This window comes from Crinia signifera, chromosome 2, assembly GCF_055691185.1.
Source record: "Crinia signifera chromosome 2, ASM5569118v1, whole genome shotgun sequence".
NCBI classification, from domain to species: Eukaryota; Metazoa; Chordata; class Amphibia; order Anura; family Myobatrachidae; genus Crinia; species Crinia signifera.
In genome coordinates, this window is record NC_139218.1 from 136548845 (window position 1) to 136599487 (window position 50643).

The window sequence follows — 50643 nt, forward strand, 5'->3', positions numbered from 1 at the left end:
GTATCCTCACACCAACTATAATCTCCCTGAAACTAGTTTTCAAAGTAGGCAAGTATGCTAAAAACACCCTGAAACTGTTTTTCAAAAGTAGGCAACCTTGAGCTATGTTAGGCTACAAATAAAGGTTTAGGGTTTGTAGCTGTTGCAATGCACCTAAAAAAATCAGATAGGCAATTTAATAGAACAATCAGGGACAAACAGGAAAAAGGTTTTGATAGTGTTGATGGTTAAAGAAATTAAGAAAGAATGAATTGGTGGTGGGGGTGGCCAGTATAAATGCAGATTACTGATCGGGAAATCTGAGAATGTGGGGTACATATACTGTACAGGCTAAACCCTATTGCTTAGCTTTGGTCTAATCTTCCATGTGTTCTATAGATTCATTATTTATAGACTGCCACCTTGTGGCTATGTCAAAGTATACTGAAATTAAATGATGTAGTGGATGTGTGTATAAATTAAGATGGGTAGACACTGGAGCAACTAGGATTCGTTCTCAGGGGAACACACAGCATTTCTTATGGGGATGCCCATAAAGCACTGGCATTCACGTGCTGCAGCCCCTTGCCTGCCCCAGGCCCTGCCATTCTGGAGAAAATGGTCTGGCGAGTGTGGTACTTGTGTAAAAGCATGGCGCCTGTTACGTAGTTAGTGTAGCGTCCCTGTCAGAATCAGCGTAGTGTTCCCGCGGCCAGCGTAGTAAGCGTAGTCAATGACCGCGGATATATTGAGGCTGCTGCTGATGTCAGCGACCTTCTCTCCCCTCGGCGCGGCCCGTCTACATTTGTAGGCCGCAATCCCAGAAAAAGGCAGGCTGCCACCTACAAACACCCCAGCTATCAATCACCCTGAATTTGAGTCTGAATCGAGCCCATAGTACCATATTTACACATGTTGTTGTGAACATGCTTGACGTTGGCAAAATTATAACATACTAAGTTCAGAATTTAGTCAAGGAAGAAAAAACACTTAACGTGTGTTCAGGCGCTCGAACTTCCGGGAGAGTGCTCTGCAGCAGCGGAAGGTGGCGGAGGGAAGTAATCAGTGGCGGGGAGTGCCACGGGTGGGGGAAGGTGTTTGCGGCTAGATGGTGGTGCACCGCTGGAGGCATCACTGACGCACACCTACATATTGTGCTATACCCAGAAGTTTTCTGGGACAGCTCCGGGCATACCACTGAAGTGGTTAAAATACTCCCAAAGCCAGGTCGTGATCCTGAACTTCCTGCTTCTTAACGCCCTATCTCCTTGTTATATAAATTATTTAAAGAAATATATAAATTTTACAATTTTTAATATACTGATGTTTGATCATTTCAAACTACTTCTCCCATCTGTTATAGCCCCTTATCAAACTGGTTTCATCTGGGGTCGACAATCCATGATAAATATCAGGAAAGTGATATCTGTGCTTCAGTGGCAGTGTCCTATTGCTCCATAGGAGGTTTCTGATCTCCCTGAGCTCGCCTTAGGGCACCTGCGTTACGGTTTGACAGGTGTACCGCCCTTTTCAAACCCCCCACCTTACACTGTGCTCCAGTCATCTGGCATCAACATTACTTCAATGCCCCGAGCTATTATTTTCCTAGACGCAGAGAAGGCATTTGACTTAATTACCTGGGATCATCTACAGCAGGGGTGGCCAACCGTTTAGAGGTAAAGAGCCGAAAAATATCGGTAGTCAAGCTAAAGAGCCGACATCATGCGCGCGCCAAAAAAAGGGGCGTAGTCAATTTTGACCCCTTGGGTGGGTGTAATACAAATATGCCTCCAATAGTGCAGTGCCATATACACATATGCCCCCCACGGTGCCAGGTATGCACCACACGTTGCCGGGTATGCCCCCACAGTGCAAAAAGCTGGTATGCCCCCACAGTGCCACAAACTGCTATGCCCCCACAGTGCCACAAACTGCTATGCCCCCACAGTGCAAATTTCCCAGCAGCAGCACTCACCGTTGTTGCTGCTGCTGCCAGGCGGGGAGAGGACAGTCTGGCGTCCCCCTGCAGTCCTCCTGTCATGTCACCGATGGGAGAAGAGCACAGCACACCGCGCGTCTCCTTCCCCCTCACTTCCCTGTGACTGGGCCGCCCACCAATCAAAGCTCGCTGGCCGGCTCCTGATTGGCTGCTGGCCCACAAGCTCTGATTGGTGGACGGCCCAGTCACAAGGATGCACAGTAAGGGGTAAGAGAGATGCGCGATGCGTGCTCTCCTCCCCTCAGAAGGAGAAGGGATTCAGGGAACCGGCAGCAGGAGGGACTGGGACAGACGGTGGGCAGCAGTGGGAGCAGGAGCCACACTTTACAAGGGGGAGAGCCGCATGAGGCTCAAGAGCCACAGGTTGGCCACCACTGATCTACAGTATACAGGACCCTGCTTAAATTTGGTTTCTCTCCCCAATTTCTATCTCTTGTTCAGAATTTATATGCTGCCTCAACTACACAGGTCTATAGAAATGGCTACCTGTCCTCTCAATTCCTTCCCAGTCGGTCGTGGCACTAGACAGGGCTGTCCCATGTCCCAGTTGCTCTTTGCATTGGTGCTGGAACCATTGGCGGCGCTATAAATTTTGCTCCCCCAAAAAGCTTCTGGTGACCCCCCCATAGCATTTTGGTAAAACAATAGGGCTGTTTCTAGGCAATATAGCTTACAGTGTTAACAGTAAATTACATATTTTTTGAATAAAGAATGCGCACATACAAAAAAGTATGTGCGGCCTTGCTTCAAGGGGTAATGCCCATTACACAATATGCCACACACCGCAATGACCATTAACAATATGCCATACATTGTAAATGTCCCTTACACATTATCACAATAAATAATTTGTGACACACCCACTGGCGAATGATATATTGCGAATATTTTGCGCTGTGGAGATCATACACCTTCTACTCTGTTATTGCCAAATTTCCACCTAGTGTGATTATATTCCTAGCTGCATTTGAAAATGTTATCATTTCGAGATAATAGAAATGAACTTCTAAATGGTATTTTTTCTAAGGATAATTCTTGTATAGATGAATGTGGGGGTGATTTAAAAACTGCTATGAAAAAATTAGAAACCCTAACACTCAAAGAAAACCGTTGTTGGTGGGAGGTCAACACCCTTGAACGCTACCTCTCAGAGGACTTGGTACCTAAGGGTCTTAAAATTCAAAAAGTGGCCTCCTTAACCGATGCCAGTGATGAATTTATTAAAGACTGGGAACAAGTCCTTAAGCAATGTAGCCTAAAGTTAATGGGCTTAATCATTCGGGAGCGTAAGAAAAATCTGATTTCCATTAATGAGGAGTTAGAACGATTACAAAAACGTCTAGACCCCTTTAAAGAATTAGAAGATTTTAAATCATCAGAAAAAGAATTAATGTCCAAACTTTCTAAAGATAATAGAGAGCTAAGAGAAAAGAAGAGAAAAAAATATTTGAGAGATCTCAACGTCATTGATACTCCTTCAACATCATTTCAGGGGAATAATCCCCCTAAAGTCACAGTCCCCACTGTCCCTAAAGGTCCACCACCACCCAAGATTCAAATGGGAGGAAAACAGATAACCAAAAAATGGACTAAATCAGACAGGACCAATCTAAAAAATTGGCGTAGTAAGAACAATAACCATCCTATTAAAGAAAGATTTTTTACTCCTAGGAATAGACATCAAAATGAGTCTAATTCTAGATTAAGGTGGCCGAATAGAGAATTTGTGGAGGATCTAGAAGGACCAACTCACCATAATCGGTATGCTCCGTTATTACAGGAAACCCAACAAGGTTCCCCTTCTTTTTTAGACCGCACTCCAAGAAACAGATGGAGAAGATAACTCAGGAGAGATCTTTTCCAAAATATGTCTTTAAACATAATCTTAAACATAGAAAAAAACGCGGTAAAAGAGGAGGGAAAAATATTAGGAATAGGAACCGAACAACAAAAAAACCTTTAAATATGCAAACGGAACTAGTTAAAGATAAAATTGAAGATAATGGTACAAAAATCTTTAATTTAAGTAAAAAAATCTTAACTAGAGATGAAGAAAGAGTCCTTAAAAGAGGTCTTAAATATTGCCCCACCAGTAAAACTGAGGATTTCAACTTTTTTGTGGAGTTACAGAAATATATAAGAAAATTAACTGTAAAAAAATTCTTTTTAAATAAAGAAGGGACGGAAACAGACGACACCGGAGGCCCATCCGGGTCCGAGTTCCGTCCCAAATCGACATTTTATCCCACACACCAACGAGGATCCTTCATAGATTGTTTTAACAAAATAGTCTTAGAGGAGGTGGAAGAAGTCCTAAAGAAAAAACGTAAAAAGTGTAATCTAACTAGAAAAGAATGGCAGGCACTACAATCTTTAAAAAAGCAGAAAGAAGTGATAATTAAACCTGCAGATAAGGGGGGGGGTGTGGTACTCATGGATGTAGCCGATTATATTGGGGAAATTGATAAACAACTACAAGATGGTAAAACATATGTTAGATTAAAAAATGACCCATTACCTAAAATAACTAAAATGTTGGTAGAATTTACCACGCAGGCCCTGGAAAAAGGGGCAATAACTAAATCCGAGTTTGAGTTCCTAAATGTAAAATATCCGTCTACACCAACCATTTATGTCCTACCCAAAATTCATAAGGACCCCCTCCACCCCCCGGGTAGACCAATAGTCTCCGGGACAAATAGTATCACTGCAAATTTATCTGCCATGATAGATCACTACCTACAACCCCTCGTGAAACAGACTAATTCTTATTTGAAAGATTCGAATGAAGTTCTTAAAGTTCTCAGTGAAATAAAATGGGAAGAAAGGTATATTATGGCCAGTGCAGATGTAGCAACCCTTTATACCATTATACAGGAAGACCAAGGAGTGGAAGCCGTTAAATTCTATTTAGACAGTTCAGACTATTCAGAAGAACTGAAGGAATTTATTCTTAACGGAATTAGATTCATCCTAAGGAACAACTATTTCTACTTTAACGGCCACTATTACTTGCAGAAGGTTGGTACGGCGATGGGCACCAGGTTCGCCCCCAGCTACGCCAACCTCTTCATGGCATATTGGGAATCAAGTACCATATGGCATGGAGGGGTGCTGGGGTCGGGCCTGGTGCTCTGGCGCCGTTACATCGATGATGTATTGTTTTTTTGGGATGAAAGCCCTGAACAATTAACATCTTTTTGTGAATCACTGAATATCAATGACAGAGATATCAAATTAACTTTTTCTATGAGTAAGGAAGAACTACATTTTTTAGATCTTTGTTTATATGTAAAAGAAGGCAATTTGAATACGAAAGTTTTTCGCAAAACAACAGATTCAAATAGTTTTATAGATAAAACTAGCCAGCATCATGGCAACTGGCTGGATGCAATCCCTTATGGGCAACTTCTTAGGGTAAAAAGAAATTGTACAGAACCTATCGTCTTCCAACAACAATCTGAAGAGATGGAAGCAAGGTTTATAGAAAAAGGTTACCCCCAAACTTTAATTAATACAGCAAGGGAAAGAGTCAATAACATCACAAGAGAATCTCTGATCTACAAGGATAACAAAAACAAAAAAGAGAGGGATGATGGTTCCCAATGGTCCTTTATTAGCCAATACCATTGCCAACATAAAGAAGTAGAAAACATTTTTAAAAAAAATTGGAAGATCCTTTTAAAGGATCCTGTGATAGGCCCTGAACTTCCTTTGGTCCCCCGTTTTATATACAAACGTTCAAAAACCATCAAAGACGCCATAGTAAGGAGTGCTTTGGATGCACCAAAAAGAAGTAGCATCCGCAGTCAGGGCTTTCACCGTTGCGGCTTATGTCAAATGTGCAAAGCCACAAAGGGACCTAGTAAAATAAAGGAATTCCAAGTGAAAGGGACTTTTTATCCCATTAGAGATTTTTTAACCTGTAATACAAGGAACGTTGTGTATTGTATCGAATGTAAATGTGGGTTAGTATACGTGGGAAAGACCACCAGAAGTCTAAAAATCAGACTATCAGAACACGTCTACAATATTAAAAAAGGTTTTGAATGTCACACTGTGTCAGCCCACTTTAAGAAAAATCACCATTGTGACCCCTGTCAAATTAAATCATTTTGGGGAATCCAGCAAATACACCCAAATTGGCGTTGTAATGATATTGAGGTTCGCCTTGCAAAGGCAGAGATGCAATGGATATATAAATTAAAAACTTTAGTACCTATGGGTCTCAATGGTGATTTCGAATTAAAATGGTTCCTTTAAGCACTGGTTTACAGCACTTCGCACTTTTAGCCTATATGTTGGCATTGGATTTTTATGTATGTTTTAATTACTTTTATTCTTAATATTATTGTTCTATTGTTTATATTTTGGGTATAATCAATGGACATTTATGGACTGGTACTATACCAATAAGAAAAATGGAGTATCAGCGTCAATTGTGAAAGAACCCCCATCAAAATGGCCGTGCGTTCCAAAAGACAGGAAGCCGCGCGGCAGCTGGAACGCAAACAAGGAAGTTAAGACGCGAGAACTGGTGTCTGGCGGCGTCATCCATACGTCACATCCGGTTCCACAATGCGGAAGAAGCAGCGGTGGGGGATCTGTCTAATTATCGGCGGGGAATTTAAGGAGCCGCCCCGCTCGATGGCGGCAACTTGCTTCTGAGGAAGGGCTCGTGTTAGCCCGAAAGCGCGCTCAAGCATTTGTCGCTACCGAACGGACCGGACGAGGGAACCACCCGTGGTCATCTGTGGGGGAACCTACACACTGGGATGCTTGTCCTTAGGACCGGATCGTTTTAACCCAGGATTGGGTGATATGCCTATTTGTTTTTATCTTTGTGAGTGTATCAATAAATTGTTTTTATGTTACCTCTCTGGTATTGCACTATCTGGCCTTCTTTCAGCATTCTAGGTCAACTTAACTGGAGGAAAATTCTTGCGAAAGTCTGGGTTCAGGAAAAGACCCCTTTTTGACATGCGCATTTAATTATCCAGTCTGTGAGTGCAATAATTGAATTTCATTTATCCAGTTGCCCTACAATATTGCACTATGGTCTCTTTGTTGTTTTTATTATAGAACATTTATTCATATTGGATCCTTCAATCATGTACTTACTTTTGTAAGTGAATATCATTCGCCAGTGGGTGTATCACAAATTATTTATTGTGTGCATGTTTTCTCAAAAAGCTTTTTATGGTGGAAGCTTATTGTGTATCACCCTGGGCTGATTGTGATATTTTGCGCTGTGGAGATCATACACCTTCTACTCTGTCCTTACACATTATGCCACAGAGCTGCACTTTTTGAATACATTCTGTATACAATGCAGGCATTGTCCAGCAGAGCTCCCCTTCCTTTTCTTTCTTGCATCTCTGCGCAAGAATCCGCAGGTCAGGGAAAGTAGGGGTGATAGCGGAGGAGGAGACTTGTGTGGCACTGCTGCAGCGTTTCCCGCAAACCCCGCCAACGCTGGCTCCCCCAAGCCGCGGCGGGGTCTGCGGGACCATAGTTATGCCACTAGGTGGTGGTCTCGTGCATTACAGCAGACTATACTGGTGTTTCTATTGACAAGACAGAACTTAGGGGGTTATTCTGGTTCACTCCTTCTGGCAAATTCCTTCTTAAATGGACAAAACCATGAGCACTGCAGGGGGGCAGATGTAAAATGTACAGAGAGAATTCGATTTGGGTGAGTTATTTTGTTTCTGTGCAGGGAAAATACTGACTGCTTTATTTTTACACTGCAATATAGATCTCACTCAAACCCCATCCAAATCTAACTCTCTCTGCACAAGTAACATCTACCCCACCTGCAGTGGACATGATTTTGTCCATTTGAGAAGGAATTTGCCAGAAGGAATGACCAGAATAACCTCCTTAAACTCTCACATTTTGTGGACGACATGTTGCTCTTTGTCTCCAACCCAACCTCATCTATTCCCATTATTATGGATTTGCTGACCATAATTGTCTCATTCGCTGGCTACGGGATCACTTTTCACAAATCAGAATAACTCCCTTTGGAAAGTATCTCTGCTGAGTATCTAAGGGACCCAGCTTATAGTCATTTTAGGATTACCATTTCACATTCTAGGTATTATTGTTCCCAGACAATTGTCTTCACTACCAACTAAATGTTTCTCCTGTCCTTACAAAGTTGGCTAATTTGCTGGAGACCTGGAAGTTACTCCCCCTATCTTTATTAGGCCATCGTTCTCTGATTAAAAGCATTGCACTTCCTAAACGATTCTTTCCCATCCAAATGTTACCCATTTCATTATCTTCCTCGGATATCCATTATGTCACAAATCTTTTCCCTACTTTTGTATGGAAGGGAGGTCACCTAAAAATCGCACTTCCTAAATTACCATTACCCAGAGATAGGATACATTACTCTATTCCTATTCCTACTCTATAGATCCTGTTTTGAGATCCAGGTCAATCCGGCTCTGCACATGCCTACTTCTAAGTATATAATTTTTTAGGGTAATCCACTTTTCCCTTCGGGGATGGACATTTCTCTTTTTATGCAGTGGTAAGAGAAGATAAAAGTTGTCTTTAACCTGGGTGGCATGGTTTTCCTCTTCACTACACTTCATTATAGATTCCAAATACCACAAAAACAGTTCTTTGTGTATTTGCAAACTACTCACTATGCCAAATCCGTCGGCCAACAAATTTTTATCTCAACCTCCCCAGACCCAATTCACTGTTAGCTTTTATAATGCTACATCTATACAAGTGTAAATATTTATGTTCCGAATGAATTAATTCTGGACCTACTAAAGTGTTGAAAGTGACAGTGGAAACATGGTCCTGTGACATTCTTCCAATACGTCCCAAGAATCACTTTTGCTTTATTATGACTTTGAATTGCAATGTCTTCCAAGCTCGTGGCTACAAGAGGTCCCTAAACAAACAGTCCATTGCGAGCACATATCCAAGGCACGAAGGTGACACATGGTTCTAAGTGAGATTGGGCATTGCCTAAAATGTCACCTTTTACCATACTTTCTAGCTTTGTCGCAAGGTGAAGTAGTTTTGGGGTAAGGTTATGAATTATATAAATTTTGTATTCCATAGCCACTTCTCTACTGAGCCACCACATTGTTATGCACTAATTTCTCTAGCTGGAATATAGGAATACACAATAAGCTATCCAGACCCTTGTTTACAACTATCATTACAGTTGCTAAATAAGTTCTCTTATGTAATCGGACCTCCTCCACTCCTCCTTTTCAGCGCTGTTAAAGCTTTATTGCTGACAACATTGTATTATGATAGACCACTGGTAGCCAACTCCAGTCCTTGAGAGCTACCAACAGTTCACATTTTCCATACAACCTAACTGCTGCACAGCTGCACTCATTAATCACTGACACATTTTAAAAGATCCACAGATGGAGCTAATTATTTCATTTGTGATTCTGTGAGGTGATCTGGAAAACATTAACTGTTGGTAGCTCTCGAGGACTGGAGTTGGCTACCCCAGTGATAGACAAACCCTGTATCCTGCTTTGGAAAAAGGGGTAGCACACTTTTAAAGGAAGTGGGCCCCTTTTATTGAATCATTAGACTCTCCAACCCAAACCGATATACTGAAGGTGTTTGAGACCACCTCATGGCATTTGCTGCGGAATGTATCTTGACGGTAGAGAAGCTTAAGTGACTGCTAGGGTGACTCCAAACTGTTTCCTGGCTCATATGGGTTAACAAATTGTTGGGTAGTTCTTCATGTTTTCAAACCAGAATTACACATGTATTTCTTGACAACACTCCCCCCCACCTTCCTCTCTATCCCTTGTCAACCCCCCCCCCCCCCCTTTTTATTTTGTTTTAGTGTTATTATGTACATCCATTATATGTGTTTGGACTAAATTTTATAGGGCCAATCCTGGTCTCGATAAACAATGTCTTTATTTTGATTTGTAAAATTTGTTACAGTCTATGTTGTCTTCACAACAGTCTTATGTAGCTTTCACATCACACTTTTAAAACGGTATATTGCCGTTTTTTTGCCTTTTAAAACGTTTAAGGCTGCAGTGTGAAAGTGTCATAGTTGAAATACCATTTAAAGTTAACTGGTATTTCAACACGTTTAAAAAGCAGGGTACTTGTTTCCTAGCACGGCCACAATCGGGAGTGGTCGCGGCTCTTATTTAGTGCACTTTAAGGGCCGCGATCACCCCCGACGGACGCAATTCTCTTGATTTTTTGTAATCGTGTGTATCGTGTACCATGCTTCAATTACCGCGACACGACAGACGCGATAATTGAAGAATTTCCCGAAATCGGGTGGATTACCAGATATCGGTCCCATCGGGAGCACTAAATGCCAGTATTCATTGTCCCCGACGCGACCGACGCGATAATTGAAGAAATCACCGATATCGGGTGTATTACCATATATCGGTCCCATCGGGAGCACTAAATGTCAGTATTCAATGCCCCCGACGCGAGCGACGCAATTTTTTTTATTGCAAGCACCCATTTCATGGTTTAACATGGCTGCTTCCAATTGAACCCCACATTTACACCCACAAATACAGTTTGCACCCTATTTCTACGTACACCTGAACTATCGGTCCCATCGGGAGCACTGAATGTCAGTATTCAATGCCCCTGACGTGAGCGACGCAATGTTTTTTATTGCAAGCACCCATTTTATGGTTTTACATGGCTGCTTCCAATTCAAACCCACATTTACACCCACATTTACAGTTTACACCCTATTTATAACTACACCTGAACTATCGGTCCCATCGGGAGCACTGAATGTCATTATTCAATGCCCCTGACGCGAGCGACGCAATGTTTTTTATTGCAAGCACCCATTTACACTTTACACCCTATTTATAACTACACCTGAACTATCGGTCCCATCGGGAGCACTGAATGTCATTATTCAATGCCCCTGACGCGAGCGACGCAATGTTTTTTATTGCAAGCACCCATTTACACCCTATTTATAATTACACCTGAACTATCGGTCCCATCGGGAGCACTGAAGCACCCATCTCATGGTTTCACATGGCTGCTTCAAATTTAACCCCACATTTACACCTGAAATAATAAATAACACGACACATGATAATAGATTTAACCACTTTTTTTTTTAAGTTTATTTTTACTTATTGAAAACCTTTTTTTTTTTTTTACGGCAACATTTTTGCCATTTCTTTAATTTTGACCATTACATACAAAAAAATATACATTAAATACAGCTTTATTTTAAACAATAAATAGAAATATTATGTTTTTTTTCTTTTTTTCTTTTTTAACAATATAAATGTCAATTTTTTTATATCTTTTTTCTTTTTTCTTTTTTTTTTTAACAATATGAATATCATTTTTTCTTTTTAAACACACACAATACAAACTCAGAAGAAGTTGATCGATCAGTACAAAGAGAATAGATGCCTGGCTATCACAACCAGGCAAATTGAAATGAGGCATGGGAAGATCACGGCACACTACAAAACTGTGCCCACTAATGCAAACAATCACATGAATCCGAAAGAAGTTACAAATATGCAGAACAGTGGTTAGTGAAGGAGCAAAACTAGTACAGCCATCGCAAAATTCAGGAAGACCGCACTGCAACGTTCACCAACCAAAATTGTAGTACATGACTAAAAACTGATTATTATAGAGAACTCAGAAAGGAAGAGAAACAAGAACATTGCTGCCAAATTATAAATTAAAAGTCAAATTAGCCAAATTAATAATTTAAATAACGCTCTTCGCCTGGGGTGGAGGGCTGCACATTCCGCAATGCGGAGTACACAGTCCCAGGCAAAGTCGAGGGATCAGTGGGAGGTGGCATAGGGGGTCCCGGCGCATAGTAAGGGGCAGGCGGAGGAGCAACCGGCGCACTGAACATGGGGGGGTGATGTGGGTGTGGGCATGGTGGCTGTCTGTGCGCATTGCGGCATGACGTTCCGTTGCAGTCAGCACAGATATCATCCTCTGCTGCCTGCAACATCAGGCCATACAGCACACGCTTAAAGTGGTGTTGTGTTGAACCCTTCCACTTTCGCATTTCTGCGCACACATGATTGGTAAACATTTTGCAATCATCTGGGGGATTGTTTACTGCTTCCTCCTTGTAGGGGCAGCAATATTCTTGGCCGGTAGCAGCAGGTCTTGTCGCCTGTCTCCTTCTACGCCTCCTGGGGGGAGCTGATGACGTGCTCGCCACCACAGGAGGCGCCACCTCCGACAACGACTCACCCTGCTGCGTCGACTCAGAGGGAACTACCTAAAACGAAAAGAAAATAAAAAAATAAAAAAGTTAAAACATTGCATTTCACTTACATTTACATTCAGAACATTTTTGAACTAGATACTTACTACGTCAGCACTCTCCTGTGCACTGGATGAAGAGTCTTCATCCGTAGCAGCTCCCTCTGTTTCCCTCCTTCCTTGATCCTCCACAATAAAGAGCATACGGTCATAGTACCACAACTTTGGCTGGTACACATCTGCAGGGTCAGTTCCTGAAGATCGCGACTGCTGGACCCGATTGTGCTCCTTCACCAGCACTGTCCGCATATTAGTAAACTTCTTTCGGACCCACGTGACGTCTGCATTAGGGACACGTCTCATAGCGTAGGCCGAGATCTTCCCAAAGGCCTCATTCCTCTTTGCCTGGTTGTGAAAATCTATGTGATCTTGTCGCCACAGACATCTATTCTCTTTGTAGAGATCGATCAACTTCTTCATGAGGTGTTTATCGACCTGACGGGCCATTCTGTAAAAAAAAAAAAAAAAAATGAGGTTTACACTATTAAAATTAACGCACTGCACTGTTATTCATTAACACACTACAAAAAAACGACTAATATTTACCTCAGTCAGTAGCAGGTGTAAAAAAATGTAGAGTTTTAAACGAATTCCCTTAAAGGGCCAAAAAATCACAATCAAACTGAAATAGAATCCGAGAAAAAAACAAAGCTTTTATCTGAGATATTGATAGCATATGATATAATAAATGCAATTTACACCACATTTGACAACAGAAGTAATTATATATTTGTGTCCCTCCACTATCCACACGCACCCAAAGCGTTGCAAGCGCAGTGAGCCCCGCGAGGGGACGCAAATACCTTCACAGGTAAACGCATCCCTTCGCAGGCTTCACAAGTGTCCACATCACCACGGACACCTGTGAAGCCCGCGAGGGGACGCGCTTACCTGTGAAGGTATCCGCGGGGCTCGCCACGCTTCGGACTCGGTGGCTCGCTGCGCTCGCCACACTATTCTATTCTCAACTCCACGCCGACGTGGATAGTAGGGCATGAAAAGGTCGGAGGACGCGTACCGCCGCCGCTCGCCACGCTTCGGGTTCACGTGGATAGTGGGGGTGGTACACTGGAAAAAAAAGCCATTTTGAGGAACATTAACAAATTAATTAGAAGCACAATTTAAGCACAACTTACATTATTCGGATGCAAAACTGTGTACAGTTGGATTTAAATTTTCCAGGTGATATTCACCGATAACAGCAACTGCAATTCCACAAAACAAATAAAAAAAACATCATTAATCAAAATGGAATGACATACAAATCCACCCCCACTATCCACGTGAACCCGAAGCGTGGCGAGCGCAGCGAGCCCCGCGAGGGGCGGCGGTACGCGTCCTCCGACCTTTTCATGCCCTACTATCCACGTCGGCGTGGAGTTGAGAATATAATAGTGTGGCGAGCGCAGCGAGCCACCGAGCCCGAAGCGTGGCGAGCGCAGCGAGCCGCGCGAGGGGACGCGGATACCTTCACAGGTAAGCGCATCCCCTCGCGGGCTTCACAGGTGTCCGTGGTGATGTGGACACCTGTGAAGCCCGCGAAGGGACGCGCTTACCTGTGAAGGTATCCGCGTGCGCTCGCCACGCTTCGGGCTCGGTGGCTCGCTGCGCTCGCCACACTATTCTATTCTCAACTCCACGCCGACGTGGATAGTAGGGCATGAAAAGGTCGGAGGACGCGTACCGCTGCGCTCGCCACGCTTCGGGTGCACGTGGATAGTGGGGGTGGTGTTAACAATTGTGGGGGCCGGGGGGGGCGTGACCACGGCGAGCAGGGTGTAGGTCGCAAGTCGGCGTCCTCTCCCGCTCCACCATCCTGGGTGCTACTGATATTTAACCTCCCCAGGTGAATGCTCCAAAAGCCTGCCTAACTGCTAAAAACATACCCGGTGCACCTGCGTCGGGACTCGACGCCAGACGAGAAGCGGCAATACAGGAGTCCTGGGCACACGCGCACCCGGCATCTGTGCACGCGATACAGGGAGAGGCAGAGTCGGGAGGAAGCCGGAAGGAGTGAGCAGTGAGCCTTGGCAGTGAGGAAGCCGGTGCCGGCAGCGAGCACCAGCGCACATCAAGCGGCTGGAGAGGACTGTGGGGCAGCACAGCCAGCAACAGCCAAACCCGGTTGGAGCCTGGGCGATACAGGAGAGAGTGCGGCAGCGGCACATTGGAGCTGCGCAACGGAAGTCTGCCGGGGGGTCATCTGCCCGCACAGGACACCACGCAGAGTCCCTACTCAAGCACGGAGTCCGGGCAGTAACACAGGGAGTGAGGTACTGGGCATGAGCCAGCCCTTTATGTACTATGTCCATATGAGTTGCACTGCTTGCCATTGAATGCTTGGGATATCCCCTTATAACAGCAGACTGCCAGTACACGGTCGTGAGGGACATCGTTTATGCTGCTTGCTCTGTGTGATTTTTTGGCTGGCTAGTGGTACATCTTCTGTATCCCCCCCCCACAAAGGGAACTATTAGGACACGGCTGCATGAGATTGCTGTCGCCTGACCTATTTTCGCTAACAGAACCCAGCCAGTAATTGATTGGGTGGGACGTCCGATACTCCCTACAGCACAGTAACTGATTGTAGGATTACTACCTCCAATTCAAGCAAACCTCTCTTGGTGGTTGAAGCCATGCCAAAAATGCAAAATGTCACGGCCGCAAAACGCCTGGCAAAATTTGCCAGACCCCTGGCAACCCCACCATCCACCCCCAGAGGGGACGGTTCCCCCCCCGGTACCTCCCCTGATAGCAATAAATCCACAGAACAGCGCGACACCTCAATCCAAAAAGTACTGGATGCCTTAGCGGCCAGTGAGGGCCGCCTTGCAAACAAAATTGAAAAAATTCAGGAGGACTTGAACATAATCAAGCAGTCAGTGCAACAGATCAAAGAGCGAGTAAAGGAGGTCGAAAAACGAACCTCAGATTTGGAGGATGGGCTCACTCCCCTGGTAGGGAAGGTTGAAGATTTGGTTTCTCAAGTCAAGGCCATTAATGGCAAGCTGGTCGACATGGAGGGGCGCGCCCGCAGAAATAATCTAAGATTTGTGGGGCTACCAGAGAGAGCCGAGGGCCAATACCCTGAAAAGTTCGTACAGAACTGGCTGATCGAGTCATATGGTCAAGAGACTTTCTCTAAATTTTTCTCTGTGGAAAGAGCTCACAGATTGCCGATGCGTGCCCCCCCTCCAGGGTCGCCACCACGTACTTTCATTATCAAACTCCTGCACTACTCAGACCGAGATTTAATCCTGAAATTGGCCAGAGATAAGGGCTCCCCGGTTTGGGACAATGTGAAGGTCTCTATTTTTCCGGATTATGCGGGGGAAGTACAGAAGGAAAGAGCCCAGTTCTACCCGATTAAAAAACGGTTAAGGGATCTGAGTTTGCAGTATTCAATGTTGTTTCCTGCAAAACTGCGAGTCACACACGAGGGCTCAACCAAGTTTTTCAATACACCTAAAGAGGCTGCAAACTGGTTGGACGGTAATTTTCCTGCAAGCAGGCAAATGAACACTAGCTGATTAATCTGAGGCTTAAAATGATCACTACGGACATTTGTGTTTTTTTTTTTTTTTTTTTTCTGGACCGACATGAGACTATAATAGAGCAATTAGTGATATGAGGAGGGCGGGGTTAGATATCATTACATTAGGAAGCCTTGCTGTATTATACGCTTGCGGCCCTATACCAGGGTAACCGTTGACTAACGTAAGCTATCTGGGGGTTTAATCAGAATCGGCAGCCGCATATGGGAACTTATTAATCTACTATACAGTAATGTCTGATAATGCAAGGTATTCTTTCTGTATACTGCATGTCTATGTACTTTCAAATCTATTTATTTATCTATTTTTTTTTTTTTTTTTTGCCCAGATAGTGCAGTCAAAGCTATGAGTAGGGTGGGGCTAGGTATCATTGCACTAGGAAGTATTGCTGGGCCATATGTTTGCGGCCCCCATACTAGGGCAACAGTTGACTACTGGAAGATATCTGGGGGTTCACCCAGAATTGGTAGTGATACATTCGAAATTGCCTTTCTGCCATATAGTATTGTCTGATAAGCTAAGGCATCCTATATGTATACTGTATGCCTATGTATTTATCTATTTATCTATTTTTTCATCTTTTTTTATGTATTTATTTCGAGGTATTGCAGGCTTGGGCGTTCACCGGGGGTACCACTGTATATAAAGGGGCGGGGGAGGCCTCCTAGCTCGTGGTCATTACATAGATTGTCCCCAAAAGAAAAGTAAAAATGGGGGAAAAAAAAGGGGGGGGTGGGGCAGGGGGGGAGGGTGGCTTTGGGGGGTGGGGCGGCTAGTTGGGGGAGGGAGCGGACGAGGCATGTCAGGAAGGGTGCAGGGCATGCAGGGAGGGGGGAAGGGATGGGACACACGGCGTTGGGTTTCACTGTTCTTTATAGCCCTATTAAGAGAGGTATGCCACACTGGGCCCATTTTCTACCCCCGATAGTATGGTATTAGCAAAATACTCTTTTTTGTCATGGAACGTACGGGGCATGAATAATAGAATAAAAAGAGCGCTGGTAATGCGTCAACTTAGGCAATATGCTGTAGATATTATTTGCCTACAGGAGACGCATCTTGTGGGTAATAAGCTCCTATATCTTAAGAAAGCCTGGATAGGCTGGGCATTCCACTCCTCCTTTACATCTTCTTCCCGGGGGGTCTCTATTCTGATCCGCAAAGGCATTCCATTTTCCAAAGATACAGTACAGGTGGATACGGCAGGCAGATATGTTTTTATGAAATGTAAAATGGGCACGTTGGTTTTTCTGCTATTATCAGTATATATACCCCCGCCATTCAAATATGAGATATTGAAAAAGGCGGCCGAGTTTATGGCAACTTTCCCTAATATTCCAGTCATGATCCTAGGAGACTTTAACAATACGCTAGATCCCTTACTTGACAGGAAAAGTCGCACTAACACTCCCCTGGGCCCGCAGAGAATGTGTTTTCCATCTTTAATCAGCGAAATGGGCTTAAGGGATGCATGGCGGGAGCGACACCCTGGTGTGCAGGAATTCTCGTGCTTTTCCAGCTCCTATGATGCCTTTTCCAGAATTGATCTGGCACTGGTATCAGAGGACTGGTTCCCCCGCATTCAGGAAATAAGTTACAGGACTCGTGGAATATCAGATCATTCGCCATTGGAAATAGTAGTGGACATAGGGGAAACTAAGGGGTTTACCTATTGGAAAATGAATGCCTTCTGGACAACACTCCTAGAACCAGGAGATAAACTAGAAGCTTCCTGGCAGGAGTTTATGGATAAAAATAGGGGCTCAGGGTCGATTGAAAATATTTGGGGGGCATTTAAAGCCTACCTTAGAGGGACCCTGATAAAAGAAATCTCAGGCTTAAAAGCCTCATATAAGAAAGAGGAACAGAATTTGGAATTAAGGTGTAATATTTCAGAGCAGAAATACCTGAGAGAAGGGACAACTGAAAGCAAGAAGGAATGGAATAAGGCCCAGGAAGCCTGGCAGAAATGCCTTGTAGATAAGACAACATATAAAGAGCTCTTTGCTGGACATAACATGTATGCTAACGGGGACAGGCCTGGCAGCTTTCTGGCCTACCTCTCACGAACGGACCAGCCTGGGAATACAGTTGTGGAGATTCATACCCCTGAGGGGGAGGTGGTGTATCAAACCCCTGAGATAGCAGAGAAATTTAGGTTGTATTACCGGGATCTATACGCCTCTCGGCAAAGCCGGTTCCCCGAGGACATAGAAGGGTTTCTGTCCGGGGTAATGAAAACAACCACACTCTCAAGGGAAGCCAGGGAGATGCTGGACGGCCCATTGACCCTCCATGAGGTGGAAACGGCTATATCGTCGATCCCCGGAGGTAAGGCACCGGGCATCGACGGTATACCACAAGAGTTATATAAAAAATACAGTAAATTTTTTTCACAAAAGTTCATAGACTTATTTAATATGCTATACGACAGTAATACACTACCAGCTAGCATGGCAGAAGCCTTAATCATAATTATACTAAAGAAGGATAAGGACCCCAAAAATATGGACTCGTACCGGCCCATATCTCTGCTCACTAATGATATAAAAATATTAGCTAAAATCTTATCGACTAGATTAAACAGGGTTATAGGAGAAGCCATTCATGGGGATCAAACAGGCTTCATGCCTGGGAGGTCAACCACAACTAATCTGAGGAGATTATATGGCCAACTCCAGTTCTCCCAAAACAAAGAGGATAACGCAGTGGTGGCCTCACTTGATGCCGCAAAGGCATTCGATACAATTGAATGGGATTTCCTGTGGGCAGCGATGCGATGGGCCGGTATTGGCCCTGTTTTTATAACCTGGGTGAAGTTGTTATACACTTCTCCAACAGCTAGGGTATCAGTCAACAAATTTATTTCCTCTAAGTTTAAAGTAGAACGTGGCACTCGCCAAGGGTGCCCACTATCACCGGCACTATTTGCCATAGCGCTGGAGCCACTGGCATGTATGATCAGAGAAGATCCACTGATCCAGGGCTTGAAAATTGGCACTACAGAGGACCGTATTGCCCTTTATGCCGATGATATTCTATTGTTCCTTCACGACCACCGTTTGGCACTACCCCGGGTTATGGGGATAATCGAAGACTATGGCATTAACTCCGGACTAAAAATAAACTGGAGTAAGTCTTATATTCTCCCTTTACATAGTAGTCACTCCCTATGTCAGGACGAGGCCACACCACTGCAGTGGGCAGACGAGTTTAAATACCTGGGTATATGGGTCTCCAGGGACATATCTAAATTCATACCCCTGAATTTAAATCCCCTAATGGAATATATGAAGACTAAAATAAAAACCTGGGCCAGGTTGCCACTGTCCCTGACGGGCAGAGTCAACCTGGTCAAAATGATAGTCCAACCTAAAATTCTGTACATATTACAGCATTCTCCCCAATATCTCCCGAGGCATATATTTAAAAAGATTGAGGGTCTGATCACTTCTATTCTTTGGTGTAATAAGAGAGTTAGGCTTAAACAAAAAACTCTTGCCAGAGAAAAGGTAAATGGGGGCCTGGCCCTACCAGATTTCAGGCTATATTACCTCTCGTCGCAAATGACATACATTAAGATGTGGGTTAAAAGGGGGGACGAGAGCGAAAGAATTGAGGCAATGGTGGGCTGTGTTACCCCAGGATATACCCCTCTACAATTATTACTGTCTGGCAATATGAGAAATAGATGGCCCCCATTAGTAAAACAGGCCGTTAAGGCCTGGAGAGCAGTGGAAACACTAATGGGGAGTAGCGGGTTGGATCCTGAAACTCCCCTGCACGGGGCCGGTTGCCTTGCGGAGCTGAGGGACCTTCAGATGCGGGAGACCTGGGCACAAAAGGGGGTAAGGAACATAGGTCAGGTATATGCGGAGGAGAATATGAGAACCTTCCAGTCCCTGAAAAATGAATATGCTTTACCAAATAATTACCTTTTCAGATATCTGCAAGTTAGACACGCCTTGGAAACTCAGTTCCGCAATGGCGGACCGGACATAAGGGAATCCCCCACAAAAAAACTGATTAAAAGATCCCCCCATAGACACGGGGTCTCCTTTTTCTATAAAGCCCTATTACAAGTACAAGATGAGGACTTGGTTCAACTGAGGGACAAGTGGGAGAAGGACTTAGGGGAAATAGAAAGGGAAGAATGGGAGGAGGCACTGGGTAACATCAGTAAAGCCACAAACCAAGTCAGATTCCAGCAAGTCCAACTGTTCATATTCCACAGGGTATATATAACACCAGATCGAATGAATAAATTCAGGGGGACAAGTAACACCAGGTGCCCAAAGTGTTTGGCCAATACAGGTTCATTCTGGCATCTCATATGGGAGTGTCCCAGGGTAGCAGAGTTTTGGAGGAAAGTGATAGTAACTCTGTCGTCCGTGGGGTTCCCCAGTTCTATATGCACCCCTCGAGTGTGTATCTTGGCTATAATGGGGAATGTACCATTGGGTAGGGCTGATAAGCTATTACTGATACAGCTCTGTACCCTGGCTAAGATATGCATAGCGAGAAGGTGGATGGCTAAGGAAAGTCCTAGCTTGGAAGAATGGCTGGCACTGGTCCATGCAACAAAGGGCCATGAGAAATACGTCCACAAGGTTAGGGGCTCGATCCAGAAATTCCATAACACCTGGGGTAGATGGTCCGCCTACGAGGAGGCCAACCCCCGAGCGTAAGGCGGGGAGGAGGGTGATGGAGTGGAGGTAGAGAGGAAGCCCAGGAAGAAGCTGGGGGAGAAGGAAGGAAGCTAATAGTTAAAAATTGGTTTAAAGAACTATATATAGTAGCACAAAATTATTCCAACGCCAGGGGAGGGTGGGAGGGGTGGGGAGGAGGTAGGGGGGGGAGGGAGGGGTATTAATAAATAGAGCGAGTAGGTGACGTAAATACTTGTTGCAAATGTATTAGGAAAGGTGGGGTGGGGGGGGGAGGATACTAAGTAATTGAGCAAGTAGGTGTGGTAATCTATGTGCTATATGTGTTATATGTAGATACAAGTGGGTGGTTCGGTGCCCATCCCCATGCGCCCATATGGTAACAAATGTGGGGAACAAAATATTTTTTTTTTTTTCTCTTCTTCTTTTCTTTTTTTTGTTCTAGTGCACTATAGAATCGTAGGTTACTTTACACAGAACATACTGCATATTTATTGGCTGTATTATATATAACTATGTTGCACAAATACATTAAAATTATGAATTGAGAAGTTTGCACGTTAAGAAAGTATAAACACTAAAAGTAAGCAAAATAAAATTAATGATTTATTATAAGATAAGATTACTGGGGTTATGGATGAGGAGCGCAAGGGTCTTGGACACCGTTCCATATAATGGGATATATGGGTGGTTTGGTGCCCACCCCCAAGCGCCCACATAGTAGCAATTGGAGGGAACAAAATATGTTACAGAAATAGTGTCACAGACTGGGTTAATATTTTTTTTCTTTCCTTTTTTTTTTTCTCTCTTTTGCACAAGTGCACTTAGTCTGTAGGTACTAATATTTGCAACACTTCTTTTTCTTTTTCTACACAGTATATACAGCATACTTAATGGCTGTATTGTATATAACCATATTGCACAAATACATTAATACTATGAATTAAGATATATGCACGCTAAGAAAGGATAAACACCAAAAGTAAGCAAAATAAATTTAATGATTTATTATAAGATAAGTTTACTGGGGTCATGGGTAAGGAGCGCATGGGCATTGGACACCGATCCACATAACTTGACACAATCAATGTGCTTAACACTGGTAAGATACATATAGAAGACCTGTCTGCGCACAGGGGAAGGAATTTACATGTAAAGTCAAGATTTGCTACCCTACTGTTCTAAACTTAGTAATTTTTTAAATGTTATTTTGTACTTAAAAGAAAAATGGAAAAATAAAGATTGAATTTAAAAAAAAAAAAAAACAATTGTGGGGGCCATTTCACACTTCGATTACCAACCACTTTACATGCACATTACTATAAAGTAGACACAGCATACTGCCTGCTGCACCATTTCAATAACAAGCACAAGACACCTCAAACTGCTCTATTTTACAAATATGTACCAAGAAATCATTACAGTCTATGTCACCATGCATTACTATCAGAAACAACAGACTATTCTGTATGTATTATAACACACAGTACATCATTTCCAGGCACATGATATCCTCTGCACATAAACCTGTTGTATCCAGATTATCATTATTGCCATGACACAAAAGTCATACACTTCATAAACTACTGCACATAAACACTTTCTAGCTATTTAGATAAGCACTACCCCTTGAAAATAAGCATTATCCACTCTATACAGCCAATGCTAACCCCCTAATCCTCAAAAAAATGATATATGAAGGACACATGTATAACCACAGTAAGCGCCCCCACCCCTCCAAATCCCCCCCCCCCCCCCCCCCCCCCCCCCCACCCTCCCAAGCCTGTATATATTCCTCACAAACCCAAAGGCCCACCTATGCTCAGTAATTCTCAAAATCTACTTACTGTTTTGTGCAGGGGCAGGGAGCCAGACACAGCTGCTGCGTATTCTGACTGATTACCATCAAAATGGCTGCTGATGTCCTTCCCCAGAGTGCTTTTGGCGCGTTTTTTCCGGCAGGCAGAAATATCGCGTCGGTCGGGGGGTGATGTTACGCTCACGACAATGCATAAGACCGACCGACGCGATATTTCTTTTATTGACGGTGTAGCGCGTAATACGGGGAGTTACTTCGAAATTGATCGGTCGCGTCGGTCGGAGCCATTGTAAAATGCTCCCGACGCGACGGACATGTTAAGAACAGTATTAAGCACTGTATAGTGCTTATACTGATCGATCGCGTCGGTCGGAGCCATTGTAAAATGCTCCCGACGCGACGGACATGTTAAGAACAGTATTAAGCACTGTATAGTGCTTAATACTGATCGATCGCGTCGGTCGGAGCCGTTGTAAAACGGCCCCGACGCGACGGACATGTTAAGATCAGTATTAAGCACTATATAGTGCTTATACAAGTACATGTCACGTCGGTCGGCAGCATTGAGCTGTTAAGCTCACAGTACATTGCGGCCGACGCGATATGCTTTTAAACATGTCAACATGTGTATCATGTCGACATGTCGACTAAACATGTCAACTTCAAGTTGATCATGCTTAGTATGCTTAAAAAAAGTGGTTCTCTGTGTCCAAACCATGGTTAGGGCCACAAGCCCCAGAAGCCTATGCAAATTATAATGTTAATAACCCACACACGCTTCTTGGGGTTTGCTGCGCTTACCACGATTTTGACTTAGTGGTCCACTACACTCAACGCACTCCAAAAATTATTTGGATAGTGGTGGTGTGACTCCATAGCATTCATCCATCACAAATCATTCACCTGAGACAAGAAACACAAGTGTTTTAAAAGCAATGGTGAAATTTTACTTTTCAAATGAAAATAGAAAAACTGTATATAAGTCATTGCAAACAAAACATATTACATGAGCATTAATGGGGGAAAAAGAAATGGGGGTAAATATCAAGAGTCCTTGGGCAATAAAGTCAGGGCAATTAGTATGCGGGCAAAAGGGTTATCTTGTCCCAGGCTCTTCCGCCACATGAATTCTTCAAGATAGCTCTGGAGCATATGCCTGGCGGTGCCCCTGTGGCGTTTATTCCGCCACTTGCATGCCCCCCACATCCGTTCAACATTCTGGGTGTGAACCCCTGTTGTAGGGTCGACAAAGTTATATCGGTGGTTCACCTGGGCATGCTCATATCCTGCAGCATTCAGCTGGGCCGTACTGTAGGCTCTCCAGCAATCAGTGTACACATGAGACCCCGGCTCCACAAACTGCAGGATAGCTTCCATGAGGGTGTTGGCGTCCCGAGTGGCAACCTTGGTGGCGAAACACTGCCCTGTTTCTCTGCATATGCCACCAAATACCCATTGCTGAGGCAAAACTCGGCCAACATTTGCCTGCCTTTTCACGAAGAGGGTCTCATCCACCTCAACGATCATGCCGGGACCTCCAATCCGGCGCTGCGGCTGCGCCATGAGGTCCAGCAGGCAGGCCTCCCTCATGTACTTATTGTACAGGACAGCCGTCTTCTTAGAGAGGGACAAATTCTTCTCACAGTAGTCAATGCTGGTAAATTCCTGCACCCAGGAAAATATGAAGCGGACCAGCGTTAAGAAAGGCAAACGACAGCCAGGAAAGAACAGTCCTGCTCTCAGACTCCTCTTCAAACGGCAGTCCCTCACATTACAGCGCCACATGGTCTCCTTCAAATTCAGCCGCATCGGATGACCATTGTCGCACGTAGCCTCTGATGGCAGCAGATGATGGCGCTGCAGAAACGCCACTGCCTCCTCCTCACTTGTAGGCAGTGAGAACATATTCACCTCAGCCATCTCAGAGGTCACGAAATCACCCACAGAGCACTCCACAGCAGACCAATCCACAGCTCAGGACTAAAGATCAGCACGGCTCAGGGTCAGAATCAGCAGAAATCCATCGCAGAATAATCAGGATCAGCAATAATCCACTCGATCAGCAGCAATCCGCAGCACAAGGCTCAGGATCAACAGCAAATAGTATTCAAAGCACAAGATCAATCAGGGAGATATCACCAGCAAAGGATCAATCAGCCAAGAAATCACCAGCAACTGAATACACGTCTCACTCCTACCGAGACAAACCCACAAAGGCAGTAGGGGAAAATAAAACATAAGGGGCTGTCAAAGTAAGGGGCCGGACTATCACAGTAAATATTGACATTGATGCTGTAACTGAGCAGATTACAGAGGGAAGATTTCATATTGACATAGAAACACACATTCCAACACATTAAAACATATGTTACTAGGGAGATTTTATAGGGGGTTGGACTATATAGATTAATTGGGCCTATTAAAAAGGGCCTAAACAGCGGGAAAATCGTTGGGCCAATGGGACAGATGAAAATCGTGTGCATCGTGAGCATCGGGGGGTTTTCCTTAAACATGCGACGCGACCGACGCGATTTAATAGAAATATCGTGAAAGATCGTGAGAAAAGTAAATCGGTAGTATCGCGTCGGTCGGGGGTACACAATTGAAAGGGCCCCGACTCAATCAACAAGATGCCGATATGAATACCGACGCGAAAAAAAGACATCGTGAGTACATAACTATATCGGGGGTATCTTATCGGTCGGGAGCATCGTAACCATACCAAAAAACCACCGATGCGATGCGATGCTCAAGACTGTCAAGATTGATATCGGTGTGGCCGTGCTAGGAAACAAGTACCAAAAGCAGAGTCCTACCCGTTTTAAAGCCAATTCAGAGCCGTTTTTTGTGCTGTCTGAATGGCACTGAAATGGTATTTAGTAAAAAATAAAGGTTAGAGCACTGTGATAGGCTGTCCCTTGTCTTGTGTCCCTTCCCTGAACCAGGAAATAAGCTGTGGGTAGAAATGTGTTCAGAGGTTAAACGGCTTGACTGGTGATGTGAATTGTACTTAAACAGTATTTTTAAATGGTAATCTGCTGCAATATGAACACTAGACCCGTTTAAAATACCATTTAAAATTACAGTTTTTCAAAACGTTTCAAAATGTTTTATGTGATGTGAAAGCTACATAATACGTATGTATTATTGTTTAAAAAAAAATAGGAAATTACAATGTTATCTGTGATGTATTTATACTTTTTCTGAAAACAATACACAGATCGTGAACGTGACACCTGGAAGTACGGAGGTGGCTGCTGAATTACATCCAAATCCAACTGAGCCCCAAAGCAGTTAATAAGATGTACATTACTTGTTGCAGAAAAGGCACTGATAAGTAACAGCTGTTACTTATCAGGGGAACTATGATATACTGTATACTTGCCTACTATTGTCGCAAATGAACAACCAATCTGATTGCTATCAGTATACTTGAAAAGGTAGTGAAACAAGATCTAATTCACAAAGGAAACGTATTGCACACAAAAACTTAGTAAATGTAATTGCAACCTTGTTCTAAAGTCCTGATTCAGATGTGATAGCAGTACAAATTTGTTCTCAAAATAGGCAAAACCATATGCACTGCAGGTGGGGCAGATGTAACATGTATAGATTTGTGTGAGTTATTTTGTTTCTGTGCAGGGTAAATACTGGCTGCATTATTTTTACACTGCAATTTAGATTTCAGTTTCAACACACCCAACCAAAATCTAACTATCTCTGCCCAGGTTACACCTGCCCCACCTGCAGTGCACATGGTTTTGCCCATTTTGAGAACAAATTTGTACTGCAATCAGATCTGAATAAGGGCCACATTTATCAAGTAATATTTGAGGCCAAATCCCCGGAAACGCCAGTTTTCCGGTGGTTAGCCGCAAATATTAAGTATCCCTTTAATGCAGGCATTCCCAACCACGGTCCTCAAGGCACACCAACAGTGCAGGTTTTAGTGATATCCAGGCTTCAGCACAGATGGTTTAATCAGAATCCCTCATGTACTAATTAAGTCACCTGTGCTCATGCCTGGATATCACTAAAACCTGCACTGTTAGTGTGCCTTGAGAACCGTGGTTGGGAATGCCAGCCCTAATGTATCAAAGGGGACAATCCCTGCTGCGATCCGCCTTCACCGCTGCCGGCCGCATGCCCCATAGGTTTCTATGGGGGATGCGATGCTGCCCGATGTATAAACATCGGGCAGCCCGGCTTGCGGCGGCAGTGCGGTCAGTCATGTGTGGCCCTATGGAAATGGGGTTAATGAATGAAAACTGCTATTTCATGATCCTCACAGTAGTTGTTACAAGGATGATATACTTTCTTAAAGCCAAAAGTGAAGTAACCAGTGTGGCCAACAGGGTAGCTTGTCCCAATCACTGGAGAAATAAACTAATGCCAAAGAAACTAATGCTGGCCACACATCAGACCAACTTTCCTCCAACCATCCAACTAGTTGCTTGGATGGAATAAAAATATGGTACTGGATGGGAGCAAATGTAATATTTACTTCAGAAATTTGCACCCAAAATCTGGAAAAGGACAAAAACTTGCCGCTCAGACACGGTACTGTAGTTGAACCTGTTTGATTTAAACAATTTCACTGAATGTTTTTGTCCATTTTCCTGGGTTTGAGAGCACATTTCGGATTGTCCTTTGCTCCCATCCAGTACCATATTTTTATTCCACCCAAGCAACTAGTTGGATGGTTGGAGGAAAGTTGGTCTGATGTGTGGCCAGCATAAGGCATGCATAGCCAAACTGTGGCCCTCCAGCTGTTGTGAAACTACACATCCCAACATGCCTTGCCATAGTTTTATCATTCCCTGACAGATGAGCAGCCAGGCAACCCATGATTCGGGAGTGCGCATCAGCGCTCACTGCTGCCCCATACACACTGGGTGGCTTTTGAGCTAAATGCCACCCAAACAGCGAAATTGAGCTGCTTTCAGCTCAAAATCATCCAGTGTGTATAGGCCCATACACACAAGAAGATTACCTTTCCAATCTGGTTGGTTACAATGCAAATCTGGACATTTTTGGGAGCAAATGTCAATTGACAATTTGCTCCTAAACATGGAAAACAAACAAAAATAGTAATTCAGACATATTAGTAAAAACCATTTATGCTGATTACTGCTTTTGTCCATTTCCCAGCTTTTGGGAGCAAATGAGTGATTGTAATTGGTTTCCAAAAAGTTCCAGATTTTCATTCTAACTAGCCAGATTGGAAATAATCCTCTAGTGCAGTGGTTCCCAACCCTAGTCCTCAAGTACTCCCAACAGTGCACGTTTTCCAGGTCACCCGGCAGGTGCACTCATTATTCAGAAACTTTTTAAAAGATCACAGGTGGAGCTAATTATGTCACCTGTGATTCTGTGCGGAGACCTGCAAAACATGCACTGTTGGGGGTACTTGAGGACCAGGGTTGGGAACCACTGCACTAGTGTGTATGGGCATTTATTAGTCTGGAGAAGGGATCTTAGGCAGAATCTTATACAATAGTAGTTAAAGCTTTAAAAACAAACAAAAAACCATTGGATGCGTGGTCAACCATTTACAAGTCTTTGGATAAAAAAAGCATATGTCCATATCTCAAAATAAAAGAGATATAAGCTTAATCCTCACATCCAACTCATGTATTAAGCTTGGATTTTGCCAAGAAAGCGAAGTGTGGGACATTAATAATCAAAAATGTTGAATTAGTAAACCAATTATGTATCGAAATAGCTGTTCCGGTCACCCATGTATCGTCACTACTCCTGTCACATCCATCCTAGGACTAGGGGCAATGTGTTAGCACCAGCCCCAATATACAAACTGAATGTCCTGGAACTCTTCAGGCACCATCTAGTGGCCGTTGGTGATCAAAACACTTACATTTCCTCAATTAAGTTTGACCAATATGGCCATTATGCGGATATGAATGCTTTGAATAAATGTCAGTTTGCTCCACGCCATGCATGTGGAAGCTGTCTTTATATATTTGGACTGCATTTTGATTATTCTTTTAGAAGCAACCACAGTTGTTGGATATTTTATACATGGTAACTCAACACGTCACTCGGCATATTACCGCTGCATGACAATCATTGATGGAGAGATGCAAACATGCTTGAGAATTGATGCTTGTATTGATACTTATCCAAGGACTGTAACTACTGTAGTCAACCGAGAGGTTGCATGAGGTTAGAGGGAATATACTGTGCTGCTGAGGTCCCTGTTCAGAGTAGGTGCACAAAGTAAAGTTGTGTATACACGATTTTTCCCTGTTCGATTAGTTTTTGCTTATGGAAGCAAAATCAAATCGAATGGTTTTTATGATGCTTTCGATCTGCATTCGATTCGAAAAATAGACTGTGAAGGCAAGGAAATATCAAATTCGATCCAGTAAATTGAATGTGTACACTGTACATCGAATTCAATATCGAAATTGATATCGAATGCAAAAGGACAGATCTAATGCTAAATTTAATAAAAAGATCTAATGCCAAATCGAATCAAACATCAAATTTAAAGCAAATCGAAGCGTGCGTACACACCGTATCAGCATGAGAGCTCAAGAAAAGGTTCAATAGTCTCCTAAACTAGTACAGGGATAACTACAGAAATGATCAGTTAACAATTCTGCATAACTGCAGGCAGCAGTGTGAGCAGAGACTCAAGTCAACATTTATTGATCAAATGCTAATCTGAAGCAGGCAAGTTCAGAAATGAGAAAACTGTAGCACAACACAGTAATTACAGCAATTTCTTCACAAGGGCAAGGGTAGACATCTAAGGACATCATAAACGGAGCTGTGGCCAGTTGTGCCCTTTCCTCAGCCATCACTTAAGTGGCTCAGTGTGAGCTCTCTCAAACCTGAGTATTTCATACTAGCTACACCTGGCCTGCAAACCCCACAGTAAATAAACAAGCATATTATCAAGCACTATGGGGTAGATTTATTAAGCTCGGTGAAGTGATAACTTGTCTGGTTTTTATCACCAGCCAATCGTCACATACCTGTCATTTTTCAAACCAAGCCTGTAACTTCACAGTTAGGAGTTGATTAGCCGGTGATAAAAACCAGACACTATTAGATTGTAAGCTCCACTGGGGCCGGGACTCAGGCGAATGGTCAAATATTCTCTGTAAAGCGCTGCGGAATCTGTGTGCGCTATATAAGAAACTGTTAAACGCCAACCCAAAGCGTGGCGAGTGTGTGAGGGGCGGTGGTACGCATCCTCTGACCTTTTCATACCCTCACTATCCACTTCGGCGTGGAGTTGATTTTATATAGCCACCGAGCCCGAAGCGTGGCGAGCACAGCGAGGGAATACGGATTACTTTACATGTATTCCACGTCCGCTCGCCACGCTTTGGGCTCGGTGGCTTGCTGCGCTCACCACACTATCTAAAATCAACTCCTGTTAATTTAACGGGAAGATCGCATTGTTTTGCACACCACTAAGTACGATATGCGATGGGAGCCGTGCTAGGAAACAAGTACCAATAAATCACTTCACTGAGCTTAATAAATCTGCCCCTAAGGCCCATACACATTAGACAACTGGGGCTTAAGTGGCCCTAGTCAAACAATATTGTTCAGTGATGTCACTGTGACCCACTGAACACGCAGGTATTGTCAATAGGGGGGCGATAACATGAACAATTTGTTTTCTTTGAGATATATATATAGATATAGATATAGATATAGATAGATAGATATATATATTCTCCATCCAAGTAATCAACTGCACTCGCAGGCGGCTAGAAATCAAAGCAGATGCTGACTAATGAAGTTTACAGCAACGTTTCAATGCTTTTAATCATTGTCATCAGCCTGATGACAATGATAAAAAAGCATTGAAACGTTGCTATAAACTTCGCTAGTCAGCATCTGCTTTGATTTCTAGGGTATATAGAACATAAAAAAATTCTATTTACGTAGAGGATGACGCAGACTGACAAATCATCATAATTACACCCACATAACATGCACTGATAAAATGTGCATAGAATGTACGAGCATTATATGTTCCCATTATTACTAATGTATATTTGCAATTCCCTTAGGGCAAAATATCAATATGAAACAGGATCACATACAAATACATACACATAGACCACAATCCACACAGACTAACTAGCATTCAACACACAAAAAAAAAAAAGATACAGGTGTACTATTCAAACACTACGTAATACATTTTGCAATACAGTTGTTTTTGGTGCATGAACCATGGCTAGGATTATGGTTCAAGTCTGGGGCTTGGAAAACTCAAACCACCCCAGCCAAAATCACCATACACACGGAGCAATATATTGCTCAGTGTCTTGTTTTTATTAACAACCAGATGGTCTCTGATAAAAAGGAGACTCTGCTGGGGGAAACAGCAGATAGCAGGAGCATGCTCCTCCGGCCAGCGACCACCCCAGGGCTGGTCGCGGGAGCATGCTCCCGGCAACAGTCACGCCTTGATCACAGATATATGGTCGCTTAGTGATTGTATCCCCAGCGATATAGGCTAGAATTACCCTGTGCGTAAGGCTAACGATCGGCAGCCTGGATTGCAACGCCGGCATACTAATTGAAGTCTGTCTCTTGGTAGAAGTTGGCATCAGTATACTTAACACCAGCATCCCGACTGCTAATATATTGACCCCATCCTCTATCCAAACGACACTAATTAGAACTGTAATAAATTTTAGAGTTTCTTTTATGGACATGGTTACACAGTGAGGTTACCTGGACGGTGTGGGTAAGTCCCTAACAATTTAAGGAATCTAATGTAGGGCGTGTTTCATTAGCGCACTTATTTTATTTTTCTGTATGGCATAATAAGCCTGCGTAAGCTGCTCTCATCCATCTAAAAAGGTGTGTAAACACTATGATGTGCCATTAACAATATGGACAATAACTATTGTGCAAATCTTCGAGTGTATACGCTCTATATCGTGAACGTTGTGCAAACCTGCGGGTCTGGAAGCACTAACCGATATAGCGGCTGTTGTCGCTTGGGTAGCAAATCGTATTGTGTGTATGCATTTTCACATTCTACTGGCTCCACTAATGTAATGCTATGAGGTGATTTGCCAGTGTCCCACACCCTAAACGTCAGATTGTTAGGGACTGACGAAGCCAACGATTTTGCAAAAAAAATAAAAAATGTAATTGTGCATCTGTATATTTGTGTGTGGCACCAAAAGCATCAGCAAAGTAGCACCTCTAACACACCTCCATATATAACTTGTGCTCAACTCCAAATTTCACATTGTTACACCATTATTCCACCTTAACTTTTGAGGTTGCTTGCCTCATAAAAAAAAAAAGAAAAGAAAAAAGAAAAAAAAAAAAAGGGAGGAGGGGGGTCATGTAGCTCTTGGACAGACACAACTAGTGACAAAGGGGGAAATTTACTAAAGAAAATTTGTAAAAAAATAGGTGTATTTGTATCCAGAAATACACTTATTTTTGACATTCACTATGCCGAAAATACGGCAATTCGTATTGATGTCCTATCAATACGAATTGCCGTATTTTCGGCATAGTAAATGTCAAAAATAAGTATTTCTGGATACAAATACACCTATTTTTTTTACAAATTTCGGTACTTATGTAGTATCTGGGCTGCCGATTTTTTGATTGTATGCCTTAAGTTAAGGCATACAATCAGATGCGATGCGATGCCGCATCGCATCCGATATCGGATGCGATGACCCGATTTTTCCATAGGAATCAATGTTAAAATGATTCCTATGGAAAAATGGGTCCTTTTCATACCCCTACTATCCAAGTGGGCATGGAGTTGGATATAAACCTGTGGCGAGCGTAGCGAGCCACCGAGCCCGAAGCGTGGCGAGCGAAGCGAGCCCCGCGAGGGGACGGTATTCGTCCGCTCGCCACGCTTCGGGCTCGGTGGCTCGCTACGCTCGCCACAGGTTTATATCCAACTCCATGCCCACTTGGATAGTAGGGGTATGAAAAGGACCCATTTTTCCCATTGAATTCCATGTTAAAATGGACTCAGTCCATTTTAACATTGATTCCTATGGAAAAATCGGGTCATCGCATCGCATCGAATCGCATGGTCGCATGCGATGCGATGCGATCTCCCGATCCGACCCGATTTAGAAATCGGCAGCCCAGATACTACATAAGTACCCAAATTTCCTTTAGTAAATTTCCCCCAAAGTGTTAAAATGAAACTCAAGAATAACTCTCACTGTCCTAATGTGATCTCATACAGGTCAGAGTGTTGGAATTTTAAACGAATGAAGGGACAGTATAACCCTGCCAGCATCTCCAGCCCACACAGTGCATTTCTGCATGGAGACTCTGTAAGCTTGCCACCTCCTAACAAGGTAAGCTGTTGCATTACTGATATATTTGATCACGTATTCATTATTTTACTCACCGATATAGGTCAAATACCATATTTTACATGCTCTTTAAACAGGTTATTCCATTATTAACATAGCTTTCAAACTGCATCACTCACACATCTGAAGTATTCAGCTAAACATACTGCATTACCCATGCATGTTAACACTGTACAATTCAGAATAAGAAAAGGGTTTATTTTAGGCAACTAGAACCTGCGTCTATATACAGACACAATCATAAAAAAAAAACTGTACGCAGGAACTGGCAGCTGTGGTCCAATCTGCTCTGACGAGTCTAGTGATTATGTTCAAATGTCCTTTATAACCTCTTCCATCTCTTCCTTGCAGTACATGTGAAACTTCTTCCCAGGCTCTATAGTGGCAAGCTGCAAAAGGTAGAGGAGAAAAGTTGTGGGTGGGAGATGGGAGCGAACAGCTGCTGTGAGTGTGATTGCTGTCAACAAAGAATCTCTTCCACTGCAATGCCCCAAATATAGCCACCTACAACCAGAATAGCTCATTGGACAGGCCCACCTCCCCTCCGCAGAATGACAGGATCAATTTTGTCCTCTGGAACATTAGAGCTGCATTTTTTAGATGAGTAGAGGAAACGGTTTTCACTTCCTGCACAAGGCAGGAAGCATGAAACATAGAAGACAGCTCGGGCAGATAGCTAAGATATAAAAGACTATATGACCACCAACAAATGGAAATCATTATACGTATGCTGGACTGAAGGGCTGTTTCAGATACTTATGTTAATCTATGTAAGAAAAAATATAACCGCACCTCAATGTTTGTGGCGTTCAACTTCTCTTCCATCACTTGCTTTAGGATTGTGAGTGATGATTTGATGGCCTCTTTCAGAGTCATTGACTAAAGAACAAATGAAAAAGAAAAAGGCTATAAAAGGATATTAAATTAACCGAGCAAATCACATTAACCATAAAATTACCAAGCAACTCACTTAGGGCTCCTAATGGTACACACTTTATATATCGTATACATTAGATTTTAACTGTTTTATTTGCTGTACTTGGTATAGGTGGCCTTCAGCAAAAAAAAAAAAAAAGTATTCAGCATTTAGAAAACTCAGTTCATGTGGTAATATAAACGTATGCTTTCTCTGACCTATGTGTTACGGTCATTAGAAAATAAGTTTGAATAGTACATATCCTATAAGGCTGGGGTAGCCAACCCTAGTCCTCGAGAGCTACCAACAGTGCATGTTTTGCAGGTCTCCTCACAGAATCACAAGTGAGCTAATAAGCTCCATCTGTGGATCTTTTAAAATGTGTCAGTGATTAATGAGTGCAGCTTTGCAGCAGCTAGGTTGTCTGGAAATTGTGCACTGTTGGTAGCTCTCGAGGGCTAGGGTTGGCTACCACTGCTATAAGGCATTGGTTAGACCAGTGATTCTCAACCTCGGTCCTCAAGGACCTACAACAGTGCAGATTTTCCAGGTCTCCTGGCAGTTGCACAGGTGCAATCATTATTCATTGACACATTTTAAAAGATCACAGGTGGAGCTAATTAATTCACCAGTGATTCTGTGTGGAGACCTGGAAAACGTGCACTGTTGGGGGTCCTTGAGGACCGAGGTTTAGAACCACGGGGTTAGACCACATCTAGATTTGAGGGCAATTTTGGGCTCCGCAGTACAAAAAGGAAATCAAGGAACTGCAAAGTCCAGAGAAGGGCAACCAAGCTAATAAAGGGGCTGAAGAATTTCAGCTATGAAGACAGACTGGACAAATTGGGATTGTTTACACTGGAAAAAGAGACGTTTAAGGAAGACATCCCAGCATGCCTTGCAATAGTTTTAGCATTCCCTAATAGCAAAACTGTGGCAAGGCATGTTGCCTGCTCTAACCTAAGGTTGAACTTGATGGACGTACGTCAGTATTTTTCAGCCTAAACTACTATGTAACAATTCTGTACTGCACTACATTATTTGGTAGTGTTTAAGACAGAAGACGCCAGACTTCAGTGTTACCTTATGATACACTTCCTGCAGTGAGCTCTGTGCCCCTTCAGAAGCAGACCCAATGGCCCTAGCATCACACTGTACAAAGGTTCCAGAGGGGTCCATGTGAAAACTGCAGTACAAGGACATTTATGCATTATGACAAACAGAATTTCATCATTCTACAAACAAATGACAAAATAAAAAATGATGCACTTACAGTTGAGGTCCTTTCTCATCTGCTCCACCAAACAGCAAAGCAACGCCAAACGGACGGCTCTAAATGAAAAATAAATAAATAAACAAGGGACGTGTACACATGTCATAAGTGCCTAGATAAAAAAAATGCAAGGTGTTAAACTAAAGAAACGCATCCCAGCTCAAGAACATACCATGGCTCCAGGATCAGCATCCTCCTCCCCAAACTGCAGTGCTAGATTTGACACAGCTTGTGTGACACTCTCTACGGTCATTGTCTCGTTATACGTGAACCAGTGATTCTGGAAGAGATATTGGAATGGAAACGCAAGGAATAAATAGTCTGTGGAGTGTGTGATTTTGTAAGTTAACCTAGGGGACTCAACTGCAGCAAACATGTAGAAAAGTTCCTCATACCTGAGTTTCAACTCTAGCTTTATCGATTAGGGTCTTGGCATCTGCAATTAATCCACTCATCGCACAGCCTGCAGGTAAAACAGTGAAAGAAATTAAAAACACATACATTTGGGTTAAATATATGGAACTATGTAGAGAAGCATAAATTACACAATGGCATACTCCAAAAAGGGAGCTCAAGTGCTTTTTCAGTTCTGTTTTCTATAGTACAGCAAGGAAACTATTCATAGTGTATCAGAGCCCTTAATGTGCACACGGTGTGCCTCTAAGGGGGTCATAACAATGTTTTCCAGACATTCCACCTCCTTATCTATGTCAGCGGCTTCCTCAGATCGATCTGAGGAAGGCGCTGACACCATTAAGGAGGCGGGGAAACGCGTCATTGCATCATGAAACCTCTATATCTTACATCCACCTGGAATACAAAGGAACTTAAGGAGGCTCTCACTGGTACCTGGCTATATTCAATCTACTCCCACATCCTGCAATAGCAGTCATATGCAGATTGCACCTAAAATTCAACAAGCATAGGGAGGCCAGCTAACAGAACCTGAGAGAGGGACCTTATATATTTTTTGTCTGGCCAGACACAAATCGGGACTGGTAACGTTACATACCTTTTGGTCACTTTTTAAAACCTATTTTTTTCTTATTTTTTCCTAAACATGCAAGAAACCATTTAATTCTCACTTATGAAAAGATACTAATTGCTTTATTCTAAATATGTTTTGTCTCTGACAAATCTGTATTTAATAGTTATGAATTCCCTACTCCAAGCATGAACTAATAATAGCCCATGCATTAAGTTGTGGTTTGATATTCAGCAACACTATTTAGCTTTTTTAAGTGCTGATTAAAGTGTTTACTAGCGGTTGCAATATTTTAGGAAATTGGATTTGATATTAACTTTGTTCTCAAAGAATTATTTTGTGTTTAAACGTATAAAGAAAATCACCTATATGAGCATCTATTTCTACAATTTTCTCAATGCTTCCGGGCTCCATCAGCGGCGATGTGATCCGTTTCTCCACCGCAAGACATACCCCTTCAGATGTCTGGATCCCGATGGCTGTGGAGCCAAGCTGAAAGCAATTGATATTTTAATATAAATATACAGACAGCAGTCTTGGAATACGAAGGTGCAGAGGGGAAAAAAATAAAAATAAAGAAAGGAGAAAAACGAATATATGGCCAAAAGCCATATAGCGGGGTATATTCAGTAAGGATCTCAAAAGCAAAATCTTTCTCTAATGGACAAAACCATGTGCACTACAGGTGCGGTAAACATAACAGGTGCAGAGAGTTAGATGTGCATCGGACCCGAGGCGGAGGTAGGGCCTGCTGCCCGTCACACCACCAACTTGGCCTTCCTCTCGGCAGTGGTGAACAGGGTTGCATGCGATACATCTCATGTGGAAAGGACAGCACATGATCCTGCCACCCACCCAGGAAGTTCCTGGGTGGCTCAGATGGCCATACACTGCTGCGTTACATTGCAGTAGTGTGTGGCAACATTTACAGATAGCATTTGAAAAAGTACAAACCACTTTCTCCATGCTTTGATAATTACCCCTGTGTTACTAGGGATACTTCTACATTTCTTACGCTGTAAAAAACTATTTTCATTGTTTCATTTAGGCTATTTGTGCTATATATCGCGATCATCATTCTGGTTCATGCAAAGCAAGGTGGTCTTGGTTAAGGGCATGATGAATGAGAACATTCTGAATGTTCTATTGCAAAAAAAAAGGACTTAAAATTTGCACACCTAGTGTGTGTGTGTGTGTGTGTGTTGGCAGTTAATGGATACAGCTGTACTAGACCACCAACAGATATTTAGGGACTAGTGCTAAATACATTTTTAAGGGTTTGAAGGTTGCACAATAAAACCACTACAGATTTAGGCTCTAGTTGTGCAATTACAGGTTGAGCATCCCTTACCCAAATATCCCAAAAAGTAGTGTTCCTTCTAGCACTCGCCATCTTTGAAAGCCCATGCAGTTCCTCTTCCCTATCTGGGGTGTCTCTATCTGCTGTAGCGCTTCTAGCACAGTGTGGTCTGTATATCAGCACCGATATGCAAACCAGACTTGTGCTAGAAACACCACAGTAGACAGCAACACCCCACCCCAGGTAGGGAACATGAACTGCAAGGGTTTTCAAAGATGGCGAGTGCTAGAACGAACACTACCGAAAACCATAGTCTCCGCCTGTAATTGACACTACTGGGGACATAATATGTAACTGCCACTAAATATGTGCAAGAAAAGGATTGCTTGGCATTGAAATTCAGTGTCTGAGATAAAACATGAAACAAAGTTTGTATTAAAACCTTGTTTCATGCACATATAAAATATATTTATGTGTATTTCATCTGTTTATATAACATAAATGCAAGATATCTCAAGATCTCCATCAAATACAGTATAAAGATTTTCCAAAATACAGAATAATCCGTAATCCAAAAAGCTTCTGGTCCCGAGCATTTTGGATAAGGGAAACCTAACCTGTACTACAATGCTGAACAGGGAATATGGAGGGAGGGCAGATTGACTGTTGTTGCCAAAGCTGAACCACACATACTTTCACTTTCTGTCTGAAAGGAGGAAGAGCAGAATTGGCACAACGGGCCACACTCTGATTACCTTTATAGCTTCTATGGCATATTCTACTTGAAAGAGTCTGCCTTCTGGAGAGAATGTGTTTACCCCCCTAAGAAGAACAAAGATAAGGTTCAGGTTACACACATTGCACAGGTAGTACCATATAAAAATAAACGATGGAGAAAATACATTCTGCACAGAGGGAGAAAAATATTATGAGCTACATTGCAGTGATTACAGTGCGGATATGCTTGGTGCAATATACAAAAGCAGACAGATCTTAACAAGCTGGTACACCCAGGGCTCCTGTCACATTAATAGACAACTACAAGTTTTACCCTCTGCCCAATTACTACCACATGCCCATAGCTCTGCCCTCTACCCAAACATACTCTATGGAGCAATGGTCTCCCATGTAGCAAGCACACAGCCTTATGCACCCCAGGGGTAACCCTAGATTCCACAAAGGGCTCTATAGCCAGGAGATGCTGCATCACATGCACAAAGAAACATTAGTACTCCACGCAACTTGGATCTCACCTGTCGTACTCAGAACGCGTTAGGAACATGCTGCCACTACAGAACACCGAGCTCAGGAACAGCCGCTGCTAACTCACTGCGGCCTACACACCTACCGGCAAACACCACGCATGCGCGCTGCCACGCTGAGCTGGTGATTGGCGGTAAGGAGCAGCACGTGACTGAAACATCAAAGCCATGTGATGGCGAGCCGCAAGGCGTGACGGTAAATGTAGTGTGTCTGGGACTCCACACTCCACAGAGTCATCGCCTGATGATTGTGCTAAAGTGGAAAGGCGACGAATACTGCTGCTGATGAGACGGAGGGGAGGAGGAAAAAATGATTTACGAACGGGTTTTCAATGTCGCAGATGACCGACGGTTTTAGTAAATCACGGCCATGGTCTCATCAGCTCTGCAGCTCTCGCCGCATTGTGGAGGTTATTCTGATTGAAGCGGTAACGGCCGCTTGCGGCCGTTCCGCCGATGTTTTCGGTCTGCGCATGTGCAGAGGGCACTCTGCGCATGTGCAGGCGAAATCGCCGCACAAGTTTTTTGACCGCCGCAAAGGGGGTGGATAGGGGCGTGAGGGGCTACTAAGCCTCATTTACATATGCATACGCCCCGCGTTTCATGGGCGTTCCCATGCAAACGCGGTGCGTATGCATGGTAATGAGGCTGTGACGCGTGGGTACAGGGCGGGCATCTGACATCGCCGGATGTCAGCTGCCCGCCCCCATACAAGATTTCACACGGACAAGTGTCCGTGTGGTCTTGTGTTGCGGGACCTGGTGGAGCGTGCGGCCCTGCATTCGATGTTCGGCGACCATCGAATGCAGGGGCTGCTCCCACCATGGAGGAGGCGTATCCCCGTACACATTCATGCGGATCGCCACATGTCCGCGTACGGACGCCCGTGGCGATCCGTATGGAAGGCGGGGATTCGATTGGTGCGGTCAGAGCCGCATATGCGGCTCCGGCCGCACCGATCAGAATAAGGGCCTGTGTTTGGACTGAACCAATATCCGCGATCCTTCCAGATCATACTACATGATGCTCGCAGTCCTTTCATTTATTTTTATTATGTGAAAAAAGTGTTTTTTGCATTCGCTTTGTAGTATTTTGTTCGTGGGGGGGTCGTCGGTGCATATAAAGTATTTCACAAAAAATAAGTTTTTCACAAAAAATAAGTTTTTCACAAAAAATAAGTTTTTCACAAAAAATAGCCCAAGAATGATGCTGTGCAGTGGCATTGCAACAGGGCATTCTCACAAACTGTTCCTACATACAGCAATTGATCTGTGCAATATTTGTTGTGATCGATTATCACATTGCAAATTGGGCTGATATCACATTGCACACACTGCTGGGTGTTCATGGTCCCGGGCTCCTGATTCCGATTCCGGGATCAGGAGCCGGGACTGTGGTGTGGTGCTCCATGCCCCGACACTTTGGGAAAAAAAAAAAGCAAAACATTGTTTTGCTGTGCTATCGGTGGAGGGAAACCATCTGGTTCTCCCCCATCGATGGCAAAAGTATTCGACATCAGCCATAAACCATCAATGATTTTAAATCATTGATGGCCATCCCTAGACCTTGGACACCCAGCAGTCACTAGCTTCACGGACATGACTGACCCAAATTTATACCCATCATCAGGACCGGCGCCACCACTAGGCAGGCCTAGGCATTTGCCTAGGGCGCCGGCCACTGGAGGGCGGTACTGAGACGCTGAGGAGAGGTACCATAGAGCGGGGAGCAGGTGAGGCAGTGAGCTTCCCTCCCCCCCCCCCCCCCCATCACACCCGTGAATCAACGCTGAAACCCCCCACCCCCCCCCCCCCTCTGGACACGGGGAGTTCCACCGCAGTATTGTCCGCACCCCCCCGGGCGCTTGTAGCGGCCGGGGGGAGGCTTGCACTGGCCCTGCCCATCATTTGAAATCACCTCAAAGATACCCTTATATATTTGTACCAGTCGGTTTATAAGTGAGTATGGTACGCATCCAGTTTTGAACACATGACTGAACACGTGGTGGACCTTGGATGCTTGTAAAGAAACCTTTACACACACATCTTAGCATCTACTAGAGTGAGTGAGGGTACGCATCGTGGTATCCACCCCCGTGTGCCTCTAGTTTTGAATTAAGATTTAGACAGTCTATATATTGTTATTTACATTTCTTTTTTATTTAACATCTAATGACAGTTCGATGGATGTGACTGACACAAATTGGATCCAGCATACAAATCATTCAACCATTATAAATCATTTTTCCACTTATACCAGAAGTGGAACCTCCCTATCACTACTATTTATTTATTTGCCTCAGCATTGAATGGTAGATTAGAGGACAAGTGGTAGCTCCTTTGAAAAAAGGTACTGGCATTTCTGCTATCAAAGTGTGCATAGACACATGGTATAAGTAGGTGAAAGGAGGAACTTGGATTTCACTTGAACTCATGTGCATTTCCATGTCTATCGGGGCCATCTTAACAGCATTATGGGCCCCAGGGCAAAGCAGTGCAGTGAGGCCATTATGTACACAACCAAAAAACATCAATTATAAAAAGAATTAAGATAGAGATGGAATAGTATGACACTATTATGAATTATTCAATCAAGTGTCTGAAAAAAAGGACTTTTATTCAAAAGCTGATTGACAGTATGTTGGGAGTGCCGCACACATCCCCAGCATGCTTATATATAAAATTTCTTGAATGTAGAAAAAAACTCTCTGAGTTTTAAAGACCATGGCCCTTATTCTGGTTGGTGCGGTCGAGCCGCATATGCGGCTCCGACCGCACCAGACGAATCCCCGCCCACGCTACGGATCGCCACGGCCGTCCGTACACGGACGGCTGGCGATCCGCACGAAAATGGTGGAGGCGTACGCCTCCACCATGGTGGGAGCTGCCCCCTGCATTCGATGGTCGACGACCATCGAAGGCAGGGCCGCACGCCGCGGCAGCTCCCGCAAGCTGAGACCACACGGACAATCGTCCGTGTGGTAGCTTGTATGGGGGCTGAAAGCTGACATCCGCCGACGTCAGCTTTCCGCCCCCATGAGTGGCGTCATGCCCTCATTACCATGCGTACGCCCCGCGTTTGCATGGGAACGCCCATGAAACGCGGGGCGTATACATAGGGAAATGAGGGACTGAAGCCCCTCACGCCCCTATACGCCCCCTTTGCGGCGTCTAATTTTTTTAAACGGAGATTTCCCCTGCACATGCGCAGAGTGACCTCTGCGCATGTGCAGAGAGAAAACATCGGCGGTACGGCCGCATGCGGGCCGTACCGCTTCAATCTGAATAAGGGCCCATGAGTGGTGCCTGGCCAAGAATCCATATTGCCATTTGTATGCGAGGGCACCTGGCAAAGAACTTATCTGGGTCACAATTCCTGGCTGCGGGTCCCAGCTCCAGTCCCCCATGACTGCTGGAGAAGGCAGCCATGTTGGGCAGCTTTTTCCTTGAAGGGGCTGTTTCTGTCCTGGCTGCGGTGCGGACTGTGTTTCGGCCACCCGATCCGTGCTGCGGCTCTGCTCTCCCGACTGACGCTGGTCTAAGCTAAGTGGAAGCGGCAGGGTGGGGGGTTTTCGGCCCCGGAGCAGGTAGAGGGGCCTCAATTGCGGGAAGAAGCAGTGCGCAAGGCATTGGGACAGGAGGAGCCAGCTGAGGTTTTCAGATTCACCCTTGGTAGGGCCGCACGACAGGCTCTAGCTGTCGACGGCGGGCCAGCCGGCTGCGCGCCAGGCAACGTGTAATCGGCGGAGCTGGCTCACAGGTAAGGGGCGTAGCCGAGGGCCTACAGCGTAGACGGGGGGCACGCCTGTGGTTTAACTCAATTAAGGTCATTGACAGTTTGCTTGCCTTGCCCACTGTTCTCTGTCCGTACCCTGCAAATGTAAATAAGGTGCGGTAAATAAACTGTGGCCAATGATTCAATCCCACATACTGTGTCTGAGCATGATTTTGGTTGGGGATGGGAGTGAGGTTACAGGAGGGGCACAGCACACAGCCCTCTCCTCCTTACGCTTCACTTTGCGGGTACAGTGCTACCCATCTGTTTGCTGCGCACCCATCTCCACTGCCGCCACCTCCGTCTTCCTCTGTGGATATACAACTTGGCCTCCTCTGCACTCGCTTTGCGGTTTTGGATTCCAGGCTGCTTCCTCTTCTGGGCTGACTTCTGGCCAGGCCTCCGGCAGCCCCGTTCACTTGTATTCCTCTATGCTCATTAGAGACTCCACTCTACTCATCAGCACTCTGGATGCAGCACACACAGAAGGGATCCTGCCTCCAGCTTCCCACCGCTGGTCATTGGTGCAGTCTGACTTTCCTCCCAGTAATACCCTGCAAGGCGGGAATCGGCGACACCAGCTACTGTCAAGGTGGTTGGTGCCCAGTGTGCTGTTGCTAGGGGTCCCTAGTAGTGGCGAACAGGGAGCTGTTGGGGCATCTAGCATTTTGGGGCCCCTGGGCAGTTGCCCTTCAAGCCCATACGTTAAGAAGGCCCTGATGTGTATTGCTATCACCAGCGCAGCCAGGAGATGTACAAATGAATATATATGGGCATAATGTATGTTATGTATGCCTGTCATAAATTGAACACATATGCTACTGGTGCCAACTTGCATGTAACTTGAGAGAAGCACAGCATAGTACATGTGTTTAAGGGCCTTATGTGTTATGTGTTCACTCTTTCTGACAAAATCCTTCTTAGATGGACAAAACCATGTGCACTGCAGGTGGGGCAGATGTTACTTGTGCAGAGAGAATTAGATTTGGGTGGGGATTTACTTCAAAGTGAGATCTATATTGCAGTGTAAAAATAAAGCAGTCAGTATTTTCCCTGCATAGAAACAAAATAACTCACACAAATCTAATTCTCGCTGCACATTTTACATCTGCCCCCCTGCAGTGCACATGGTTTTGTCCATCTATGAAGGATTTTGTAAGAAAGAGTGAACTAGAATAAGGCCCTAAATGCCCTATGCAAGTGGGTCCCAATCTGTGTGCCTAAGCACCCGGGGGTGCCACGAGGCTCTTACAGAGGTGCCTCATGTAGATGATCCAGGACCAAATTAAATTATATATGGTCAAAGTGATAGGCAAAACTAGTGCAAGTGGCTGCCAATCATAACACATGTGGCCAATTTATTTATTTACAATTTCTTATACAGCGCAGCATATAAACAAACTGGGTAGTAACAAACCGACATAGGCAGGTATTCAATGTGAAATATTGCTATGTGTAGCGAATCCTGTTTAGGATTCGCTGCACATTCTCGGGGTTACGGAGGGCTGGAGCATTTGCTGCCAGCTCTCCCTCTCACCCTATTTAACACCTCAGGGGCTTGCTGCCCCTGACGGCGATTTTGAGCCGGGGGGCGGCGGAAGGCAGGGAGATGGAAGCCTCCCTGCCTGCCCCAGAATGTGTGGAGGAGAAGGAGGGCTCCCGGGGACACAGGCAGCAGAAGCTGCCCCCCTGGGAGAGCTGGCAGGGGACACGTGTAGGGAATACAGTGAATATTTAATGAGCGGCTCCCCGCCCCCTGCTGGCAAATGTGTAAAAATAAAAAAAAATTACATTAAAAATTAAATATATATATTCATGTGCTGCAAGCACATGAATACAATCAGAATGCCCCTTCACAGAATAAAATTACTGATTTATAAAAAAAAAAAAAAAAAAATAATTATTTTAAAAGATCACTTTCCAGTTCACCTTAAAAAGATGTTGAATGCAAAACGGTGAATCATAGCGAAAATCATGCTGAAAGCAGTTCTCTATCCTAGCATTGAATACACTGCGAATCCCAGTGAAAACCCCATTGAAATGCACCAGCAAATTGCAGCGAGCATGAAATGGAGAACTGCCCGGCATTCACTGTTCACTTTCGGCGAACAGTGATCAATGACTAGAGTGAATCAGATTTTCCGTGAAAAAGATTCACCGCAAGGAGGGAAAACAACCCGATTCGCCCCCAAAAAACACCCGGTGAATCAGGAGCATTGAATACTGCTCATAGAGGTAGGAAAATCGGGTAACAATCAGAAGCCTAACTGAATCTAAGGACATACCTCCAACATGTCCCATTCTAGGAGGAAGAAAATGCTCTATTCCTGGATTTCTTTCTTAATTTATGATTGCCATAACCAGTGTTGAACTAGTAAATTGATGAGAAAGATGTTTTAGCACAGATGATGCCAATCATACATGAAGAGAGAAGTCCAAGAACAGAGCATTTTCTCCCTCTTGGGATAGGTTGGGAGCAGTGGCAGCTCCAGAGATGGGGCTGCAGCCCAATTCAAATATGGGAGAAATGCCAACTGCCAGTTTGGAATGGCAGTTGGTGGCAGTGGGTGTAGCTCCACTATTTGAATTTTGAATTGTGCTGCAGCCCCACCTCTGGAGCTGCCCCTGGTTGCGAGGGGTGTGGAGTATTAGATTAGGTTGACAGGTTAAAAAGTTCAACAGGTTCAAAAGTCATGGGAAAGGCCAACAGGATCAATACGGCGAAATAAAAAAGGTAGATATGAAAGAGGTTGACATGAGTTTAAAAAAAAAAAATGTGAGTCAATGTCCACATTGGTGTGACACATACCCGCACATGGCTCGCTTGTACGCCATGCTTTGGGCTCGGGCACTATTATGTTCTCCTTCTATGCTGATATGGATAGTGAAGCAAGAACAAGCCAGTTTAAAAAAATTAACATGAAAAAAAAAAACAATTTCGACTGTTTCATGTGTCTACATTTTTCATGCAGACATTTTGACCTTGTCAACATTTTGATCCTGTTGATCTATTGCATGTCGACCTTTTGGGGTAGACTTTTTGACTATCTAGACACTGTAGATCTTTCAACCAGAACCAGGTTGGGAGATATGTAAGAATGACAGGTAGGCAAGGTTTACTTAATTTAAATACTTTTTTCCCTCCAATTTTATCAATAAAACTTTTATCCTAAAGGTGCCCATACATGGTACAATTTCTTGCGTTTTGAACAAGATCACATCGCACGCAAATCGCGTGCAATTTGCATGTGATTTGCGTGCAATGCGATCCAAAGCATGGGCTGCACAGAATTTATGTGCTGTGCGATGGGATGCCAGTGGCATCGCATTGCATGGTATCAGGGCCACCACTAGGCAGTTTTAGGCATTTGCCTAGGGCGCCAGCCACTAGAGGGCGGAAGTTGGAGCAAGTGTCGTCCCCGTTGCCGCATCACCCATTTCCCGCCCCCCCGTGGAGTGACCAGGGCCATAGCAGCACAGCCCACGGCAGCAGGAGGTGAGCGGACACTCTCCTTCTCCCTCCTCCCCCCCCCCCCCCCCCCGTGGAGCAACTTTTCTTCGTGGAGCTGCCTCTGCCGCTTCGCACATCCCCCGCCCCCATGTGGAGTGGGAGGTGAGTGGACACTGCATCGCCCGGCACCCCCTATCAACTCCCCCCCCCTCATAAAAACCCACCCCCCTCAAGGAGCGGGTAAGTGCTGAGGTGCCCCCCCCCCCCCCCCCGCCTGGGGCGCTCCGGTGCCTCGCAACGGCCCTGCATGGTATGCTGACACTGTGTATGGGCACCTTTAGGCCCATCAGAATTGTTTTCTATCTGGAGACATCAGGAGACAATTGTAGAGACTTATGACTCGATTCAGAAATGGATGCAGTAGCTACAAACACAGCGGGCCAAGGACCTTATTCTGGTCGAACAAAATGCTGCGAAATTTGCAGCGTAGCATGTGGATGAATGTGGGAACGCTGGGTGGTCCCATGTGCGCAGCCCATCGCCCACGCCCCCGCCTGCAATGCTAGGTGTCAACAGGACAGCAAACTAGCATTTTGCCATGCTCGCTCGCACCCAGCATCTGCACATGCACGCAAAACACAGCTTCCCCGCACAAACACACAGGGATCGATGTAACCAAAATAAGGCCGGTGAGCGAGAAATTTTGGAAAAGTTTCACCTTATTTTTTAAGGCAGCAATCATTTAAATGGAAAAATCAACTTGGTTTTTCAGTGTAAATGATTGCCTCTTTAAAATGAAATGGAAAGACTCTCCCAAAATCTCTCACTTTCTGATCCTCACACCCTATTACATTTGTCCCAGCATGTTTTACATAAACATCCATTCGCAGCCTGTGGGGTAACACCCACATCATTGATCAGAGGAACCTCAGATCAGCGTGCACATTTTGAGGGGTGATGTCAGCTGCCTGCCACCCGCATCATCATCCATCACCATGAACATGGGAACACCCATAAAACGCTGGGTAATGGTCTGGCCCCACAACCCCGCGACCTCCGTATGGGTGCATGCTCCCAGCGAACAGTTTGTTCTCCGTATATATCCAGGGCATGCACATGCGCAGAAATGCACAAAAAAGCGAACGCACACAGCCTTGCTAAGGACCACAATAAGGTCCTAAAACCCTTAGGTCAGTTGGGATGGCCAGTGAAGCTGCGTCCAGGAACGCAGACACTGACCTTGCCATCCAGATAAAGAGGTTGACACTCTGCATTTTTCTGTAGCACCGGCCATGCCAGCCCACTTCCCTGCTTCCTAATGCAGGAGCATAATAACCTTGCTGTGTCTTATTGGGCACTGCACTCATTGACGCAGACACAGATCTGCACATGAGAAGATTTGAAAACATTGTATATGTATACAAACCATGGGTGAGGTTAAAATATGTCTGTGGTTATTTACTTAATTAACAATTGTATATATATTTTTCTAACAATTATCATTAAAGTAATGTGTTCACACATGCCTATAGACAAGCTGAGATGTCACATCTGAGATCATGTTACAGTATGTGAACACATGCTGCAACATTGACATACTGTGGGAGAGTCATCAGAGGTTAGACTCCTCCTGCCAGGACTTCCTTCTATGCAACACGATATAGAATTCTGTAATTGGACGCTACAAGATAGATGCAGAGTGGGACTTACACCTGTTGCATAGCATGACATACAGTACTTATACATTTGCAGCATGCAAATAGAAGTAATGTCTGCATTTTCACAAATGCATATTTATTCTCATTTTAACCCTTTACTTTTGGAGAGGCAGGACAAGGGAGGAAGTTTTATGCACAAGTACAAGAAGGCCATGGATAAGCGATAGGGACATACTGTTAGCATTCTGCTGGGACAAAAACATTGGGTCTAATTCAGACCTGATCGCAGAACAAATTTGTTCTCAAAACCATGTGCACTGCAAGTGCTGCAAACGAATGTAATATGTGCAGAGAGAGTTAGATTTGGGGGACTTATTTTGTTTCGGTACAGGGTAAATACTAGCTCTATTATTTTTATACTGCAATTTAGATTTTAGTTTGAACACACCATATCCAAATCTAACTTTCTCTGCACATGTTACATTGCCCCACCTGAAGTGCAGCCAATTTGAGAACAAAGTTGCCCGACGATCTGAATTCGGACCATTGTTGGGATTAAGGTTACCACCTTATCCCATTAATTCTGGACACATATTAATTACACTTCATTTAACCTGGTTTTAATCAGCCACAGAACCTGTGTAATTAATACCGTATGTTTCCAGAATTAAAGGGATGAGGTGGTAAGTCTACATTTTCGACCAGGGTTGACTGTGTTATTTAGCAATTACCATATAGCATTTCTAACCCAGTAATTTGCTTTTCTGAAGAACAGAAGTGTGAAGAAACCTTTCCTGTGTGTCAGACTGGCCCGGCAAAATTAAAAACTGGGATTTTTAGACATTTCTGTATAAAAGTGGTATTAGAAATGTTTTGGCGGGTGAAACTACAACATGAAAATCTGTATAATGGGGTCCCACTGATATAAAGTCAGTCTTTCTTGGCCTGTTTAGCATAAGGCTGAATTTCCTAGGAGAATTGGGCCTGCAAAAGATATATGTGGAACTTCACTCTACAACCCCATGCTGGAAACAAGAGAACCAATCCCAACATTGTACACTATTTTTATGCTCTCAGTTTGCAACCATGCTATATATTCCACAAGCTCACTGCCCAGGTGTCATACTTGACTCTGACCAGTCCTTTGTTCCTCATATTCAATCTGTCTCTAATACCCCTTTCACATATACGTGAAAATCCCATTTTTTTTTTCACATGAATGAGCATCAACCCGGGACTAGCGTATGCTTGAGAGGGTCTTCCCGGGATTTCCCTTCTGGATCCTAAGCACCTGCAATGGAATCACTAAAATCCCGGTATCGAACCCTGGAGTGAAATTCCTGGTAGTATTTCTAAAGGGGTATAAACCATGTTACATGCATCTAAAAAACATATCCAAAATTCATCTGTATCTTACACAAGACACTGCAAAAACTCTAATCCATGCTTTCATTATCTCATGCATTGATTATTGCAATTGTCTCCTTACCGTTCTTCCTAAGAAAAGACTCTTACCACTACAATCCATTTTGAATGCAGCCACAAGGCTGATAATCATGGCTAGACATTCAACGTTTGCTGATCTGCACTGTCAGTCCCTCCATTGGTTGCCTATACGTATTCAATATAAAATACTTCTACTCACATACAAGGGCATTAACCTGACTCTCTTCACTTATCTCAAAATAAATCCCCACCCAACCTCTCCTCTCTGCACAAGATCTGTGTCTCTCATCCACACTCATTACTAGATCCCATTCCCAATTGCAAGACTTTCTTCAGGCAGCACTTAAGTTATGGAATGCCCTTCCATGTGCATTAAGACTCTCTTCTAGCCTCCAAACTTGCAAGCGTTACCTGAAAACTCACCTCTTCAGACAAGCTTATCATATTCATATTCTCACACACACACACCCCGAGGAAGGACCCAAGTGGTTCGAAATGCATTGTGAAATGCGTTGGTGATAAACAGGAGCACCACAGAAGGACCCAGAACCCACCCTTGCCATCGGGAAACGCCATCTTGCTGCTCATCTCATTTCGGAAATCGTGAAAGTTGTCCATCTTGGAATTCTCTGGGATTCAAAGAAACCTTGATGTACACATAGGTTTTATTGGTCGAAATGCCTTATGATTGTGAGAAGACCCTTTGAGCTAAAAGACACCTCTATGTAAACATAGGGTTTGTCCCCAAGGTCAGTGTACCACTAGGAATCCCTCCAAGCTCAGAAGGCGTTGGCGGAGAAGAAATTTAAGGCACAGATTAAAGATACCTTTATAAACACATAGGGACCAATATCAAGGTCAATCCAGCTCCACCATTGTTTCTGGGAACGAACACCTGATATCGGTCGTTAATATATATAAAACAAGTTTTTGGAAAGTAGTAGTTGCATTTCAATGATATACTTCATAACGTGTAATTTGCTAAATTAATAATTACTGCTACTATCAGTTTTGAACAATTCCCATTATAATAGTAACCAGTCCACATTTGATAATAATTGAAATGATATTTAGTGGGTAATTTCAATTACATAATTTACTCACATAAAGTGGGATGAGCCATTTACAGATTGAATGAAAGGCGTAACTTACAATTTAAAACTGTATGACAATAATACAGCAAACCAAAGTGTTTTTCAACATCTGTAGGGTGATGCCCCTTTCCCACTGCAGCTAAAAAACAGTAAATTGCAGATTTTCAGCGCAATTTACCGTTTTAAGGCTGCAGTGGGAAAGTGCCAGAGTTGAAATACCGTTTAAAGCTAAATGGTATTTCAACCCGTTTTTAAAGTAGAGTCCTACACGTTAAAATAACGTTTAAGAGGCAGTGGAAATGCCTCTTAAACGTTATTTAGCCTCCAGGCAGTCCCAGTGCCTGATGAGACCTAGTAGTTCTCACTTTGTGCATGTGTAATGAGTGCACGTGCATAATAAAGAGCTGCTCATTACATATGCGCATATGTAATGAGCGGCTCATTAGTATGCACGTGCACTCTTTACATATGCGCAAAGTGAGAACTACTAGTTCTCATCAGGCACTGGGACTGCCTGTACCCTGCATGGACCCCCGCTGCCTCCCCACTGCCCTGCATCCCCGTGCAGGCAAGTACAAGGGGAGGGGAGGTGGGGGCACAGGGCAGGTACGGGGGGGTTAGGCACTCTTTACACTTGGGGGGGGGGAGGGAGGGATTAGGCACTCTTTACACTGGGGTGGGGGGTTAGGCACTCTACATTTTACACGGTTCACTGCAATGGGAATGGTACTTAAATGGTATTTAAAACGGTAATCTGCTGCAGTGGGAATGCTAATACCGTTTTAAATACCATT

The 50643-nt window shown here is 44.1% G+C and overlaps 2 protein-coding genes across 4 annotated transcripts; both read right to left on the reverse strand.

Annotated features, from left to right (window-relative positions):
* Nucleotides 1–11232: 11232 nt before the first annotated feature.
* LOC146058877 (uncharacterized) lies at nucleotides 11233–13594 on the reverse strand. Of its 3 annotated transcripts, XM_083171079.1 has the most exons (4): nucleotides 13426–13594; nucleotides 12836–12911; nucleotides 12338–12737; nucleotides 11233–12245 (listed from the first exon to the last, which is right to left on the reverse strand). In XM_083171079.1, the coding sequence occupies exons 3-4, from the start codon at nucleotides 12734–12736 to the stop codon at nucleotides 11706–11708; spliced, it is 939 nt and encodes a 312-aa protein (XP_083027205.1). In that variant the 5' UTR covers nucleotide 12737; nucleotides 12836–12911; nucleotides 13426–13594; the 3' UTR covers nucleotides 11233–11705. The 3 variants fall into 3 exon arrangements, with proteins under 3 accessions (XP_083027205.1, XP_083027204.1, XP_083027203.1); XM_083171078.1 differs by having other exon boundaries at nucleotides 12338–12911; XM_083171077.1 differs by lacking the exon at nucleotides 13426–13594 and having other exon boundaries at nucleotides 12338–13170.
* A 19273-nt stretch (nucleotides 13595–32867) lies between these two features.
* PSMA5 (proteasome 20S subunit alpha 5) lies at nucleotides 32868–38816 on the reverse strand. The gene is made up of 9 exons (XM_083172935.1): nucleotides 38418–38816; nucleotides 37920–37986; nucleotides 36230–36356; nucleotides 35275–35342; nucleotides 35052–35159; nucleotides 34880–34938; nucleotides 34690–34792; nucleotides 33483–33569; nucleotides 32868–33079 (listed from the first exon to the last, which is right to left on the reverse strand). The coding sequence occupies exons 1-9, from the start codon at nucleotides 38444–38446 to the stop codon at nucleotides 33002–33004; spliced, it is 726 nt and encodes a 241-aa protein (XP_083029061.1). The 5' UTR covers nucleotides 38447–38816; the 3' UTR covers nucleotides 32868–33001.
* Between the last annotated feature and the right edge of the window lie 11827 nt (nucleotides 38817–50643).

Coding starts and splice junctions, on each gene's coding strand:
- LOC146058877 (XM_083171079.1), bottom strand. CDS start 12,736: ATGGCCCGTCAGGTCGATAAACACCTCATGAAGAAGTTGATCGATCTC. Junction 12,246..12,337: donor CACAGGAGAGTGCTGACGTA/GTAAGTATCTAG, acceptor TTTTCGTTTTAG/GTAGTTCCCTCTGAGTCGAC.
- PSMA5 (XM_083172935.1), bottom strand. CDS start 38,446: ATGTTCCTAACGCGTTCTGAGTACGACAG. Junction 35,160..35,274: donor AAGCTAGAGTTGAAACTCAG/GTATGAGGAACT, acceptor TATCTCTTCCAG/AATCACTGGTTCACGTATAA. Junction 34,793..34,879: donor GATGAGAAAGGACCTCAACT/GTAAGTGCATCA, acceptor CTTGTACTGCAG/TTTTCACATGGACCCCTCTG.